General features: G+C 38.8%; 1 protein-coding gene across 3 annotated transcripts; it reads left to right on the top strand.

The window, feature by feature from the left end:
• Positions 1-33,885: 33,885 nt before the first annotated feature.
• Positions 33,886-71,830, top strand: LOC149790799 (uncharacterized). 3 transcript variants are annotated; one of them, XM_089972862.1, is made up of 7 exons: positions 33,886-34,018; positions 39,249-39,940; positions 43,592-45,269; positions 49,835-49,881; positions 54,106-54,172; positions 56,676-57,678; positions 60,210-71,830. In XM_089972862.1, the coding sequence occupies exons 2-7, from the start codon at positions 39,284-39,286 to the stop codon at positions 62,839-62,841; spliced, it is 6,084 nt and encodes a 2,027-aa protein (XP_089828988.1). In that variant the 5' UTR covers positions 33,886-34,018; positions 39,249-39,283; the 3' UTR covers positions 62,842-71,830. The 3 variants fall into 3 exon arrangements, with proteins under 3 accessions (XP_089828988.1, XP_089828986.1, XP_089828987.1); XM_089972860.1 differs by having other exon boundaries at positions 49,832-49,881; XM_089972861.1 differs by having other exon boundaries at positions 33,947-34,007; positions 49,832-49,881.
• The last annotated feature ends 259 nt before the right edge of the window (positions 71,831-72,089 follow it).

Below are 72,089 nucleotides of genomic sequence, written 5' to 3'. Positions count from 1 at the left end.
ACAAGCAAATCACGAATGTTCTCTTATAAAGTATCAATCCAGGGATTACTGAGGTCGTCTCACTAAAGGTAGGTAGTGACAATTTGGAGACCATCGACCATGTTCCAGGTATTCTGAATCTTTCTGTTCCCACTCGTGTATTGACACACCTCACTGAAGCAATTGACTTTATCCCCTTCGCCCAAGTAGAAAAATCCGGCTCTGGCTAATTCTTCGGGGGTAGGTCCTCCCAGATATTTAGATCATATTGCTTGGAACGTTTGAAAACGATTTTCAAAGTCCCAGTGTTCAGGCAAACGCACAGGGAACGAATATTCGTCTTTCATAGGTTCGTTTCGATGAGGGAAGGATGAAATCGAGAGGATTTTTCTCAGTTTTGGATGACATTCCTAGGGCAGTAGACGCATGTTGTCGCGTGAAGGTTAATATTGACAATGAAACCCAGTAAAGAGTCTACGATAACGTGTGACATGGCATTCTCATCCGTCAGGTTTGACACGCACAGCAACACTTTCCATGGTATGTGTAGTGGTTAGTAGTAGTTATAACAAAGTTCCCATGATGTTTTACTGTATCGCTGAGGTCACAGCGTACGGCATCGCTCTCATCGCAAGACACAACATCGCACTCCACTTCAGAATCACCGAACTTGAATGATGTCTGTTTAAAAGGATTCATCTTTTTCGCTTGGTCTTGGTAGTGACAATGAAATATCGATCTTCGCCGTTGTCCCTTTTCACAATAACGACGTGACCGTAAGGTATAGAGACGTGATTAAGAAGCCGCACTCGCTTCTGGTACACCTTTTGATACAGTTTTTCTAAAGGTCGACTGACGATTTGGTGAGTGGGTAAACGTACAATCTTATGCGGTTCGTAGGTGGTCACTCTAAAATTTCCATCCTGTCCAGACTGCAAGGCTTCTTTCAATACCCCAAAAGATCACCACTCGACTGGTGCTATAACTGAGAGTCAATCCTTTCACTTTACACTCCGTGTGCACTTCTGCTTGTTTGTTTCGGTATTCGTAGCCGTAATTTGCAGGACCGCCACTAGCGAAACTTAAAATCTTGTCGTCGGGATGGTCTTTTTTGTCCAGGCTCCTAAACGGTCTCCTTCGATGTGAGGGTGACGTTGACCTGGGCGATCGATGTAGATGCAGCTGTCCGTGTCAAAGTACAGGACGCAATCACCTAACAGTTATAAAGCTTAGTACAATTTGAAGTGAGTATGGGCTGTCACGTAAGCCGCATTGATATTTCCAAATTCGTCAGATTCTACAAAGTCTAGTTCTTCTTCTTAATTTGCTAAGATCAAATCCTAACGAACAACGTCCACGTGTTTCATGTATATGGTTTTTTCGTAAATCATCTTGAATTACCGGGAAGGTTCTGTAAAATACTCCGTCTTAGGTAAACACGGCCGTTGTGCCATTTTGCCCCCCAAGCAATTTAGCATCACTTTGGCAAACGATCGCCTGCCGTCGTTTTTCTCTACGTAGTCTAAAGTGATGCCTTTCTGCTCCCAGTATTTTTCTTTGAATTTCATTTGGTCTTCGGGAGTGTGGCACGAGGAAGGATAGCCGCTAACTTCTTGTTTCAGTTTCAAAAAGGCATCCACGTAGTCTGCGAAAATGCCTTTCTGAGTCTCGTCGCCCTTGTGGTACTGTTATGTCTTGGGAAAGTGGTAAATTTCGTACACTTCTAACGGTTGGTATCCGATGTTAAGAGCTTTGAACAATTCTACGCTGACCCACGTTCTCGTCAAGGCGCGTTCTTCCTGGGTGTGCTGACAAGTTCGGTCTTGATTGCACGTTTCGGTACAAGTACGGCACAAGGGAAACATCAGTTTTCCTTGGCAATGGTGAGATAAAACGTGATGGTACAAGTCGGTGGGAGGCAAGACTTTGCACTTGATTAAACCTTCGTATTGTTGAATGTTGTCCAGATCGAGTTGTTTTGTTAGCAATTGCGGGTGCCCGGCGAAAAAGTGACAATATCTGCACACGTAAGGATACAGCGAACACGATCCAAGTAACTGATTTCTTCTGGTCCACCAGCCTGTAACTTTCCACGATGCGTTTTAACTCGAGATCGGTTTTCAAACGGTGATCTCATTCGCGTTCTCACATTCCCACCACTTGGTATCCTTGCTGTTCTAACTTCAAACGCCGCTGACAAGTGGCCTGGTGCAAGTATTACATAGTCCGCTGTAAAAACTGATTTTAGTGCCGAGTTGAGGGTAACAGAGGGGACATCCGTAAAATTCGTACTCGATCTTGAGGTTTTCTATGTCCCAGCCATCCACAAAATACGTTCCAATGATCTTTTCACCTCCTCCGTTGCCGGCATGATGGATCCATTTGTCGTCCTTGTCGCACAAGTAATTTAGCCAGTGTAGGGATATGACTGAGTACTGACGTTTGTCAAAGTTCGTCCTTTGAGACTGATAATAGCAAGGGTGCTTTCGGGCATGAATCGTTGACGGTACACTAAGGAACACGCTTTGGTAATGGTGCAGACTTCTTTCAAAGGACAATCCCTCCGTGTTCCATGAACAGTTCTCGAAATTTTCCAGAGCAACGCCGTAAAATGTCCACGTTGAAACGGCAATACTTTAACATTTCTTCCTGAAAGTCGAAGGGATCCAAAGCGTGAGACTGGTACCAAGCGCAAACTGCTTCTCGTTGTTCGGTACGCATGTTGTTGGGATCGTAGTCATGAGCCTCGGGCAAATGTGGTAGAACGGCGTGTTGATTGGCTTCGCTATTGAAAAAGTGCGGAAAATAACCTTTGGCCCTTTCTGTCATTCCAAACGTTTTAGGTTGGCCCTTTCTGTCATTCCAAACGTTTTCGGCATCCGACTCAAAGGCATGGCCAAGTAACTCATCGAATATTTAAACTGTACTTGACCCACTTGCATGAAAATGATTTTATCTCCTTTTAAAGTCATTTTTGGACGTTCGGTACTTTGTTCCATATAGTATCTAAGGAGAAATTGCCCATCGTATCCCGAGAAATTGTGAGCCATCAACGTGGCATGGCGACGACAATCTCCGTAACGTTCGATGTCCTCTTGGCTCCATGTCTCGTCGATTGGGTCTAAGATCTATTGAGCGAAATTGGCGAAATCGGTCCCCGAAAGATTTTTTCACGTCTACCAGGAATCTTGCTGCATTGAGGGCAATGACTAAAGATAGGCTCTTGGATGCACTTCTCGCATGCTTGATGAGCCACATAGAAATTAGGAATGTGAATCCCAGTCTCTTGCATGCATTTGAAATCGATAAAGATGAAATTCCCTTTCTTCTAGTCATCTTCCTCCTATTGTTTGGATTGGTATTTCATGTTCCAAGTCCACCATTTGCCGACAAATGTGATATCGTTTCTTTCCGCGACAAACGTGTAACTTGGCACTATTGGTACGTATGCCGTGTCCACAAGAAGGGCATAATCTCAGTAGCTGAGAAGCATAACATGTTGTTGGTAACAGGCAGGGCTGATAAAAGTGCGCTGACAGGTACTACAATGCACTCGTTCTTGTCCATCGTCGAGACAGGACTTAGAGGTCACACATCCCTCACATTTCGATCCACAATGCTTGTGTTCCTCTCAATTGTTATAGCCATGTCATATTTCTCATAGTAATAACCGTATCCCAAGAATACAGTGATACTGGTGATAGCATCGAATATTTCATCGTGACAATAGACGTGACTGTATTTTACGTCTTTGAAATCTTTGCCTCGATACAACAGAAGACCGCGCACTTCTTGAGGGTGTACTTTCAAGGTGTAGCGTGGAGCCAAGACGTCTTTGTAATTTTTGCATTTCAGGATTGCCACAAGGTATCACTTTAGATAGCCCCGCTTCTTGTAACTGGAGTTCTGCTTCTCTTCGTTGTTTGGCTCGGTCCGATCGTTGAATAGTTTTCCAGGCTCTTTTCCATTTTATCGTGTCGTTCTTGACGGCATACGTTCGTCCCACCATGATGGCACGGGCTAAACACTTCTGGTCTTGAGGATTGTTAATTCGGACGAGGCTCTTTTGGTGATGCGAATGTCGTCTACCAATAACACCTTTTTGCGTCCGGTCCCTTGGGGAAGAGACACGTGGGTCATGAACAGTGTCGCTTTTCCATCGGTGATGTGAAACTTATCGTTGGATTATTGCACGTGATGAATCTTGTCCATGACTTTGGAAGGTGTGAATTCTGCTGAGCTGCTAAAATCGATCCAAACGGGGGACTTCATAATATCGTGATGAATGGAAAGTCTCAAGCGATTGTCTTCTTTGGTTTGACATTGTCGTTTCAGTGTAGTTAACAAAGAATCCTATACATCAGCGATGAAACCCTCCTCTTTCTCCATTGGTACATTTGACTTGAAATCTTTAACTTTACCGTGTGCGTGTAAGCCGTGGTTCTAAATTTTCTAGAGGAGCGTTTTTCCGTCTCTCGAATGTGATAGTAGTTTTCAGGGCTTACTAATGGTGGTGAACTTTGGTTGCGTGTAGACTCTATGGGTCTGGATTCTGGCTCACTCATGTCATCTTCAAAGTCACTGGCATGAATTTGAGCCAAGACTTCAGCTACTGTGCGGGGCAATAAATCACGTTTCTGTCTCTTTAATTTCTTCTCCTTTCTCCCTGACATTATGACATCGTTTCATCTTGACTGCAAAAAGTCAAATGACTAAATTTTAAACGCCATGGTTCAATTTATATCCATGTCAAACCAGTTTATATATAAAGGATGTGTGTCTTCCCTTCCAATGTTCGTTTCACTTTCAAACCGAGAAGAACGATGGAAGAGCCCACACAAATTGAACTTCTGATCAGAGCTTTGCAAGGTGTTATAAGAAAATTTTCTTCAGACAAGCCGAAGGACTACTCCCCCTCCTTTCGAGATAAAAGTCAAGATACTTCCTATATCTGTAAGAAGAAAAGACATTGGTTTTCAGAGTGTCCAGACCGTCATAAAAGCAGGACAGGTGCCATAAGAGACAAAAGTCAAGATACCTGTTATCATTGTCAAGAGAAAGGACATTGGTCTTCAGAATGACCCAAGAAACAACAAGAGCAAGAGGAAGAGAGGGGTTCAAAACAGGAAGAAGAGGAGGTAACCTCCCCAAAGAAAGAACCCAGACACGTGCAGAAAGAGAAAAAAGAGAAGAAAAGACGAGGAGAAAGTGAGAACGAAGAGGAGGAAAAACTGTGAAAGTGAAGAAAGTAAAAAAAAAACAGAGAGAGGGAACAAAGACACAGAAGATGTCTATGAAGTTTTTAAAGTGTTGTGTTGTGTTTTGAATTGGATTGTAAAATTTGTACCAAAAGAGACCAGGCAGAAAACGTAAGTGTCGCTTGGTTTTGATGTTTTAGAATAAGGACCTACACTCACGGACTCACTCACACACGTACATCATGGATAAAAAAAGCTTTTTGAGTTTTAATTGATTTTGGCAATTTAAATACTATCTCTTTTCGAGAGAAGTGGGTGGCCCTGAAAAGGACTTTTGGGTATTTGTTTGTTTAAAAAAACAAACTCAGGAACGGGAGGTAATCATCTTTAACTGCCTTTAGCCTTTGTCACTGCCATGGCCGAATTCTGGACTGGCTACTGTCGATGATGATTTGGTAGAAATCATTAGGGTGGTATCGCAGGCGTGTAACATGGATGGGTTGTTTGGCTCGGGAAGGTCTTTTTCTCTTGGGTTGTAATAAAGACGTATGTTACATTTGTTTCGGACTCCTTAACTCTGCTAAAATGTCTAAGAGTACCGTCACTGTTTGACTTTCACTGTCATCCTTCTCTCTTAGACCTTGTTTCTTCTCTGCTGCTTCTTCCTGTCGTTTCCTTAATGCCTCTTCTTCTCGCTATTGCTGTTGAAGTAGAAAAGCTTGTTCTGCTTCCTTCTGCTGCTGTAAAAATGTTTCCATTCTTCTTTCTGTCTCTGTTTAAAATCATCGACGTGTGGTGATGAAGAAGGTGGCGAAGGTAATGGTACCGGAACAAATTCTTGCGAGAAAATCGACTAAATCCTAATTAAAATCGACCTCTTCTGGAAGCAGGCCTGTGTTGACTTTGGTAGCATCTACTATACCATCGCTTCTCGTCTCCACGGCCGGTGCACCCCAATTCATTGTCTTCTTAATTTTTGTCATGTTTGAAAACTGTGTCGCATGGATTGACTGCAAACAGACGTTAGTGCATCTATATAGGGAATGTGACGTCACTGTCCGCTCTCTTCGGATTGGAAGACTGACGCCGTGTTGTGACGGAATTTTGTAACGCGTGTTTGGATTGGTGAATAAACTCTATCCGTTTGAATCCCCACTTCCGTATAAATAACCGCAGTTCACTGCATTTCCTTCACCTGTTTTGGTCACAAATGTGGACAGACGTAGAATCATCTACTCTCGTATCGTCAATGCTGTTCCGTACAGACTTACCCATGTATGTGAAATCATCATGGACAATTATCGGGATCACCTGCACGAGCGTTTGGAAAAGAAGAATTTATGTGGAGAGACAAGGCTGTTTGAAGAGAGTCCTTATCTATGGACCAGCAGTCAGAATAAGTTTGAGGAAGACAAGAAGACCTATGCGTTGCCATCTATGTTAACGGAATGATGTTAACAAAACACCAAAGGCCCTTTTCAAGGCCAATCACATGCCTCGAAAAGATTTGCTTTCTTGCCTAAAATGATTTTTAATTGGTTGTATAGTTGTTTGTGTTTGTATGTTGTCTGTTGTCTGTGTTATCTCTGTCTTTGTCCCTCTATTAATGGTAAGCCCCTTTGTCCTTAAATAACCCCCTATTCCCATGTTCAATTTACCTTGTTGCGAGACAGTCCCATACCGTTGTCACTCTATGGTCCCATCCATGTTAAATTTCCCCATGTCAAATTCCCTTGTCGCCAAACGTTCCTACAACCTTTTTGAATGTGATTTCCACGTCGCTAAAGTATTCCCTATTATTACTGACGTCGCACAAATCGATGATACGGAGATAGTAGGCATGAAGTACACACGGCATGGTACAGGAGACTGATAAAAAGAGAGAAAAAAAAATGGAAACGAAGTTCAAAGACAAGTGGTTGAGAACCTACTTCGGGTAAAGGAAAGAACCAAAATCAGGGATATTACGTGTTTTCTTTCGAGAATATAAGAGGGATAATCCATTTAACTCAGCAAACTGAATTAGGTGTGCAGATACCATATATATATTTGTCGTCGAAGAAGTGATGCAAAGTCATTAAATGCTGTTTTAAATTAGGTATGTATATATGTTTTAATAATGTTGTCACCCCTCTGCTACCATTCGGCATTGCCCCGACCCCAACTCCCACCGTCCCACCGTAGGCAAGTAGGATCTCCTCCACTTTAGAAAAGTTCTGGCAGCGTCACTGCAAAAATCTAAGCACAATTTCTGTTTCCAGACAACCATTGCATGATAGTAGGTCCCAATGGTTGTGACAAGACTAACTTATTTAGAAAAGTGCTACTAATAAAGGACCATCTATGACAAAGTAATTATTCATATGCGTAATCCAAGCCAAGCTAAATACAAAACGCTTAACGACTTTGATGAAGACATGAACAGCTCTTATGGTGCTGACAAAAGCAAGATGGCTATATTTAAAACAGAGGATCCATAGGAAATAACTTAAGTATAGGAGCTTGATGGCAATGGTGATTCCTTCATAGTAGTTGACGATATAAAAATTGATCGTGACAACATTAATAAATTAAGGAATATTGGTCGATGCCATGCATCAAGTGCTGAAATTCGATGTATTTATTACAATCGTGATATGATGTTCCAAACTTTGTCAGACGCAACACATGTTGTTTAGTTTTATTTTTTACCTTTGACAACTGCAGTATAAATTGTGTTGTACTTGCCATAGACCCTGTTAAATTTAAGCAACGTTAACACAAAGTCATAGGCAACATCAAACATAATGGTGTGATGTTGCATCGAGACACTTAATTATTTAATATAATGCTATTGAATTTTCCTCTTGAAATTTATTTTGTGTATTAAATTGAAAATAAATGGAGCCATTCGGCAACACTTCTGCTGTCTACTGCAAAATAATATACATAAAAACGCCTAAAAGATACAGATCGATCTCAGCAACTCACACGTAGAAAATCGTCTGCGAATACATCGCCTGGCCTAGCAGGTCGGGTGGGTTTCTGCTACCGGTTGCTGGTCTGAGTCTTCCCGTGACACCTGTGGTGCCGGTGGGCCTTGGTCCAACCTCACGGACCGATGCTCTGGATCATTCTCTAGTACGATGGGGCAGCGAACTGACCTTTTGGTTGACATCTAAGCGTAACAGAACTGAATGCACGCATGAGAGGGAGTACAAAAATGACTTGTGGATTCATTTAAAGTACTTGCATGTTGCCTAGATCCGCTATTTGGAAGTTTACGCTTTCAAAACCTCGGCTAATATGGGGATCGATAATAGATCGTGGGCAGTCCGTGTGTATAGTTCATGGGGTAGAACAATCTCTTTCCTGGCCCAACCGGGTCATTTGTGTAGTATAGCATACCAGTTGGCGTCAGAGTCAGAACTCAACGATTCAGAAGTTGACTCGGAAGGTGTAGATTTTGGTACACCCGGTTTCTTCTAAACCGGTGTCATTGGGGCTGGATCACAAGGAACATAGTCAAAAGGCAAACGCATATTACGATGCAATGTGTGTACAGATTTCGAACTCACGACCGTTCTTACCTGTACACAGGCATATCTAAATTAGGCATTAAAATAACCTGATACACTTTCTTGATTCACTTGTCGGATAACTTTTGTTTCCCTTCGAGTCCAACATTGCGCACTAGGACTCGGTCCCCTACTTCAAGTTTGGACTCTTGGACCTTCTTATCGTACTGGGCCTTGTTCTTAGAATGAATATTGCTCGACTCCCTCTCCGCTGCTGTGTACACAAATCGGAAGTGGTCTTTCAGTTTTTCAACGTATGTTTGAGGCTTTACACGACAAACAAGCATCTGGGTCACATTGGAGTAGTGATCTGAAACTTGAGTTTGCAACAATGATCTCTAGTTTAAATACAGAGTCAGGAGAAACAACTGTTGCCACACAAACGCCAATCATAACTCTTCTAGCCACGGCAATCCTTTAGAACCATTAGAAATGTATTCCTCTTTGGCGTCGAGTGCATCCGCGTGAAGAAGAACCATTGAACTAAGAATAAACAATTTTATTTAACACTACCAAGTGAGCATTTTATAGATGTATTTCCCAATAACAAATTAAGTTGAATCACGGCCAGTTTATCACAGTCTTCCATACATTTGAATCACGCAACTGGTTGGACGGGGGCTTTGAGAAAAACAATTTATCGCACTCAATTCTGGAATATCATAAATACTCAACAGAGTCAATAACACTTGAACAAAATTGAGCCTGCCTTTTAAGAAGAACGAATCAGCGAATATTCCTCAACGGAATATAATGACTTGAGAATTACTGAAGGTTTTTATTCTAGTGTTTGACATCTGGTCGAAATGAGTCCAGCCCTATTCAATGAGCAGTTTGGCAAAGCAAAAGAAAAGACTCATCCAAGTGTGCTGATTGTCTACGATGCGCGTTTTCATCGTCACGTATTGTGCTCTTTATTTCTGACAGTGGAACAATATGTTGATTCAGACAGTAAAATAACTCTTTTATCGCCTAGACACCAATATTCCTATCGGTAGGATTGAATTTTTGTCCACGTCATCTCAAATGCAAGGTAATAGCCATCTAAAGCCTTTAAAATCTCAAAGATACGAGGAGGAAAAAATATAAAGAACGATAGAAGATTTAGAATGTTTTAAACAGAAACGGGAGAAGAAAAAGAAGTGATGCATTGAGATTCATTCCGATATTCCACGACATAACTCGATGTGTTTGTCATGCTTCCAACGATCGTGACAATGCATGAATCCAATTGTGCAGAATTTCATCCCGTGTCACCTTTGACAACCTCAGCTCCTACTGGGTTTGAAGTCAAGTGACAAGCCGAATATTAGATCGATCTGAATTACAGATACTTCCACCTAAAAATCAAATTCATCAGAATTTACTGCATCAATTCAGTAGTCGATTTCCGAGTTGTTAACGAGTTCATCGAATTGAATTTGTAATTGAACAACATACATGCCAGCAATAGTACAGACACACTCTTACGGAACATATTTCTAGAATCTTCTGTTGTACGGAAAGGAAGTAGAAAACACACACATCGATGTATCAGTGGTGTAGAAGCGTGATACCTTGGGTGTTTCAGCGACACAGATTTGACAGAGGCTGACAATCCAAACAACGTAGAATATAAATGTTGTTGTTGAATGGTGTAGGTGTAATTCTGAAAATCAATTGAAGTGATGCCGCGTTCCATTTAATGTCTGCTGTTAACGAGTATAAAATTAACATCGAAAAAAAGCCAGACACCACGTACAGCGTATGGAAGGCTTACGTACGCTGTTTATCTCTTACCATACCTTTAACCAAGTATACTCTAATTCTAGTAGAAGTAAAATCCATCACCATTGCTTCTGGACTGCGATCCAAGATCGAAGGCCATGTATTACAGGGTCAACTGGCTAAACATGTGTTAAGTGGCATCGTCAGCAATTTCGCCCTTCAACGGAACTTTTGATCAAAATCCCATCAATTCCAATACTTCAACGTGTCCATGATATGAGTAACTCGAGATGGCCAACAATGTGTACCAGACCGTTGAACCTGACAAAATAACTCGAGATTTGAATCAGGTTGAAGCCACAAGAGAAGTTGGAACCATGAGTACCTATGACATTTCGATGGATATTGTTTGTAGGGATTTGATTTCACTCAAGACCAAAGCATATCAAATAACGCAGACACCGTATGAAATTTCAGTTTACACTTGCCCTCGTGATCACAGTTAATTTGATCATATATGCAGAATTTGATAACATTCATAAAACCAACGGTTAGAGAGAAGTGATCGTACACCATTAAAGAAACTCAACATAAGACGGAACATGAATCTATTGACATGGACGAGGATAACGTTTTCCATCCAGAACAGAAAGTATAGCAGTCTCAGACTCTGATTTCAAGAAGAGAAGAAGAAGAGACGGACACAATCATGATGTCACGATTGTCTAGAACAAGAACTCATCAGAGAACATTGTTATTGTTGTCAATTCGATCATACCAGTCAAGTGCAAAAAGACCCATGCTTAATGAGTCAAGAAACAAAGTTGGAAGAGAAACACAATGGACAGAGTATAAGGACGTGGGTAATCATTCCCTGCATCCGTTGGAGACGAAGCTGATTGGTACTGCGATGTCCCGTTCGTCAAGTTACTTGACAAATCTTTATAAAGAAAAAGTCAAATGTGAAATAATTGCTTATCATTATATATCAAGATGAATACCTGGAAACCCCATTACCTTTCAATCAACAGACCGTGTGTGTGTGTGTGTGTGTGTGTGTGCATATATGACAGCCATCGCATAGGAACTCATCTGTTTATTTCACAAACGTTAAGAGTGTGGGATATTTTAATTTTATTTGATAACCTCCTCTCGAAAAGGATATCACAGACTTGATGAGAAGAAATTTTCAGACTTGTAACTACGTTCATGTTTAATTTGTTTATTTGTCATTTTTATATGGAGAGGGAGCGATTGACCCTAATCCTCGATTTTCACTTGTCTATTTGTTGATGATGATAAATGGTGCTAGTTACTTTGTGGCATTAAAAAATTTGTTGACTTGCTCTTTTGCTTCGCTTTGTCGATCTTTTAATTTGTCTCATGTCTGCGTCTCAGCTTTCCGGAGGGGTGGGTGGGTTCCTTCACGTTTGCACTTAAAAAATATTAAGCGGTTCTTTTACAAGTATTGCAGAAGATAATTGAGTGAGCCAATAGGTAAATTAAGTCTGATGAAGAGAGTGGAGCACCAGCTGGGTAGGGTGTAAAAAGGAAAGGAATAATGAATCATCTTCCCTAACAACCGTCACCCGAAAAGGAGATGATTGTCTTTAAAAAGAATAAGCAGGTGATAAGAGAAGTGATGACGGAAGAAACAGCTGCAATAAAAAGAGGTGGAGGAGAATGGAGAAATGGAACAAAGGGGATGGAGCAGCAGCACCTCAACAAAATTATGATAGACGTAAGAAAGAACGTTAAGAAGAATGTCTCTAATGCTGGAGTTGGAGCTGCAGAAATAGTAACAGTATGTGAAGGCAGTACAGCCCCTGGTCCCGCAAACACAAGAGTTAGAGACGAAAGTAGAGGCTTTCACTTATAGACTCTCCTTTTCCGTTGGTAGATGGAGTAACTATGACCAGATGTGTCCGTGTTGCACACTTGAGTCGGAGTGATTTGCACTTCTCACGGATATTGATATTAGCAAGAGAGCAAACCAAAGGCCCTTATCAGTTCTCAGAAAAACAGAAATTCCGCCCTATTGTTGTCCAAACTCTGTTTTTATTTGTACATATCTTTGACTTTCACATCTAAACCTTGAACATACATTTATGTTTATGTGTATGTGTGAGCACTCGTGTTTCTTCTGTGTTTGATATTTATGTTTGTGTTTATAGTGTACATTCCTATTTTATTTATTTGTTTGTGTACATGTGTAAGCATCCCTACTATTGAAGTTGGTTAGAATGTGCCGGTATTAGTCAGCAGGCGAATGAGTGATAGTAGTGAATGGGGCCACTTTAGCGACAATGGGAATTAGCATTAAAAACACGCCTGGCCACTTTGGCGACAATGGGAAATTTAACATTACGAAAACCCCTGGGTCACTCTAGGAACAATGGGAAATTAACATGGGGAATAGAGTTTGGGCCTGTTGAGCGACAATGGGAAATTAACATGGGGGGAATAGATTGTGGGCCTGTTGAGCGACAAGGGAAATTTAACATGGGAGAAAAAAAAAGCAATTCTAGGGACAAGGGGAATTTAACATGGGAATAGAGTTTGGGCCTGTCTAGGGACTAGGGGAAATGGAACAGGGTCGGGACCCTATTTTAATAGGGTCCCGACCTGATGGGTCTCTATTTTATTTTTTTTATTTTTTTTTTAAAATAAAAAAAATAAAATAATGGGGTAGGCAATTGAAAGTCGATCTCTTTTCGAGAAATGTGGGTGGCCCTGAAAAGGGCCTTTGGTTTTCTTCTTCTTCTAACTCCTTAACTTCTTTATCCATCCCCTTATCTTTGCCAAAATTCCCTTCTTCTTTCTCTTTTCATTTTCCGGTATCCAGTCCGGGTGACCCATGGCTCGGAACTTGTTTTGGATTTTCATCCAATTGTTGTTAAGCCGCTCAAACTCTTCCTTTTTCTTTTTGTTTTCATTTTCTTTTCTTTCTACAGTCCAAATGTCTTTTATTATCTTGACTTGTTCTCTCATCACATTCCTCATCATCTCCTCTGCTTTCATCATTTGGTTTAAACCCCATTTCACATAGGACCACTCAGTCCACTCCAAAATATCTGTTAAAAAAACACCTCACTTCAATAGCATAATCAAGGGCCTCTTTCAGTTTACCTACCGTCACATAGTCAAGTTGTATGAAGCCTCTTAACTTTTTAACATCTTCTCTTCAGTCATGTCCCCAATCAGATCCCTGGCAAGTTTTAGACTCGTCACTTGACTTTTGACAAAGTCCTTAGCAACTTCATGCATCCACTCCTTCTCTAGCCTTTCCACCACATAGGCTGCATCTGTCATCCAGTACCAACTATCCTTTAGCTCATTAAATAGTTCAATACTCATTTTCTTGGGTTCTTCCGTAGAATGGTGCGAACGACGAACCTTGTGGGTTCTTATAGTTAAAGTACGGACGTGAAGGAAAACATCCCCCCAAAGACACAAAAATTTATATTACCTAGATCATTACTTAAAACGCGCGGACGTGAAGGAAAACATCCCCTACTTTTCTCATTTCATATGATCTAATATCCACATACGTGAAGCAGCAATAAACAAACCCCAAATCTACTATCCACACACGCAAAGCATTAAAATGAAACCCTAATCTACTATCCACACAAACCAACTTTAGTTCTTACATAACCCAATAATCTACTATCCACACAAACGTACGTGAGCGCTTACAAACGCACACACACACACACACACACACACACACACACACACACACACACACACCCCCGCAATTTTGAAAAAAGAGTCAATGTTTATATTCACACTACTCTACATACACACACATTGGCAAATCGATTACTACTTCTTTTCTAAAGGTTTGGGTAGCTCTGAAAAGGGCTGTTTGTTTTTGAACTCCAGTGACACCTGGTTAATGATGGCACCTTCCAGGCATGGCACCACACACATCTTCTTCCCCAGTCTCTTTTCACTCTTTTTTGGGGGAGAGTAGAGGCGGGATAAGTGGCTTCAGAACCCCAATCTTCTGTCTCTGGGATTCTGAAATTTCCTCTCTCCTTTTCTTCCTCTTCTTTGTTTCTTCTCTCCTCCTCTTCTTTGTTTCTTCTCTCCTCCTCTCCTTTGTTTCTTCTCTCCTCCTCTTTCATCCTTCCCTCTTCTACGATGGCCTCTGCAGCCAGCTCATTCACTATACGCCTGGCATATTCCAGGTGTACATGAAGTTCAAGCAGTTTAGCTAGTCTGGTGTTCATTCTGGTGGTGTTGATCAATCAACAAAGGTAGCTAGACTGCCGAACGATTTTTAATTTATACTGAAAGCGCGGACGTGATGGAAAACATCCCCCAAAACAAAATTGATCTTACCTAGATCATAACCAAACAAACGCGCGGACCTAAAAAAAAACATTCACTCACTTTTTATACTACCCATCACTATTCTAAAACATTTTATTAAACAAAAAATATACTATCCACATACGCAAAGCAATCCAATGAAACCCCAAATCTACTCTCCCCACACGTCAAACAGCAAAAAAAAAAAAAAAACATCATCATAATCTACTATCCACACAAACGTACGTGAGCACTTACAAACACACAATCATATACACAAACACATCCACTCACTCTATAAAAAAAGAATCAGTGTTTATATTCACACTACTCTACCTGCACACATTGGCAAATGGATTACTATTTCTTTTCTAGAGTATGGGGTAGCCCTGAAAAGGGCTGTTCTTTTTGTTTGCTATGGCAATCTTTTAGTTTCTAAGAAAGCGATGTCCTCTGACGATAGACTTTCTGACGATAGGTCTGCTTCTTCGGAAAGAGAGTAAGAACTCTTTGGTGCCGATACGACAATCGACAAAGCCTCTGTCAGGTTCAGGTTGCTGCTGCTGCTGTTGAACTGTTGCTGCTCTCTCTGCTGTTTCTGAAGTCTGTACTTCTCTGTCCATTCTTCTTTCTCCCTGTTCACTTCTTCTCTGAAGAGCTCTTCTATCAGGTCTTCAGTGACTTTTAGCATTCTCACATTCTCTATCTCTTCTGGCTTCGGTATCAGACTGTGTCTGACCCTGTGCAAATTCACGTAGGCTTCGTTTAGCTTAGCTAGTTTGGAGTACATCTTCGTAGGAGGATGAGTCGACAATGGATGGTTAGACTGGAGGCTACCCAGGTTTAAAGTCAAAGCGCGGACGTGAAGGAAAACATCCCTTCACGGTTTTCGAGCCGGAACGTTCAATGAGTGCCATGAGAGGGATAGTAAGAAGTCAAAGAGTATGAATCAAGATTTCTATAGTCAAACAAACCACAAAGGCATTTTTTTCAAAATACAACATTTTTTATTCAAAATCACTTAACACTAACAAACAGCTCTAACATATTTTAACAATAATCCAACAATATAACATGAAACATTTTGTTTCAAACGACAAACATTTTTTTCCAACTAACACATTATTTTGGACAAGGCTGACAACGTTGTGAATGAAATTGTGATTTCCACTGTTGGAAGTCATTAGGCCATTGATGGACACTACGTTTCCTAGCTTGAGACAGAAGATAAGCATAATGGTCACAAAACCACTGATCTACTTTCACATCGTTTCTAGAAGAAGAACGAGGATCAAAATGAGTCACTAAATGTTCTAAGGAATAGCCCAGACTGCGATGATGCAGAAAATACACACAGTACTGTCCACACACCAAGGAATCTGTGCCTTGTAATTTCACATTATTGAATCGGGTGGTCTGAGCATTTCTTCTCATAAAGTCAATGATATCGTCTTCCAAAGGAGGCAATCCATACGAATCAAAATATTCCACACATCCTTCTTGAGGAAAGTAGACGGCTACCCAGTGGGTTCCTGGGAGATGACTGTCGTCCGTGTTCATGACATAAGCTAGATGGTCTTGAGGTTTGCGATGAGGGAGTTCATCTTTAGCACATATGATAGGATTCCAAGAAGCCGTGTACGAACTGTGGTTCAAAAGGTAATAAAGATCCCAGGTATCCATGTTTTGTGTGGGTTTTTTTCTTCTTCTTCACAGGTAATAATAAGTCATCAATTCGATCCTGACTTTTTGCTTGAAAATGTCTGACAAATAACCGTTTCTTCGCTTCGTCTCCCCACTCTGATTCAGGAGAGCTTCGATGCGATGGATCTCTTGAGTGGTTAATGGTGGACAAGAATGTTCATGCAAGTCTTTATACCACTGATGCAACACGACTTCGTCCGAGATGAGACTCCAAGCTTCGTCCAGATACTCGTTCAATTTATTTCTTCTTGACTCAGCATTACGCATTTATCGTGTTGAATTTGACTGGGATGATCGTTTTGACATCCATAGCAATCTTTCTTGATCAATTCCGTCATTTTTTCGACCAATTGTCTGGCAAAACAGGAGACTAAATGGGCTTCTTGTTCTGGCCATCTTGACTTCATCATGATAACTTCTTCGTCTTTGTCTTGAGATTCTTCTTCCCCGGTCTTCTCACATTCCATCTTCAAAGTTTCTGCACTAGGTAAAGAGGGATAACAGTCTTCCATGGCTTCTAATAGTCTAGAATGACTTCTCTCAAACTGTTGATTTCTATGGTATTGTCAAATTCTGCATACAGGAGGACGTTCACTGTGTGATCTGGAGGTGGATTTGCAAACTGAAGTTCCACACGAATCTGACCCGATTTTATAGGGTGGAAATGTCCCTCGTCGCTGCCTTGGTCTGGAGTGAAATCAAAACCCCACAAAGCGTAGCCTCCTGCATAATCGTCGTACGAAATACCGTGACTGGTGTTGGTTCCTAATTGTCCGGTGGCTTCGTACAGGGACAAGTAAGTTCTCAAATAATTCTTCGCGACACCAAAGTTGGGCTCAAAGGGTCGGGTACACAAGGTCTTGCCGTCGCGACTGACTTCGATCTTGGACACATTGTAATGTTGAAACTCAAAAGGAGTTTGATCGTGGGTTCCGTTGAAGGCTGAATTCCTGACGATACCAACAATCAAACGTTTGGGTAACTGTCCTTGGAACAGATGATCTTCGATCATAGATCGCTGTCCAGCGGGAATGGTGAAGGTTTTCACTTCCACACGTCGTATCGGATACTTGGCGGTCGTTCTGCTCAACGTCTCACTGACCTCGTTTCCCACTTTAGGTAACACTTTCACACGACGCACGTAAAGTCGGGCTTCTTGAATGATAGTTTTGTATTCATTGGCATGGGCCATCAAATGGAAAGCGGCACTGCTACGATTCAGTCTCAGACGGATATCCACCCCGTTCAGCAAATACTTTTCTTGTAAGCACATGTCCAAATGCAAACGATCCATCAGATCTAAACTTCGCCCTTGCAGAATTTTCTTACGACGGTCGTTAGACCCCACATTGTGAGGATTTTCATCTTCTGTTAGGACTGTGTCGTTAAACGTGCCTACACCTGCCGTGTCAGGTTTCCATACCACGCAAGCATCCAGATGAGTATTCTTGGCTTCTTTTCCGTACGTCAAGAGATTTTCCAGGTAGGCACGATATGGGTAAGTATCCATGCTGCTGCTGACCAGTTTGTTATTCAAGTACAAAACCACTTCGCTGAATAAGGAATGCATGAAATTGTTGACAGGAGCTACTCTAGCATCGCCTCCTGGATTGGTGTTGTCCGTTTTGATCACTTTGACTTTCAAGTACAGGTAACTGCTATTCAGATCGATGTAATCTTCGGGCTGTCCATTGATTTCAAACTCGATGGGAGCGGAATCCGTCAAAGAGGAGACGGGATGAAATTCCACCCTCTGGGATTCTTGCATGGTCATCATGGTGGGGGGGGGGGCATGGCAAACAGATCCAGTTCCGACTTGGAACAAGCGCAAGACTCTCGGTGCATCTTTTTTTTCTCTTTCTTAATAATCGAAAACGTCTAAGTCTCGAACGGTTCTTCTTTTCTTTGCCTTTCTAGCTTTAGACGTGTGAAGTCTGGTGAAAGGGTGTTTTCTTCGTCGTCTCTTTCTGCCTTGTCCTTGCTGAATGCTTGACTCGGTAGCGTGCAGGGCATTTATAGGTGTGTCTCGTCGGCCCAAAAGGTCTTTGCCCGTTTGTAGCAAGACATTTTTGCCTGCCCTCATGAAGGCTTCTTTAGGATTTTGTTTGTCGATGATGACATTTTGGAGAAATTCTTTGCCTTGTGTCAGTGCCGCATCTTTCAAGGCGTGCAATCCGCGTGTCACCATCGGTTTCAACACCGGGGCCACCGAACGAAAGGCCGATTTTAACATATCTCCTAAACCGTGTCCTCGCTGTCGAGCAACCCCTCGGTACACTGGATACATGACTTACGAATCGTGAGAGAATCGTTTTCGAAAATGGAGTTTCAGCGTGACTTTTCCTCTGGTGAATGAAATATTTTGTCCCAGATCTCCTTTTATAGCAATGTTGACCGTGTCCAAATACGACTTGCTGACAGGCAAATAGTGAGGATGTACAAATTCGCGGTGAACGTGGTAAGTGTTTCCACCTTCCTCGTCAGTGACCGTGGCAGAATCCACTTTGAAAGGAATGACACGCAGTAACGGCACAGAGGTGTGTCCCACCACGTTATACTCCACCACATCGGAGTACACAAACATCAAATTCAGTCCTTGGTTCAGTTCTACCGGGGTACGAAATAACTTGATAAAAAACTCGTTGTCGTAAATGATTGCTAATTTGTTTTTCTTGAGAATGGCCTTACTCATGTCCATGTCTCCGCCCAACATGTCAAAAAATTCAGGACAAAATAAAATGGACACGATTTTACCCCCGTCAAATTTCATCAAGAAGCGACGAGCTGCTTTGTGGTATTCCATGGTGACACTTTTTTTGACACTTTCCAAAGCTTTCAGACACACGACATTAAACCTGGAGGTTATGGTGCTCACCAAATGTTGACCACTAAAATAATAGCCTGGGGGAACGAACAAGTGATAGGTGGTGTACTTTTGATTTTTTGTGCCAGGAGTTTTCTTGTCATATTTGCCATAGGTATCCAAGTACTGTTGCAATTGTTCGTCATGAACTTCCACATCAAAAAAATTTTGATTGGGAAGGACATTGAGGACTTGAGTCGGGTGAATGATTTCTACTAAAGCCACTTCCCAATGGGCTTCGTGGTCTAATGTGATGGTCTGAGGTAATTTGGCCGTGTAACAGCACAACGTGTTCTTGGGAAACACCTCCATGGAACTGTCACTGGGTAAGGTTAAGTAAAATTGGTTTTGGTGACTTATAATTCCAGAGTTCTGTGGCTGTCCGAGGGGTTACTCGACGTCAGAGGAGTGTCTCCGCCCAAAATAGGGTTCTTGTTGTTGTTATTGGAGTGGTGACTGACACTGGCACTGGACACAAGGTTCCCGTGGTTCCCGTTGGAAGAGAATTTCAGGGAGGGATTGGGAAGATAACCGATGCAGCTGCTCAATAAAATGGTCCACAATTGTTTGTCTCCTTGTTGCAAACTTAAATTGGCAATGGCTGCCCCGACAGCACAATACACCACGAAGATTTGGCAGAAAAAGACGATTTGTGTTTTAGGCACACGTTCTCCGCACCACACCCAAATCTTGCAGAGAAGAACTCGGTGAAGGAGTGGTAGCAGTAGTAGCTGCGTCTGTGTGAAAGGGCATGATGGTCACTTCTTTTTATAGTCGATGACTTGCGAAGCGTCGATCCAAGAATCAAAACTGGGTGGATATCCTTTCCAACGTACTTTGACTTCTTTGACACGTCGTTTGCCCACTTTACGGGTTCTGCGTTCGAGAATGCTTTCGATGTCGTACACGTCGTCTTCTTTTTTGGTGACACGTTGTAACTCGGGCAAATAGAACGTTCCTTTGAGCACTTCTCCGTTCATGTCTTCCAATTTATAGACGGCAGGATGACGGCCATGCACTCGTCCAGTGACACGAAACAATTCGTTGGTCCAGTTAGGTAAGTAGCCTTTGTCGAAAGTGCGTTTGGTTTTGCCAATGCGCACCCAATCTCCTACGGCCAACATTCCACTTTTCTTGGGGACAGCCCTCGTCGGGGACGTACCAAACAGGCGCTCAAACACCAGCACTTCCTTCTCGGGAGTCACTTCTTGCGGGGCACGTCCGATGCTTCGATGGTAAGATTGGTTGTACGCTTGCACCAGGTGCAGTAAGATGTCGATGTACTTCAGAGTGTGGTGATGCGTAAAATATTTCCACATGCGTTCTTTCAAAGTGCGTTGAAAACGTTCCACGATGCTGGCTTTGGTTTCGGGATTCTCGGTGGTAAAAAAATGAATGTCACGTTTCTTTAATTCTTTTTGGAAAGCTTGGTTCAGAAATTCGGTGCCTTGTCCGTTTGCCATCGAAGAGGGTGACGACCGCTTTGTTTCAACACTCGTTGCAGGGCTCGCACTAACTAGCTGATCGATTTGGAAGTCAAAGGTACGACCCAGGCAAATTTGGAAAAGACGTCGATGACACAAAACAAATATTTGTAGCCACGATTGTAGCTGGCCAAATGAGAGACATCGGCTAAATCGGCTTGCCATTGATGATCGATGCCTTCCACTCGGGTGCGACTTCTGGCAAACTTGCGTCGAATGGGTTTGTGTAAAGTGTAGGTAGCTTGTTCTTGTAACCATCGTTGCACTTGAGGTAAACGGAGACTTTTCAGTCGCGTTTTGGCAGCACGATACAGTTTTTGAACTCCTGCGTAACCTGCAGGATGGGACGGATCGTAGTAAATGCTGGCTAAGTCTTTTTCCATTTGTTGGTTTGTGTGTTAATAAGGCACCCACTCTTGGAGGATGCTACTCTTTTTCTCTTGGGGTACTTTCTTGGATTGCAATGCTTTACGTGTGCGATCGGCAATAGGTGTCGCTGAGGAGGATGTCGGAACAGGGGATATCGGTTCTTGTTTCGCTTCTGTCTTCACTTTCTTTTTCTCTTGTGATGAAGAAGGGGTGGTCATCATCTTTTTAATCCATCCAATTCTGGAGTTAGGTGGTGTTGTTAACTTGCGTACTTTTTCGGGTGGAGTTTGAAACCTTTCTTCTTCTTCTTCTTCTTTTTCTGTCTTGGTCACTGGTAGTGGTGGTACTGGTGATGGTGCTGGACTTTTCATCAAGGTCTTAAAATCTTTCAGAGTGGGTAGAGCTGTTTCGTCTGAGGCTTTCTGGTGAAAGAGTTGCAGTCGTTGCAAGAGTTGACCGTACTTTTGCGATTTTTCTGTTTCGGACAAATCTTGGCGATCCATCAAGAACTGCAATTCGTGTTGTAACTGGGACATCTCGCTCAAATGGGGATTGGGAGGTAAATGCGTGGTGCGTTGTTCTTGCCAACGACGGTATTCCATCCATCGTTTGTAAGGCACTAAAGCTAGTTTTCGTCCTTCCATGGGGTTGTCAAGGGTCGATTCTGAGATCTTGGGACTTCAGAGGGCCTTTTTTATCTTGCTCCCACCAGTCCTCCCAACATGGTTCCCAAGACTCCTTTCAGCAATGGGCCTAACAAGAGGGATAAAACGCCTCCACGTTGGACCAACATCTTCTTCTTTTGACGAATGGGAATTTTCTTTTGAACCATTTGGAGAAGAACATGACGATGTTTACCTAAGCATTGTTTCTGATGTTTGGACAAAGGGATCGTACCTTTCAAGACGTTCAAACAACATTCGCACACGGTATCGATGACCTCTTTGGAAGTTGATTGAATGAGTTTTTTTCGTAGGGGTGGAGAAGCTTTGGACAGGACAGATAACATGTCCCCATGTTTGACTAAACGTGGAGGCAGTCTTTTCCTTTTCTTTCCTTGGGGTTGTTTAGAAGAGGGATATTTTCTGGAGGGTGACATCTTCAGGAGCACCAAAAACACTGACACCCCTACTTGGTCACAGACCTTTTTTATACTGGAACGCGTGGCCACTGATTGTCTTTACGTCGTATCAACTTCAGGACAGGCATGACACGTCGTGCAGGGGTACGCAACGGACTAAATCGAGCCAGTTCTTGCTTGGACAAATCCAGTAAACTTTGTAACATGCCCGATCTTTCTTGGACTTTGATTTTGGGAGAAGGTACTTTGTGAGCAGCAGCCACTGCCACTAAATTGGAGGGTCCTGCCACTGGGGAAGTTCTTCTTGGGGTCATCAACGGAGAAGTTCTTGGTGTGATCAACGTCTCCAAGTACTCTTCAGTTCTTGGTGTCACCAACGGAGAAGTGGATGAACTTGAGGCTGCCGGAGACGCAGTCACCGCCGTGGCAGGTCGTGGTTTGCTAGTGTAAGGTTGCGTCCTGGCCAAAGTGCCTCTCTTTTCTTCTGTGGACTTTTCCTTTTCTGGGGGCTTTTTCTCTGTTTCTTTTTCTGGGGGCTTCTTTTCTTTTTCCGGCGTGGTGTCTGGTAAGAGGAGGGTCCAGCCACTGGAGAAGTTCTTGGAGACACTGGTCTCCTTGGGGACCTGGTCTTTTTCTTCTTCTTGGAGCATCGTTTGACTTTTTTCTTGGGGAGAACTTTGGGGGCATTAGGATCCCATCTTAAGAGAGAGCGAATGATGACCCCTCCTAGAGTACCGCTCCCTCCAGGTTTCAAAATGATTTGTTTTTTGGTTTGATTGTCGATGCGGGGATCGGCCAGTTGGGTCAAAGCGACTTTGTTTCGATCAAAAAAGCGTTTGGTTTGATGAGGAATCTGAATGATCCCTTGTAGTAATTGACGTGCCGTCACCGTGAACCATCGTAAGACTTCTTTGAGACTAGCTTCTAAGACACGAGCTCGTGTTTGTGGATTTTTTTCTCGACTGATGCCATGCAAGGCACGAATCAATTTGACGGGACGATGCGACTGAAGGGACGTCATGTTGACACTGTGTGTGAGACAGACGAAAAGGGTCTGAGGTTTTTATAGATTTTTTTATGGGGAATAAAGTTAAGTCGAGGACGGAGACGTGTACAGGACAGGCCCTCCGTCTTGGCACCAGTGGTGAAACAAGTGGGTACGAAATCGGAAATCATCGGGGATCGCAGGTTTCAAATCGACAAGTAAATAGGCGTGTGGAGTTTGACTGGCATCGTCGTACGAATGAGTCAGCCAAGGCGATCATAACTGTTTGGCTAAGACTTGCACTTGCGATTTATCTCGAGGGCTTTTAAACAAGACCACGTAATGTGCATTGAGACTGATGGTGCGATGGGCTTTACTTTGTTGAAACAAATTTTGAGTGATGAAAACGACACTGGCATTACGATGATGCCCTTTGCGCGTGAACCACAGTTTAATTTCTTCTTCGTCTTCTCCTAACATGTCGTCAAAAATGACCAAATGGGTTTGACGGGAGTCAAAGACGATGCTGTCGTCTTCTTTAGGAATGCCTTCCACAAACATGATGGAATCGCCTTGACTTTCTCGCAAGAGGCTGTACGCCGATTGCCACTCTTTGTAACACCACACGATGCGTTGAGGTGGACGATCGGTCAAATGATGTTTATGTTCGATCAAGCGTTTGACGAATTCGGTTTTGCCTGAACCGCTAGGTCCAGCAATGAGCATGTTAAAGGGATGGCGAAGATACAAAGCCTCCCAACTGGCACGATCTAAGTGTTCGTCGATGACTTTGACAGTGGAGGAAGAGGGAGCAGAGACAGCAGAGGCAGCCATAGTGTGAGGAATGCCACTTGTGACACGAAAACAAACAAGACGAGAGTTTATATACTTTTTTTCAGGACACGTTTATTGAATGTTTTAAACATGAATACGAAAGACAAAAATACATAAAAGCCAAAGGCTTAAGTACAACGATAAAAGGCACATGATAACCATCAACGTGGAATAAAAACAAGTGTCTGTACAACATGTTTTGGGTAATGTTCTGACCAGTTCTATAGGGGGTAAGGTCACACAAGTGTCCTCCCGAAAGGGTCTTTCAGGGATGTCCACGACAGTCCTGTCCTGGGTGACTGGTTCTTCTGGTACTGTCACTAACACAGGTTGAAAAGTCGCATGGCTCACAATCACATTCCACTTCAGAAGCCCCATACTTGAATTGTGCCTTTCTAAACTTGTTTTGTGTTTCTCTGAAAGTATTCATCTTGTTCACTTGGTCTTGTTAGTCACAATGAACTATCGATCTTGCCTAGGGTTCCTTTTTATATGCAGACCAATACCGGCGTGTCCATACGGCAAGGTGAAATGATTGGGAAGTCGCACTCGCTTCTGGTACACGATTTGATAGACTTTTTTTAAAGGTCGACTGACGATGTGGTGAGTGGGTAAACGTACAATCTTGTTGGGTTGATAGGTGGTCACTTTAAAGTGTTCATCCTCTCCAGATTCCAAGGCTTCTTTCAATACCCAAAGTTGACCACACGACTGGTACGATAATTCAGAGTCAATCCTTTCACTTTACACTTCGTGTGCACTTCTCCTTGTGGGTCCTGGTATTCGTAGCCGTAATTTCTGGGACCACCACTGACGAAACTTAGAATCTTGTCGTCGGGATGCTCGTCTGTCCAGGCTCCTAAACGGTCTCCTTCGATGTTAGGGTGCTGTTGACTCGGGTGATGGATGTAAATGCAACTGTCCGTGTCAAAGTACAGGACGCGTTCCCCTAACAGTTCTAAAGCTTCGTACAATTTTAAGCGAGCATGAGCTGTCAAGTAAGCCGCAATGATGACATTTCCAAAAGGGTCGTCTTGTACAAAATCCAGATCTTCTTCGTAATTGACTAAGATCAAATCTTCGCGACCGATGTCTACGTGTTTCATGAATTTGGTTTTGTCGTGAATCATCTGAAAGTAGCGGGAAGGTTCTGTCAAATACTCCGTCTTGGGTAAACACGGACGTTGTGCCATTTTACCTCACAAGCAATTTAACATCACTTTGGCAAACGATCGCCTGCCTTCGTTTTTCTCGATGTGGTCTAAAGTAATGCCTTCTTGTGCCCAGTATTTCTCTTTGAATGTCTTTTGGTCTTCGGGAGTGTGACACCAGGAAGGATAGCCACTGGCTTCTTGTTTCAGTTTCAAAAAGGCATCCACGTAGTCGGCGAAAATGCCTTTCTTTGTGGGGTCACCCTTGTGGTATTGTTGTGTCTTGGGAAAGTGACAAATTTAGTACACTTCTAACAGTTGATATCCCATGTCCAGAGCTTTGAATAATTCTATGCTGACCCAGGTTCCCATCAAAGCCCGTTCTTCCTGGGTGTGCTGACAAGACTGATCTTGGTTGCACGTTTCGGCACAAGTACGGCACAAAGGAAACATCAGTTTGCCTTGGCAATGGTGAGGTAAGACGGGATGGTACAAGTCCTTGGGAGGCAAAACTTTGCACTTGATCAAACCTTCGTATTGGCGAATGTTTTTCAGGTCGATGTGTTCCGTGAACAATTGTGGCTGCCCTGCAGGAAAGCGACAATATTTGCATACGTAGGGATACAGCGAACACACGTCCAAGTATATGATTTCTTCTCCTTTCTCTTCGTCGGCTTGGTACAGCAAACAGGTGGCATTGGTCCTTCCTCCGTACAAACTATCACTTGGGTTCAGGGGGTCCATCAGCTTGTAACTTTCCACGAGGCGTTTAAATTCGGGATCGGTTTTCAAACGGTGATCGTATTCGTGTTCCCACATTTCCACCACTTGGTATCCTTCCTGTTCTAACTTTAGGCGTCGCTGACAAGTAGCCTGGTACAAGTCTTCCATGGTCAGGGTAGCAGACGGGACATCCGTGAAATAAGCAACCGTTAAACTCGTACACGATCTTGGGGTTTTCTAAGTCCCAGCCATCGACCTAATGCGTTCCGATGGTCTTTTCGCCCCCTCCGTTGCTGGCATGCTGAATCCATTTGTCTTCCTTGTCGCACAAGTAATGTAACCAGCGTAGGGCTTTGACCGAGTATTGACGTTTGACATAGTTGGTCGTTTGAAGACTGATGACAGCCACAGTGTTTTCAGGCATGAATCGTTGGCGGTACACTAAAGAACACGCTTTGGCAATGGTGCAAGCGTCTTTCAAAGGATCGACCCCTCCGTGTTCCATGAACAGTTCTCGAAATTTTCCACAGCAAGGTCCTAAAATGTCCACGTCGGAACGACAATACTTTAACATTTCTTCCTGAAAGTCGAAAGGCTCCGTGGCGTGAGCCTGGTACCAAGCGTAGAAAGCTTCTCGTTGTTCGGTACGTATATTGTCAGGGTCGTAATAGTGATCCTCAGGTAAATGGGGTAGAACGGCGTATTGATTGGCTTCCGTATTGAAAAAGTGTGGAAAGTACCCTTTAGCCATTTCTGTCATTCCAAATGTTTTAGGCATTCGGCTCAAAGTCATGGCCAAGTAACTCATCGAATCTTTAAACTGTACTTGTCCCACTTGCATGAAAATGATTTTGGCTCCGTTGAAAGTGACTTTAGGACGCTCGGTGCCTTGTTCCGTATAGTATCTCAAAAGAAACTGTCCATCGTATCCGGAGAAATTGTGAGCCATCACCGTGGCATTACGATGACAATCTCCGTAACGTTCGATGTCCTCTTGGCTCCACGTCTTGTCGATGGGGTCTAAGACCCATTGGGCACAATCGGCTAGCGTGTTCGGTCCCCGAAAGACTTTTTCACGTCCTCCAGGAATCTTGCTGCAGTGAGGGCAATGACTGAAGATAGGTTCTTGAATGCACTTCTCGCACGCTCGATGAGCCACGCAGAAATTAGGAATGTGAATGCCAGTCTCTTGCATGCATTCGAAATCGAAAAAGATGAAATTGCCTTTCTTCTTGTGACCATCCTCTTTCTCTGGTTGGGGTTGGTATTTTTGCACGTAGCATTGGTGTTCCAAGTCCACGATGTGGTGACAAATGTGACATTTTTTCTTTCCTCGACATACGTGTGTCTTGGCACTGTTGGTACGTATGCCTTGTCCACACGTAGGGCACAATCTCAGGAGTTGACAAGCACATTTCTGCTGTGAACCTTGCGTCTTGAGATGTTGTTGGTAACAGGCAGGGCTGACAAACGTGCGCAGACAAGCTGGACAATGCACTCGTCCTTCGTTCAGACAGGGTGGAGAGGCCAAACATCCTGAGCATTTCGATCCGCAATGCTTGTGTTGCTCTCGATTGTTATATCCATAGTCACATTTCTCACAGTAATATCTGTATCCCAGGAATCCGGTGATACTGGTAATGGTATCAAAATGGTCATCGTGATAATAGACATGAATGTATTTTCCATCCTTAAAGTCTTTGCCTCGAAACAACAGAGGCCCACTCATTTCTTGAGGGTGCACTTTCACGGTGTGGCGTGGAGCTAGGACATCTTGCAATGTTTGCATTTCAGGAATGCCACAGGGTGTGTCTTTGGACAGGCCGGCTTGTTGCAACAGGAGTTCTGCTTCACTTCGTTGTTTGGCTCGGTCGGATCGTTGAATAGTTTTCCAGGCTCTTTTCTATTCTACCGTGTCATTCTTGTTAGCATAGGTTCGTCCCAACACGATAGCCCTGGCTAAACACATCTGGTCTTGAGGGTTGTGAATTCGGACGAGACTCTTTTTGGTGCTGCGAAGGTCGTTCACCAATAAGACTTTTTTGCGGCCAGTCCCTTGAGGAGGAGAGACGTGGGTCATGTCCAGTGTGGCTTTTCCATCGGTGATGTCAAACTGGTCATTGGATTGTTGTACGTGTTGAATCTTGTCCATGACTTTGGAAGCAATCAATTCTGCAGGGCTGCTAAACTCGATCCAAACAGGGGATTTCAAACCGTCGTGTTGTATGGAAAGTCTCAAGCGATCGTCTTCTTTGGGTTGACATTGTCGCTTAAGTGTGGTGAGCAAAGAATCCCACACCCCGGTGATGAACCCTTCTGCTTTCTCTAACGGTACTTCAGCCTTGAAATCTTTAAATTTCACCGTGTATTTGTAAGCCGTGGTTCTAAATTTTCTAGAGGAGCGCTTTTCCGTCTCTCGAATGGAATAGTACTTTTCAGGGTTGACTGAGGGTGGTGAACTTTGTTTAGAGGGTTCGGATTCTGGTTCACTTATATCCTCTTCAAAATCACTGGCATGAATTTGTGCCAAGACTTCAGCCCTGGTACGAGGCAATAGATCACGTTTCTGCCTCTTACTTTCTTCATCTTTCTTCTCAAATGAATTGGATCGTTTCATCTTGAGAGCAAAACGTCAAATGACTCAAGTTTAAACAGCATGGACTAATTTATAGTCATGGCAGACCAGCGTATATTAAAGGGTGTGTGTCTTGTCCTTTCACTATTCATTTCACTCTCAAACCGAGCACAACGATGGAAGAGACTAGCCAAATCGAACGTTTCATCAGAGCTTTGCGAGGGGTCATTAGAAAATTTTCTTCAGACCAGCCTTCGGACTACTCTCCTTCTTTTCGAGATAAAAGGGAAGATACTTGCTATGTCTGTCAGAAGAAAGGGCATTGGTCTTCAGAGTGTCCAGACCGTCAAAAAAGAAAAACAGGGGTTAAAAGAGACAAAAGTCAAGATACCTGTTATTATTGTCAAGAAAAGGGACATTGGTCTCCAGATTGCCCCCCCCCCCCCCAAAAAAAACAAGAGGAGTCAGAAGAAGAGAGGGATTCTTCAGAGGAAGAAGAGGAGGAAGATACCAGACAGGTGAAGAAAAAGAAACAGGAGAAGAAAAGAAGAAGGGAAGAAAGTGAGGAGGAAGAGGAGGAAAAGGCTGTGACAGTGAAGAAATTTAAAAAACAGAGAGACTAAACAGTGAGACAGAAGAAGTGAATGTACTTTTTAAAGTGCTCTGATGTGAATTGTGAATTGGATTGTAACTATTGATAAAATAATAAATTAGGTATAAAAAAGGTAAGTGTCTTTGAGTTTTGATTTTAAATAAGAAGCTACACTGACGCACTCATATACACGTACTATAGGAGTAAAATGGGGGGGGGGGTTGTTTTTTTTAAGTTATTGGCAATTGAAAGTCTATCTCTTTTCGAGAGAAGTGGGTGGCCCTGAAAAGGGCCTTTGGTTTTTGGTGTAGGGGTGAGTTTGAGCAATCAACTTTAACTGCCTTAAGCCTTTGCCACGGCCGAGGCCTACTTCTGATGATGATGATTGGGTTGAAATCACTAAGGGTGGTACGATAGGCTTAGTCACAGGGTTGGCGTGTTTAGCTCGGGAAGGTCGTATTCTCTTCGGTCGTGATAAAGAAGTCTGATACATTTGTTTCAGACTTCTTAACTCCGCTAAAATGTCTAACAGTACCGTGACCGTTTGATTTTCACCCTCTTGTTTCTTTGCTGCTGCTTGTTGTTGTTGTTGTTGTTTTTTTCTTACCTCTTCTTGCTGTTGTTGCTGTAAAAGAAAAGCTTGTTCCGCTTCCTTTTGTCGTTGTATAAATTTCTCCAATTCTTCTTTCTGTCTCTGTCTAAAATTCTCCACGTGTGGTAATGAAGATAACGAAGGTTCCGGAACAAATTCTTGCGAGGTAAGAAAATCCACAAAATCCCAATGTACCTCCTCTGAAAGTAAGTCCGGGTTCCCTTGTGTAGTCTCCACTGCTGGTGCACCCCAATGGATCGTTTTCTGAGTTTCCGTCATGTTGAATCACTGTCTCGCATCGATTGACTGCACACAGGCGGTAGCGAATCTATATAGACCACGTGACGTGACAGACTGTTCTCTTCGGATTGGATGCGAGCTGACTGAATTTTGTAACGCGTGTTTGGATTGGTCAATGAACTCAATCCGTTTCAATCCTTCCTCTACCTATTAATAAGCGCAGTTCACTGCATTGATTTACCTGTTCTCGTCGCCTCAGCATGTTGGCTGACGTTGAATCTTCCACCCTTGTGTCAACAATGATGTTCAGGACGGACATACCGATGTATGTCCGATCCGAATGGACAGTTGTCCATAGGACCGCCAGCAACCTATGGATACCTAGGATTTACGTGGAGAGGCAAGGATGCCTCAAAAGAGTCCTGATTTACGGTCCTACAGTGAGACGAAGCCTAAGGACAAGAAGAAGTCACAGATGCCCTTCATATTAAGGGCATATATAAACCCAAAGGCCCTTTTCAGGCCCACCCACATTTCTCGAAAAGAGATCGACTTTCAATTGCCTACCCCATTTTTTTTTTTTTATTTTTTGAAAAAAAAACAAAAAAAATAGAGACCCATCATGTCGGGACCGTATTAAAATAGGGTCCCGACCCTGTTCCATATCCCCTAGTCCCTAGACAGGCCCAAACTCTATTCCCATGTTAAATTCCCCTTGTCCCTAGAATTGCTTTTTTTTCTCCCATGTTAAATTTCTCTTGTCGCTCAACAGGCCCACAATCTATTCCCCCCATGTTAATTTCCCATTGTCGCTCAACAGGCCCAAACTCTATTCCCCATGTTAATTTCCCATTGTCCCTAGAGTGACCCAGGGGTTTTCGTAATGTTAAATTTCCCATTGTCGCCAAAGTGGCCCAGGGGTGTTTTTAATGCTAATTCCCATTGTCGCTAAAGTGGCCCCATTCACTACTAGTGATGGTCTGTCAAACGGCATATTGACTATGCTAGGGGAAGTTTAATAATAATAATAATAAGAAGAAGAAGAAGAATGACGACTTTGTCTAGCGCCTAATCTTTAGAAGCTCTAAGCGCTTTACAATATTAGACAACACCTATAAGATAATAAAACATATAAAGATATGATTACAAAAACAAACACCATCAAATTAGAAAATATAAAATAAATTTTAAAAAAAACATGCTGAAAATATTTAAGGCAGGAATCATTATTAGGTCTTTTAAGTTGGTTCTTGCAGTCGAAATAAGTGCGTTTTGAGAGCACTCTTGAATGGGATCACTGTGTCTTTGTGTCTAAGTTCAGTGGGCAATTCATTCCACGTTGCTGGGTCCTGGTATGCAAAATAACGCTGTCCATATGACTTTGTTTTCATAGTGGGAATAATGAGTATACGATTGTCGGAAGAGGAGCGTAAGTATCTTGCTGGTGTGTACACATGGGTGAGGTCGGATAGGTATGTTGGACTAGAGTCCGACAGTGAAACGTAGCACAGAGAACCAACTTTGTGTTTGATTCTGGATCGAATGGATATCCAGTGTAAGGTACACAACAGCGGTGAGGTGTGCTCTGATCGTGGTACTCTAAGTATGATCCGAACAGCTGTGTTTTGAACTTTTTGAAGTTTCTGGAGCAGATGTTGAGATGAACCAGACATAATTGAGTTACAATAGTCCAGTCTTGAAAGTGCTAATGAACACACAAGTGTTTTAGTGGCATTGACTGAAAGATATTTGCGAATTGAGCTCAAGATATGCAGCCTTGCATATGTTCATGACATGTTGGTGCAATGTGAGAGTACTGTCCAGAGTAACGCCTAGGTTTCGTACTGATTGTGTGAATTTAATGTTGGTGTTGCTGATATTTATTGTTAGAGGTAAAGGATGTGAATGAGAAAGTCTTTGTGTTGCGATCAGAATGGCCTCAGTTTTATCATCATTCATCTGCTTCTTGTTACATGTCATCCATGATTTCACATCAGAAATGCACCTCTCTACACCTTGGATGGTAGCATCAACTTCAGTTGGGTGGCTAGATTTGTATATTTGCGTGTCATCAGCGTACAATTGGTGATGATCTATGACACTTGAGAGCGAGTGAGTTTATAGAATTAAGAGAACAGGTCCAAGAACAGACCCCTGTGGAACACCACAACATAGATCAACTGGGCTGGAGTGTATTCCATTTGTAGATACAATTTGTTGTTGTTGTTCTAGGGTTTAACGACATTTTTCAGCACACGATAGGCTATACATGGCGGCCAGTATTAATGGTGGAGGAAGAACCCGGGAAAACCGCGGAAAGAACCACCGACCCTCGAGAAGCTGCTGACAAGCTTTCTCACATACCCACATTGGCCGAATCTTAGACTCGAACCTACGCAGACAGAGGTGATATGGCAATGATCCGTAACGGAGAGCGCTTTAGACCACTCGGCCACTCGGGGCCCCGATACAATTTGTCTCATGTTGACCAAGTAGGACTTGAACCACAGTAAGGCTGTATCATGAATGTCAAATACATGCTGGAGACGGTGAAGTAATATATCATGGTCTATTGTGTCAATCTTTCCGCTATCCAACGCAGAGAGAATATCATTAACTACTTTTAGAAGAGTAGTTTCAGTACTGTGGCAAGGGCGATATGCAGATTATACATTGCTAAAAAGACTGTTTGAATTCAGATGAGGTACAAACTGGGATAGAACAACCTTTTCTAAGATTTTTTATATGAATGGGAGATTAGAAACTGGGCGGTAGTTCTTTAAATCCTTATGGTCTCGTGTTGGTTCTTCAGCAGAGGCTTTGCAATGGCAGTTTTGAAAAATTATGGGAATTTCCCTGATGAGAGAGAGGTATTAATAACATCAGTTAGTGAAGGCAATACTGGATCTAAGCACTCAAGCAGCAGTGATGTTGGAATTGGATCAAGTTCACATGACTTTGGTGCACTCTTCATCAGGATTGTACGTACGGAATCCATAAAGAGAGGTTAAAATGCTGCTAATGGTTAACGCTCAAATTCTGTATCCCAACTGTATGGTGACGACGGGTCAATTGAAATTGACGTGTCAAGCTTATCTCTAATGGTTTAAACATTGTAATTCCCCCTTGTCCGTCGTTATTTCCCCTAAAATGAATGAAAAAGGTGAGCTCCTCATGTTCATCCAGTTAACATTTTCAGCATTGTCCGTATAACGACCCATTTCAAGATGGCGACCGTAATGTTCATTTCCATTATCCGTATAAAGACCATCTGCCCGTATTGTAGTCCACATTGCTACTACTACTACTAATAGAAACAACATCAGCATCAGCAATAATTGTTATAACAACAACAACAATAATAATAATAATAATAATAATAATCAGTGCATTTATTTGGCTGTAGTGATGAAGAGGATCAGAAAGTTAAGGAAGATAATACTAACGTGAAGAAAAAAAAGGTGAAAGAAATAGTCTTGTATTCATTTTATTTTCCATCTATTTATTACTCGTTTCCCAGTTTTAACTTTTGTTCACACTGCTGTCATTGCCGTACCGGTTGTTCGAGTTACAGTCCTGATCTTTTGAGATGTACGTTCTATGTATTCTGACTTCTATTCTAATAGTTATATTAGGTGTGTCTAATAGTGTGCGTTCAGGTTCGTCTTGGTATAAAAAAAAACAAAGACAAAAAAAAAATGACTACATACAAGATTCTATACGGTAGATCTTTAAAAAAAAAAGGAGTGCAGTAGTTATTCGGCCTTTCTCGCCGTTTATCGTAAGCTTTCACTGCTGATAAGCGTAATAATTTTTCCACTCGGTTTGTGTTTTGGATGCTAATGACCAATATAACGGCATATAATTATTTTAAAATGTTAGAACTTTTTAAATATACTATTGCTGGATGGATAGTGAATAAAGTAAGATCGAAATTGATGTGGGAATGAGGGAAAATAATCCGTTTAACGTAATGACGTCATTAGCCAGCCATGGACAGTTAGCTCGAGGTTCTGTTGGTTGGGTGACGAAAAGGAAAGCCACATCAACGATGTTAGTTCTACGTGCGTACACTATGACCAATGTAACCATGATTAACAACCACTGATGTATCAAACTATGTCAATCTTAATTGCGATTTGTCTTAAAATATTGAGAAAACAAAAGGTTTATTTACTAGCAGTGATCGCGAGGTCAAATAATATTAGCAACGAACTCCGAAGCTGACGCCAGTAAAAGCGCCAATGTGCTTATTTCTGAAGTCTATATCGTTTTGGTTCTTGATGGAAATAGTTTAATCATACTTTGTTATATTGCTTTTGTTCGTTTTCTATGCTAAAATATATTGTCACAATTGTTGCATTATAAAATCCACATGTAACAACAATTGTGGGGAAATCCAAATCCCCTACGCAAGCCTAATTACACGGTCTACAAGTGATTTCCCTTTGAGTAATGTCAGCTGATTTTGGGGTAAAATTGTTTTATACCCAGTGGTTTGTTCATTCATAGTTTTCATACAAATTGTGCAACAGAATTGCAATAATATATTGGATATCAATTTACAGTAGATGTAACATTTTACATAACTAAATACATATTATGTATAGATATAACTCAAAATTCTTGTACTCCAAGTGACCTATGACCTTTGGAGCTCTTCAGTGTGTAAAAAGCAACATTTGCATGTTCTTTCAGTCCATCAGTGCGAGTCACCTAAACCCCTAATCTCAAACAACATACAGTATTTAGTTATAAATTTTGTATTAAACTTTGATTTGTTAGTATATTATCAGGACTGCTCTTAAATCCTCAGCATACACATTCACATACATACACATTCACATACATACATACACATGCACATATACATAAATACAACTTGATGGTTCAGTCATGTTGCATTTTTGTGCTCCCACAAAAGAAACAAAAACTATAAATGGCCCATAAAACAGAATGACTGCACTGAGTGGTGTCAAAAGAGCAGTTTTGCATGTTTCCTAGATCCCACAAGTTCTAGGTTGTGAATGTAAATTTTGTTTGATGTGTATTTGGCAGATAAGCATTCCATTAACACAGATTGATGGGTTTAGCACTAGACTTAGTGACACAATACGAAGAGAATACTTTTTGTATTACTTGCAAAGAAATATATTTTTAAGGAGGTCATACACCAACTTGTGGACTGGCACTTTTGTATTTTCTTTGCTATATAGGTTAATCAGAGATCAAAATGTTCTACCGCTTCCTGCTCTATAAATAAGAAGGGAACCTCCTCAAACACAAAGAACATGTTCTTCCCACAGTTTTCCTGTATTATTCCTCTACCGAAATGCATTGCCTACTATATCTGCTGAACAAAATTTCATTAAACCCCACAAAACCAAAACCTTACAAAAGGCATAAAATGTCAATACAGCAACATAGACATTGAATACAATGAACAATAAGAACAAGAGAGAATTTGTGTCTTGATGAGTATTGTATCAGCACTCATAAATCAAAATATGTAGTATCACCAGCAAACTGTACAATATACACTGTGTTACATATATTTGATTTAATTTATATTTGATTTAGTTAATGTTTGATTTGATTTCATTGTTTGTGGGTTTTGGAATCTTTTTATTTTCTTTACATGTCAATGTAATGTAATTTTGTTCACTAGGAATTTGATATTTTCCAGAAAATTCAGTTTGACCCAAATCTTTTCATAAATACCCAATAATAGAAACACTGTTCATATTTTTTACTTAGTTACTGGCCTTGATTGAGGTTCAGGTAAACAGCTTTTATTTTCGGAGTAAAATGATTGGTTCTTATCAAGGACATACAGGAGCTACGATTTTTATAGGTAAACATGTGATTATCTATTTTGCAATTAGGCATTTCCAAAATTGAAAAATACTTAGTATTAATAGTGATGTTTAGAGAAGGATCTCAGAGTTTTAAACACTTGATGCGAAGTTGTTTTCTTCAGTTGTGACTAGTTTTTAGTCTTTTAGTTTTATTTTAATTTTTCGGATTCTAAAAGGTTAATTCATTTCTCTGGAAATATTTTGTGCGCATACAAATTTCTTAAATAAAGACATTTCTTAAAAATTTTATTTGGATTTCCAAAACCAGAGGATTATTTATTGTGTTTCTACAATGAACTGTTGACAGCATTGAACAGGATACAGCATACTTCATTGCCTTCCATCTTGGATTCTTCATCGGGACTCGAAACTTGAATTCATTAGAACATTTCATTATTAGGACTTCTAAAAGTTTATTCTTGGATTATTTTTGGATTTGATTCTGGAAACTGTAAGGTTTTTTTTCTTCATTTTTTAACAGTATTTTTCCAGGGAAATAAATTTTTACGTTTTTCAAAGCTTGTTGTTTTCACTCTTTCTTGTGTTACTGTTTATTTGAGCCTAAACATGTAACATGAGAACTGTCCTATATATCACATCATGATGAATCAACCAATTTTTAACAAACCAAAAATTGTCACCTCTCCAAAATAGATACCTCCCTAAGCCAGCAGTTTGACAAAGATGAGTTGACATTCCACCAAACTTTGTGAGTACCCAATCTGATCAAAATCAGATTGCCACAGTTATGCATGGAGATTTGATGGACATTAGTACTAAGTCATGTTCTGTTGACCTAGTGGTTCATTGATGAACGTTTGGGTTCTGGATAGGATTTTGAAATTGTAGTAAGGGCTCCTTCCTTGGAAAAAAATTGAAATCTCAGCGCTAACACCAGGAGACCCAATAATGATACTTTTGTTTGCATACATTAACTCAGAAAATGTGTTGTGTCACCAATATATGTTTTTAGATTTCTAATGCTAAATCATTATGAAGTATTTACTTTTATAATAAATGAATACAAAATTAAGGCAGTTGATAACCATGATTATTTATTGCTTGATGTAACAACTTGAACAATTCAGATGAAAGATAACATTTTCTTGATTATTAATTTATGAAATTAGGTTAATTCCATTTTAAATAAAACAGATTCAAGACACTGGATAAAGAAAGAAATGACCATATTCTGTTCGCCTTTTTTGATTTCATCTTAAGAAAAACAGCATACTACATTTACCTTTTTCTTAAATTTCTCGAATGCAGGTTTTGGACAAGAAATTTTAAGTTCTGTCCTGAGTTTCCTTGGGTTGCCATTGCTTTTTTCCTTCCATGGATGTAACACCATGTGCATAAAGCTGATAATCCTTAGGTTTTCTTAGTTTTAGGTCCATGGAAATGTCCTGTTCCATGATGCCCTTTGCAAAATTGGATAAGAGTTTTGGGGTTAAGTGAAAAATTGATGAAGATTGTAACAAGACTCAGAAGAGTGCTAAAGTTGCTAGAACTGATACTTCTCATGGAACAGTAGCCAGATGTAAGAAAGTGTGGAGCCTATCTTAGTAAATGAAATAAGACCTTTCCTTGGGCCCCGAGTGGCTGAGTGGTTTTAAGCGATCTCCATTACGAATCACCGCCATCTCACCTCTGTCTGCTTAGGTTTGAGTCTCCGATTCAGCCAATGTGGATATGTGAGAAAGCTTGCCAGTAGCTTCTCATGGGTCAGTGGTTCTTTCTGGGATTTCCCTGGGTTCTTCCTCCACCAATAATACTGGCTGCCATGTATAGCCTATTGTGTGCTGAAAAATGGCCATAAACCCTACAACAACAACAACAAAGACCTTTCCTTGGCCTGACATAATTCATTCTCACTCTTATGGATAAACGAGAGTTATATGTCAGTGGTGTGAAGAATTTAGAAAATTAAACTGAATAGCAACCACTGGTTCTTTTCATCTGGAAATTTAACCACTTCAGGTATACCCCATATGCCTCTGGGAGAGAATAGCAACTTTTGCTGGTAGGACTCCTATTTTTCCCAAATCCTATTGAGACCTCTGTATATATTGCTTACCTCTTTATAATCTAGCTTATAAATGAGGATGCCCTATATTGATGAAATGTTCGATGAATAATGATGAAAAGTTAAAACAGAGTACAAATAGGGCATTTAATGAATCACATTCAAAATTTGTTCTCATTAGCTATGAACTAAAGTTCATATGTTTTAAGTATTAAAAAAGAAATGTCAAACATTGTAATGATATTCCTGTCCATATCAGTGTCTTAAGAGGGGTGGCAGTATAGTATGGGACTCTACAAACATAGATAAAGACAATTCAGCAGCAAATGATAACCGTAGAACTGTAACACTAGAAAGGTACATCAGAAACGATTCTCATACATGTCACTAAAGCTTTCCTTTGTACAAACTTAGATAAACAATAACACTAGGCTATGGACTAAGAGTTGGGTTGGGATGTGTGTGTTTCAAGGGTGTGGGTGGGACTGTTTCCCCACCCCCATCTTACTCATGAGGGGTTACCTTTTGCAATATATATGGAATCTTTCTAGAGACAGGTCTTATAAGACGAGACGAATGATGCTTGATATGGTATCTTTCTAGAGGCATGTCTTATAAGAGGAGGGAGACGAATGATGCTGGATATGGTATTTTTCTAGAGGTATGTCTTATAAGAGGAGGGAGACAAATGATGCTGGCTATGGTATCTTTCTAGAGGCATGTCTTATAAGAGGAGGGAGACGAATGATGCTGGATATGGTATCTTTCTAGAGGCATGTCTTATAAGAGGAGGGAGACAAATGATGCTTGATATGGTATCTTTCTAGAGGCATGTCTTATAAGAGGAGACCAATGATGCTGGATATGGCATCTTTCTAGAGGCATGTCTTATAAGAGGAGACCAATGATGCTGGATATGGCATCTTTCTAGAGGCATGTCTTATAAGAGGAGACCAATGATGCTGGATATGGTATCTTTCTAGAGGCATGTCTTATAAGAGGAGACCAATGATGCTGGATATGGCATCTTTCTAGAGACAGGTCATATAAAAGGGCTAGTTTCAGTTCAATTCTTTGTCAGCAATGGACATTATTTTGCATTTCGTACAAAAACAACAGAATAAAAGCAAATTAAGTTTGTCACCCACCCAACAAATTTTAAGTGCTTTTTCCTGTTGACATGTACAGTATTCTAAAACATCTATGGACATTGTTGCATTTTCTTATCATCGAATAGAGGAATAATTTTGTATACAGATCTGGGCTTAGTGTAATGTTAAACATGCAACAAGAATTATAAAAAAAAAAGCATAGGTATTTGCTGTGGCATTTTGCATCAGATCTATTAGCATTGCTAAACAGTAAAACACACATACGCTATTCAGTATAATTTCTCTTTTTTAATTCCAGGTTCTAGCATTGCCAGTGACAGGACATGAGAAGCAATGGATAACCCAGAAAAGCCCAATGAGGTCACTGTGTCTGGTTTTCAGAATGGAGCAGATAAAGGGGCTTCATTTTTCCCTGATTTCATTAAAGTTAGCGTTCCTATTAAGGCTGTGCAAGACATGCTCAGCCTTTTCGGTCAAGTCCAAGATGAAAAGGAAAAGACCAAAATCAAAGTCCCAAAGACAGAAGAGAAAGACAAGGGAAAGAAAGGGGACATATTGGTGGCCAATTTTGATGTTGTCACATTTACAAAGGCAACCAAGAATAAAAAGGGCCACAATTCTGAAGTTGTTGATTCAAAAGCAGCAACTTCATCATTGAGGATAATTTGTAACTCGGATAGTCTCACCATCTCTGTGGGAGGAATTGTGCCTCAACCAGATGAAGAGCAAGATAGGACAAAGCTGGGCTATGATTGTTGTGTAAATTATAGAGCTAATGTCAGAAATGCGAAGTCTTTTTATACCTTGAAGTTGCCAGCAGGACAGCTGGAGGAGGATGTTGACAGTCAAGAAGGGAAGAGTGTTAAAAAGGGAGATAACTCCAGTAAATCTTTGAAGAGGGATATAATAAGGGACCACTCGTATGTTGAGATGTATAGTGATGAGAATAAAGGGGATCCATCCATCAACATCATTCATACCAGATCAAAGGTAATGATCCTCAAGAAGAAACTACACCTCTGTGTGTGTGTGTGTGTGTGTGTGTGTGTGTGTGTGTGTGTGTGTGTGTGTGTGTGTGATGCAAGTATGTTTTTATATGCTGACACACAACTGCAATATTATACAGGTAATTAGACACCCAGGACAGAAACTTTGAAACATGGTTGAAGGAATTATATTGATGTCACAGATGTTGCAGAAATTGTATACTGTGGTTTGAGCTAGATAATTGTAGTGGGGAGTTTGAAACAAAACATAAAAACAGAGATCTGAAAAAGCTGCCATTAATATGTCATTGTAGATTTTCAGTCAAACCAACCCATTTTTACTTTGCAGAGTTCATGTGAGGTCAGGTTTTTACTGCTCAGTAATTAGATTTTATTTCTATCATATGAGTAAACATTGTTATTTATTCTTTAATGGGTGGTATGAATTTTGATAAAGAGCAAATACAGGTGATGGTGATGTATTCTGTACATGGTGCTTCCCAGTTTATATACTGATTTAAATTTGACTAGTGATAGAAATACAATTATATTAAAAAACAATAACACTAGTATTTGAATCTTATTACACAGTACAATAGTTGATAGTCTTTTTTGCAAATTAAATACAGTCAAGCATCAGAAAATTGCTTGGCCTTTAAAAGTAATGTAATAATAGCTCTCTTTCATACCTTCCTTTCTATCTACCTACCTGCCTATGTGCTTATAGTGATATAAAGCATTTGCCTTCACCAATAACTGCCATCTCACCTCTCTGTGTGGGTTAGAGTCTCTAGCTTATCCAATTTGGGTATATGAGAAAGCTTACCAGCAGCTTTGCATGGGTTAGTGCTTCTGATGGGGGTTTTCCTGGATTGTTCCTCCACCAGTTATACTGGCTGTCATGTATAGCCTAACATGCCCTGAAAAATGGTGTTAATCACCAAATAACTATATATGTATGTACATATCTACATTCATCCATCCACTGTACATCAGTCCATCCATTCAAGTAATAGTCTTCAGTTCAAATTATTGCGGTTTTTTCTTCATTTAAATTACAGTCCACATGGATTAATAGTTACTTATCCAACAATAAAATTTAAATTGCCTGTGTTAGCTGGGCTAGGGAGTTCTTACCCAACAATAAAATTTAGTTGCCTGTGCTAGATGTCCTGGGGAGTTCTTATCCAACAATAAAATTTAGTTGCCTGTGCTAGATGGACTGGGGAGTTCTTATCCAACAATAAAATATAGTAGCCTGTGCTAGATGTCCTGAGGAGTTCTTATCCAACAATAAAATTTAGTTGCCTGTGCTAGATGGACTGGGGAGTTCTTATCCAACAATAAAATTTAGTTGCCTGTGCTAGATGGCCTGGGGAGTTCTTATCACCAGCTGCATATATACATAAGTACATGCATCAAATTTTATTTGTTCTTATATTTAAGGTAGGATCACATTCTTTGTTTTCTTAATAGATGAAGATCTGTATTTTATCAATGGCAGTTAAAGTTGTTCCTTTCGATATATACATATATATATATATATATATATATATATATATATATATACCATAATCATTGCTAAAGGAAACCACTTGTATTATCAACTTGACCCAGATGCAACTTGTCGCTGCTGAGTAAAATTGAATACTTACTCATCCCAGGGTCAAGTTGATGCTGATTTACACATTGAGAAGAAATCTCAGCACTTTCTCCAATTAAAAAGCATACAAAGTTCAAACTTGCATAATATCAAGTGTATGTCTGTTATATCTTATTTTGCTTCATGCCATCAGTGTTGAACACGTAGCAGAGGAATTTGTTTTTTTTTTACACAGGTACTCAGGGCTGAGCAAATTTTTTTTTAACCACAAGTCCAGGACAAGTGGTTTCAGAAAAATCACTAGTCCCACCTTTCTCTTCATTAGTCCCACCTTTCTCTTCACTAGTCCCACCTTACTCTTCACTAGTCCCACCTTACCTTTCACTGGTCCCAAAATGGTAATCACTTGCCAAGATTTGATGAGACGTATGTACTTAATCCATAGAAAGAAAAAAAAATATACAACATAATTATTTCTTAAAAGAATTTATTTTTCAAAAACATTGGTTGTTATACATTTGGCTTCTTTAGGTTCATGTATATATGTTTTAGCTGATGGATTTGAAAATAGGTCCATGTATATGTCTGCCACCTACACCAATAATAAGCCAGCAGTTGATAGCTGTTTCTGGTTTAAAGTCCTCAAGCTCTGGTCCATTTACAGAAATATTCATTAGCATTTGTAAACTCATTTGGTTTAAGGAATTCCTTAAAGAAGTCTTGATTAAGTTCATTGAACTGAATCCTTGTTCACACTCAGAAATATCTACCGCACAGTCAGTATCCGACTTACGTTTTATCCCTCCATTTTCAAACAAATTTACCTTCGCCGAATTGCCGTTATTACCTTCCTTGCGAAAATAATTTAGCAAACTCATTTTATCCACAGATTAACTATCAGCTTGCTTGACAACTACTTCTAAAGTGATCATAACATCAATTTTCTCTTTTAAATACGAACTGAAACAGCTCATTAATTAGCGTAATTGTTTCACTTCAAACACAATATTGCACGTGGAAGTTAATCATCTGTATAATCAATTATAAATTAAAGAATCGTTACTGTCATTTAATCAGTTCATAAAGGAAACCAACACTGATGTCGGTAAAGTACCTTACATTAATTTAATTCCATTGACTCGCTGGATTAAAATCATAGTAAGCCGCTCGTTATAATCTAGATTGAGTAAACTCATTGCAACAAAACCACTTACAACACTGCTAATTGATCATACTGGCTTTCTTTTGTTTGACGTGTTTTGATCTGCCGATAATTTGGTCGCTTAGCCCAATATGCAGACAAGCGGTAACAGGATGTAAATGTATACACGAAGAGGGATAGAATCAAGTATTCAGTATGCCCAGAGGGCATGATTGGCCAAATAAAGGCAGATATAGTCATTCAAGCACCAAAAAAAAGGGCTAGCCCGACTTTTTTAAAAAGCACTTGTCTCCGACTAGCGACTTGGAAAATTTTACTTGTCTGACTTCAAAAATGACTAGTCCGGGTCGTCGGGCTATGGGATTTGTTCAGCCCTGGTACTTGAATCTTGATTATTAAGTGGGTCAGAATCAGGAAAATGTTGTTTGAATTGGTGAGCATAAAAATTTCATCTAACAATTTTGACATCTTCCTCTTCACGGGTCTAACAAATAAAGATTTGTTCCTGCCCATGTTGAAGGACAATTTGTCCACATTAGACAAACACCTGTAGTATTGAGATGTGAACGCCATTTAGAAGTTTAAAGCATGATGTGAAAATGCAATTTCTCAAGTGACAGACATTGTTTCTTATATATATATATATATATATGTATGTATGTATATGTATGTATATATATATATATATATATTTATTTATTTATCTAATGTACCATGTATTCTTAGGGTTTTAAACCCCCGTTTTACTCAGACATAATTGTCAGCATTTGACCCATTTTTGTATGAAGCTTGCATCCTGTACCAGTGACGTTTTGGTAAGATTGTAAATAGTATAGTGGAAAAGTAAAATGTGAGTAAAATGATGACAGTGATGTAAACTTGATTTCCAGATACCATCACCTGAAACAGAGAAGAGTAATCCAGATGAAAGTTCTAAGACCAGAATACAGACTAGAAGTAAGTCAAAAGATAACACCCCAGTTAAACAGAAAACCATATTAAAATCAGTTGAAAGAAAAACAAGTACACCAAAGAGTGACAAAACTGGGGAGGAAAAGTCTCTGAAGAAATCTAAGGTTCAGGGGCATGCAGAAAAAAAGATGGGAAAAGAAAAGGTGAAAAAACGTTTCAGAAGCAAATCACTGGGTCATATCAGAAGTTCCGCAAATAAAAACATAGATGAACAGAAAGGAGAGGACTCGGCAAATGATAGTCAAGAAAAGGTACGATTTATCTCTGCACTTCAGATGAAGAAAAAAGACAGGTCTCCGAATTCTGAAAATAGTAATTCTGATGTTGATGGTAATGAAGGTAATATTGCCGATGAAAGTGATGAGGATTATGTGCCTGAAAGTGATGAAGATGATGAAACTGGTGATGAAGATTCAAAGAAAAAGAGGACAACTAGTGTGCATCAGAAAACAAAAGTTACTACACCTGAAAAGAAGTACCCTGGGTCAATTATAAGGTCAAACCTGGTCAGTATTCTACCACCATCTATCGCCCAAAAGAAGATCACGGTTTCAGTCGGCAGTAGAAAGAATGACCAGAAGTCTGAGAAAAAAAATAGTTCTGGTCCCAATCCAGCAAAGAGTACAATGTCAAAAGAGGGGAAAGATTCTTCTGCACAGCAACAAACTATCAGTGTAAAATCTTCAAAATCGACTCAAGATCCTAAGACACCAGTTTCTTTGTCATTAAAAGAGGAAGGAAAAGTCAAAATGGAAGGTGTCCTTAATATTAATAACCTTGGTCCCTTGCAGAGCATCATCCAAAAGGAACTTCTGAATAATTTGAAAATCCAAGGCATCACCCATATGATGCTAGCCAAAAGTACCAATGGCTCTTCTATCTTAATCCCACTGCAGACTTCGCCAACTCCAACTAAAGGAGCCAGCCCAACAAGTTCAGTAGATTCAAGTGGGAAACAAGTGAGGGTCATCTTAGTAAAGCAAGGAACACAGAAATCTACGGATTTAGGCAAGAAAACTATGGTTGGAAAGGAAAAAGAATCCATTCAATCAGCAAAAACTCTTTCAAGTCAGGGTTCAGAAACGATAAGAAATAAAGATCCTGAAGGAGGCAAACCAGAAGGAACAAATGGGGAAGTGACAGAAATGGATTCAGCACCTAAACTTGATGGAGTGAACAAAGAGGATGAAAAGTCAAATGAGAAAGGAAATGATAACGATGAGTTAGAGCAGATGGAACTAGGTGAAGAAGAGGACAGTAAAAAGGGATCTGACAGTAAAGCTGATGTTGAGAAGAATGGACAGAATTCGGAAAAGGATGACAAAGGAGATAAAGATGGTAAAAAGAAGACTAGTCTGGTTACAGGAGGACTGCCACTGGTTACTTGTGAAGGAATTATTCCAATTACGTCACTTTTGTCTGGTAAAGTGGTATCGAGCACACTGTTGACTGAATTTCAGAAGAATGGTGTCACACACATGATGCTAGCTAGAAATGCAGAGAACACACCACTCTTAGTTCCCCTGCAGAACAACAGCCGAGGACAACCGATCTTTCCCACAGGTGCTGTTGCAGCCATTGTAAGGAATCAGTCTGGTAAGCAGTTTGCAAAATGTCTTTAACAGTGCATGAAGATTGAGGTAGTGGCTAAAGATTAAAGTCATTTGCAAATTATTATGCTGGTGTCAGACAAACACATTTCTGACAGCCTATAAATGATTGGCAATGCCAGTTTCTAAAAGGACGCACTGACTTCAGTTTGGGGAAGGGGTATGTGTTGAATGATTAAATTGGGAATAAAGCTACATTTTTTAATTTTCATATTATTATAGTCAGTTTCCTTGTGTCTCTTTAAAATCTGGAATGAGAATGAAATGTGTATTTCATACGTGGGGCACAATATTCCGTTGCATTTTGAATATTCCGTTGCATTTTGAAGCGGACTAGCTACTGAATGCCATGTGAATTAATTTCCATTTTCTGTGCCAGTATTGTGATTGCATTATTCATTGATTGTTGAAGCGATTTGCAGTCAGGTATAGATTGCGTTTTAATTTCCATTTTCAATTCATAGAGGCCTGGTTAGGGCAGTTGTAATGTACATGCTTCACACTAAACTGGTACCAAGTTTGACCTCTGATTTCAGCATGTGCTTGACATTGAAAGTCTGGCAGGGTTTCCTTTAATATCTACTTTTCTTCATCTCAAAGACTGCTTCGAGGTACATACAGACATTTGATCTGTTGAGACAGAACTTTATATTTAATTGCACCATATAGCCAGTGTTGTGCTGATGTGTCATTAAACTCCTGCACCCACTTGACCTGTAGAGGTTATATTGGATATGTTGGTAACACTCTTTTTGAGCTCAAAATTATTGCCAATCCACGCAAATGTCCAGTCACTAAATTTGCCAGCTGATCACTAAAACCATAGCCCTCGCAAAACTGTCAGATCAATCCAAGTTTTTGCTTGTTACTCTCATGGATTTGCAGGTGGTCTTGTGTTGGATGTGTTCTAATAAAAGATGGGACTTTTTTCCTATTCATGGTTAACAGACCTGTTTGTTGTGTATATTGGTTAACACATTAACCCCTGGAGCTTTTTGCCAATTTTGCCTTAAAATCGAGTAGGAAAAACATTTTGAAAGCTATTTCTGAATAGACTTGAAAACACCAAATCCCCGATCATCTTTCAATAACATACTGCCTAGTTGTGTTAGAAACATCATTTTTTGTTGGCTATTTGACTTGCACATGAGCAGAAGGGTAAAAGTTGGATTTTCTTTTATATTTTATTTTTTTTATTTTTTATTTTTTATCTATTTTTTTTGCTAAACGGAGTCATTATTTTTGTATGGAGACCACTCTTTATTCCAAATGCCCATCTTATCCTACTTTTTGCAAAGGCTCATCTGTCTGTTTGCAGTTCATACCGCTTTGCCTTAGATCTGAGACCAAAAAGTCTAAAATCCGGACACAAAATGGGATTCCGACCACGGGCAAATTTTGCGTTTAAAAAAGTCGGGTGCAAAAAGTGGGGTTTTTCTATCTGTATTTTGTAGTGCAACTACATATTCCGGATTATTTGGTATCATTGTAGAACTACATCTGTCTACCTTTCTATAATACCACCCACTTTAGTGTATCATGCATGACCATGACGCTACAGAGCTGGGCAGTAGGCTACTACCTCCTGCCCCATAATGTTGTTGCTAGGGGTTAATGTGTTAACAAGAATTAAATTATTTTTTTTACAATTCGTCTGGGAATTGCTAAATTTGTAATTTATGTGCAGTGTCGATGCACAAGTGATTAAATACGCAAGGAATATTCAGATTTTGTGACGTCATCAAAATAGACTTTTTAACACATTAACCCCAGGAGCTTTTTGCCATTTTGACTGAAAATCGAGTAGGAAACACATTTTGAAAGCTATTTCTGAATAGACTCTAAAACACCAAATCCCCGGTCATCTTTCAATAACATACTGCCTAGTTGTGTTAGAAACATCATTTTTCGTTGGCTATTTGACTCGCGCATGAGCAGAAGGGTAAAAGTTGGACTTCTTTTCTTTTTTTTGTCTTTTTTTTTTTTTTTTTTTGCTAAACGGAGCCATTATTTTTGTATGGAGACCACTCTTTATTCCAAATGCCCATCTTATCCTACTTTTTGCAAAGGCTCATCTGTCTGTTTGCAGTTCATACTGGTTTGCCTTAGATCTGAGACCAAAAAGTCTAAAATCCAGACACAAAATGGGATTCTGACCACGGCCAAATTTTGCATTAAAAAAAGTCGGGTCCAAAAAATGGGATTTTTCTATCTGTATTTTGTAGTGTTTTTAGATGGAGAGGTTTTTGTAATGTAATCACTCACTATAATACAGCTTCATTACAAGTCCATTGACAGGATTGCAGATTTATGGTTTATTTATTTGTATACGTACTTGTAGTAATTTTAGGCAAGTAAATAGTATCTGATTTGCTGTTTTTTCCGTATTTGCGCAAATATGTGTCAAGTCAGAAAACAGCTTAGACCTTAAAGCGCATCTCGCGAATCCCACAACATAGCATTGTCCCATATGTTTCTGACCTACATAATTTGCATTTTAAAGTTAAATCTTTAATAAAATAATACCTAGGTTTTGGTTTCAATAACAGAAGTCACCATTTCACATATTACTTAATTGGCTGACACTAGCTAGTGAGTTGTGTTTGAAGGCTGCATTGGGTGAGCTCATTGTGCTAATTTGTATAGGTAGGATCAGGAAATAGAACAACCCATTATAGGTAAATCAAAGAGATGGTAGATGTGTGTATAGTAACAAAAGTTATTAAGTATTATTGCGTTGAATGAGAATATTTAAGCCATATGTATTATACTTTTGACAAGTTTGTGTACGGTGGCAATGTTTCCATGAAGTCAGATTTTACTTCATATATAGAATGCAAAGCATGATCATTTCAGTTTTCAGAATAGTGTTCAAGTGTAATTCATTTTTGAAGCCAATTTTGGGAAGGAATTAACTGACAGCATAGCTCAACAAAAATAAATTTCAAAACTTTTGGTTGATGGAGTTTTACTTTGTGGAGCGTGCCATGTTAGTGATGAACACCAATAACATTTTCATTACCTTCAGACCCCTTTGAACCCTATTGAATTTATATTAAAATTATAGCCATTGCAATTTTGCATAATAATATTCATTAAAAAAAAGGAGATTTTGGACATGTGGAAATTGTATTCCGGGCTTGTGGAATTTCATTCAGGGTGTTTAAGTTTATTTAAGTCACCAGCCTAGGGACTGTCTAAAAAAAAATCTTTGAGGACTGAATAAATTGTGGATTTAAATGCAGAAATGAGTGAAAATTTGATTATTTGTTGTCATAATGTACAGAATCAATAACATTAGACAAATTTTACACATTAGCCCCTGGTGATGAGTTTAAGTGGCAGGAGGTAGTAGCCTACTGCCGAGCTCTGTAGCGTCAAGGTCATGTATGATACACTAAAGTGGGTGGTATTATAGAAAAGTAGACAGATGTAGCTCTACAATGATACCAAATAATCTGGAATTTCTGGTTGCACTACAAAATACAGAGGGAAAAAACCTAATTTTTTGGACCCGATTTTGTTCTACCCAAAATTCGCCCATGGTCGGAATCTGATTTTGTGTCCAGATTTTAGACTTTTTGGTCTCAGATTTAAGGCAGACCAGTATGAACTGCAAACAGACAGATGAACCTTTGCAAAAAATAGGATAAGATGGGTGTTTGGAATAAAGAGTGGTCTCGATATGAAAATAATGGGTCCGTTTAGCAAAAAATAAATTAAAAAATTAAAAAATCCAAACCCTTCTGCTCATGGCCAAGCCAAAACATGGCTTCATGTATACCAAACTTCTCTAACACAACCAGTAATTGTCTGTCAAAATTTTACATTGTAATATAATCCATGGTAAAACTGATTTTAAGGAACTTTCTTTTCTAATTTTTGCAACAGGGGAAACAGAGATGACAATTCAAAACAAGGAAATAAGCATATCTTACTTTTAGAACTAAGGACAACTTGCTCAGAGTTATCGGATATGAAATTAGCCTATTTAATCGGAGGGGTAATCCAGAGTATGCAGCACTTAATTTTCGCATGTGCCCTGGCCGTCAATCTAAAACTTGAAGAAAATGGACAAGACTGTAACCCAGACTACCATGTATCCTGCAAAGAAAGTTCTTCCAATATATCATATTGGTCGGATCATCTGTGTCCTCAGGTCACATTTCTGTTTTGACAAATAGAATTTATTTTGGGGGGATTGGATACATGTAGATCAAATTTATCTTTAAATGGTCTGTAATTGGTTCATAATGCTAATTGTGTCAGTTGAAAACAATCCTGCAGTTAAAGATTTGATTGAATTCTCCTTGGCATACACTATACATGGGTTGCTCTCATATGTTGTACCCCGTTTTTTGTTTTTTTTTATCCCAGTGCACATTCAGCCAAGGGTGCATGGTGAATAATGGATGTGCACTAAAATCTTGAAGGCTGGTAAACAAGTGCTCCTGAACAATAACCCCTGAAGAACTTTGAACCCTGCAGCATTCTTTTGATAAATTGACATTTTTTTTTTTATTAATGTCAGTTCTGTTTACTTTTTAGCAGCCCAACAAACAGGATCATCGTCGACATCAGCCAAGTCAAAAACATTGGTAAGTTATACAGAGAATGACTTTTGGTCAGATTTTCTCAAGTCTTTTATTTTAGCAGGTAGTTTGTCGTCCAGCAGTATCACAGTGATGATGGCAGCTAAAATGTTAAATTGTGTTGGCTGATTTTTCACAAGATATTGGAAGAAAGTTAACAACTGCTGTTTAAAGGTGGGGAAAAAAATCAAAAGAATGTGATGAATTTTTTTAATTAAAAAAGCCTGATCTTTGACTTTTGTAGAGTTTATGAAAATAGCCAGTCCTGGAGAACAAAATGCTCATGGCGTGAGATTGAGTTAAAGATTGTTGTTGGAGTTCATAATTGCTGACCACATGAATGGATTTGAGAGTGCCTGTGTATGTGTGGGAATAAATTAAATTGCCATTTGTCATACAGCAATATTATATACTTGCTTTAACTTGGTTCAACTGCATAGACCCAAATCGGCCATGGCATAATGTGCTGCCAGATGAGGATCCATGCAGTTTGTTGGGTTTTATCAGTAGACAGCATAGACTTTCATATGCTGGTGCATTATGTTATTTGCAGATGGACATGTATAATAAGAGAGTATATACTGTATCTATCAGTTTATACAACAATCAAGATTAAGATAGCCTAATAGTCTATGCTGGATGAAAATTAATCATTGCTGTGTAAAAACATTAAATATGGTCTGTAAGCTATACAACGAAGTGTGCTGTAGCTGAGTTTCCCTGTGTGCCTGTGTCTGTATGTGTGTGTGTGTGTGTGTGTTCACTGCATCCCATTACTTAAAAATGGGTTCTAAAATAGATATGATAGAGTTTCATTTTAACTTGTTTGAAGACAGTACATGCATCAGTACACATTTGGAAGCAATATAGTATGAAATAGTCCCATTAGGAAGCAATATAGTATGAAACAGTCATATTAGGAAGTAATATAGTATGAAACAGTCACATTAGGAAGCAATATAGTATGAAACAGTCACAGTAGGAAGCAATATACTATGAAACGTCACAGTAGGATGCAATATAGTATGAAACAGTCACATTAGGAAGCAATATAGTATGAAACAGTCACAGTAGGAAGCAATATAGTATGAAACAGTCACAGTAGGAAGCAGTATACTATGAAACGTCACAGTAGGAAGCAATATAATATGAAACAGTCACATTAGGAAGCAATATAGTATGAAACAGTCTCAGTAGGAAGCAGTATAGTATGAAACAGTCACATTAGGAAGCAATATAGTATGAAACAGTCACATTAGGAAGCAGTATAGTATGAAACAGTCACATTAGGAAGTAATGTAGTATGAAACAGTCACATTCGGAAGCAATATAGTATGAAACAGTCACATTAGGAAGCAGTATAGTATGTAACAGTCACATTAGGAAGCAATATAGTATGAAACAGTCACATTAGGAAGTAATGTAGTATGAAACAGTCACACTAGAAAGCAGTATAGTATGAAACAGTCACACTAGGAAGCAGTATAGTATGAAACAGTCACATTCGGAAGCAATATAGTATGAAACAGTCACATTAGGAAGTAATGTAGTATGAAACAGTCACATTCGGAAGCAATATAGTATGAAACAGTCACATTAGGAAGTAATGTATGAAACAGTCACACTAGGAAGCAGTATAGTATGAAACAGTCACACTAGGAAGCAGTATAGTATGAAACAGTCACACTAGGAAGCAGTATAGTATGAAACAGTCACATTCGGAAGCAATATAGTATGAAACAGTCACATTAGGAAGTAATGTAGTATGAAACAGTCACATTCGGAAGCAATATAGTATGAAACAGTCACACTAGGAAGCAGTATAGTATGAAACAGTCACATTAGGGAGTAATATAGTATGAAACAGTCACATTAGGAAGCAGTATAGTATGAAACAGTCACACTAGGAAGCAGTATAGTATGAAACAGTCACATTAGGAAGCAATATAGTATGAAACAGTCACATTAGGAAGTAATGTAGTATGAAACAGTCACACTAGGAAGCAGTATAGTATGAAACAGTCACACTAGGAAGCAATATAGTATGAAACAGTCACATTCGGAAGCAATATAGTATGAAACAGTCACATTAGGAAGTAATGTAGTATGAAACAGTCACATTCGGAAGCAATATAGTATGAAACAGTCACATTAGGAAGTAATGTAGTATGAAACAGTCACACTAGGAAGCAGTATAGTATGAAACAGTCACACTAGGAAGCAGTATAGTATGAAACAGTCACATTTGGAAGCAATATAGTATGAAACAGTCACATTAGGAAGTAATGTAGTATGAAACAGTCACATTCGGAAGCAATATAGTATGAAGCAGTCACACTAGGAAGCAGTATAGTATGAAACAGTCACATTAGGAAGCAGTATAGTATGAAACAGTCACATTAGGAAGTAATGTAGTATGAAACAGTCACATTCGGAAGCAATATAGTATGTAACAGTCACATTAGGAAGCAATATAGTATGAAACAGTCACAGTAGGAAGCAATATAGTATGTAACAGTCACATTAGGAAGCAATATAGTATGAAACAGTCACAGTAGGAAGCAATATAGTATGAAACGGTCACATTCGGAAGCAATATAGTATGTAACAGTCACATTAGGAAGCAATATAGTATGAAACAGTCACAGTAGGAAGCAATATAGTATGAAACGTCACAGTAGGAAGCAATATAGTATGAAACAGTCACAGTAGGAAGCAATATAGTATGTAACAGTCACATTAGGAAGCAATATAGTATGAAACAGTCACAGTAGGAAGCAATATAGTATGTAACAGTCACATTAGGAAGCAATATAGTATGAAACAGTCACAGTAGGAAGCAATATAGTATGAAACAGTCAGCTTAAAATGTTATCACATGAAGACTGTGATGACATAGCAATGCATCACAGTGATGACACTGCACCAGCATCTTTTTAGACATTTACCTCACTTGTAATAACGATGATAATCACTTTTTACCTTGACAAATAGATGAAAATAAAACCACTTTGTAAATTCGGTGACACGGTAAATGGTGTCACTTTTTGAAACTTTGTTTAAATGCTTATATACTATTTCATTGAGTTTGGTTGCTATGATATAATCAGACTTGCAGGCTGTTGAAATGTAACTTGAAATAGCCTGTTTCAGAGCATTTTGTGTTGTAGTTTATTTTGTATAATACAATTATTATAACCTTGTTTTATGGACAGTAGGCATTATAGCTACCATGATGTAGTTACAATAAAAACCATCAGCTTCCAAATGACGTTCTACTATAAAATCTTTGTTATAATTTCGAAAAAATAAATTTGAAGGAAAAAGTATTCTGTTTTTGTTCCTATACAAATCTTGGAAATTTGTGAGTGAATATGGTACATGTACATTAATGCATGTATTGAGTCATTTGTACATATGGATGTTGTACATCAATGCATGTATTGAGTCATTTGTACATATGGATGTTGTACATTAATGCACATATTGAGTCATTTGTACATATGGATGTTGTACATTAATGCATGTATTGAGTCATTTGTACATATGGATGTTGTACATTAATGCATGTATTGAGTCATTTGTACATATGGATGTTGTACATCAGTGCATGTATTGAGTCATTTGTACACATGGATTTTGTACATTAATGCATGTATTGAGTCATTTGTACACATGGATGTTGTACATTAATGCATGTATTGAGTCATTTGTACATATGGATGTTGTACATTAAGTCATGTATTGAGTCATTTGTACATATGGATGTTGTACATTAAGTCATGTATTGAGTCATTTGTACATATGGATGTTGTACATTAAGTCATGTTTTGAGTCATTTGTACATATGGATGTTGTACATTAATGCACGTATTGAGTCATTTGTACATATGGATGTTGTACATTAAGTCATGTATTGAGTCATTTGTACATATGGATGTTGTACATGAAGTCATGTATTTAGTCATTTGTACATATGAGTGTTGTACATCAATGCATGTATTGAGTCATTTGTATATATGGATGTTGTACATTTAAGTCATCCTACAGTGGTTTCAGTTCTATAATAATTTTGGGCTATACATTGTCAGTCTGGAAATTCATTGTTACGCAGTGCCACTACCATAAGACAAAAGGTGTATTTTGAACATGTCATTACCAGTGAAATCTTCAATGTGTAAAGGTTCATTCAAAATCGGTACACACAATCTGATTTTATCTCTCTTTCAGATTCTTCAGACCTCTACCAAGGATGGGGAGACACACAAATCAGATGGCAAAATAATGGTCAACATAGGTAATACAAATTGGCCATTTAGTTTGAATGGTAAACATAGGTAATACAAATTGGCCATTTAGTTTGAATGGTAAACATAGGTAATACAAATTGGCCATTTAGTTTGAATGGTAAACATAGGTAATACAAATTGGCCATATAGTTTGAATGGTAAACATAGGTAATACAAATTGGCCATTTAGTTTGAATGGTAAACATAGGTAATACAAATTGGCCATTTAGTTTGAATGGTAAACATAGGTAATACAAATTGGCCATATAGTTTGAATTCATTGAGGGATAATTTCTAAATGTTTATTTAAATTATTAGAACAGAATGTGAACAGATATTTTCTTGCTTTCTATCTCCTTTGTACTTTGTTGAATTGAGAGCATATGTAGTTCTGCAATTGTCTACTTATCATATACTTACAGTCAGTGGCACTTGACAGACTTCATGGAGTCTGTCATTTACTTCCAGTCAGTGGCACTTGATGGACTTCATGGAATCTGTGATATACTTCCAGTCAGTGGCACTACACAGACTTCATGGAGTCTGTCAAACACTTCCAGTCAGTGGCACTTGATGGACTTCATGGAGTCTGTCATATATTTCCAGTCAGTGGCACTTGACGGACTTCATGGAGTCTGTCATACACTTCCAGTCAATGGCACTTGACAGACTTCATGGAGTCTGTCATACACTTCCAGTCAATGGCACTTGACAGACTTCATGGAGTCTGTCATACACTTCCAGTCAATGGCACTTAACAGACTTCATGGAGTCTGTCATATATTTCCAGTCAGTGGCATTTGAAGTACTTCATGGAGTCCATCATATATTTCCAGTCAGTGACATTTAAAGGACTTAATGGCATCAGATTGAATTTAATTTGGGACCCATGTATTTGGTGGACCAAACTTTTAATAACGTTTTCCAGCTTTACAATAGCAGTTATTAATATTTTGTTACACCTTACTCTAAACTGGTCAATCTTACAGAGAGAAAAAATCAGCTGCCTTACTGAGATGGACTCATCAGGGTTGGCAGGTCTGCTTATTCCTCTCAACACATTGCTAGTTATGGCTTATTCCTCTCAACACATTGCTTGTTATGGCTTATTCCTCTCAACACATTGCTAGTTATGGCTTATTCCTCTCAACACATTGCTTGTTATGGCTTATTCCTCTCAACACCTTGCTTATTTTTGCTTATTCCTCTCAACACATTGCTAGTTATGGCTTATTTCTCTTAACACATTGCTTGTCATGGCTTATGTATCTATTTTTACACCCATATGTGCTAAATAACCCATATTAGATGTAAATGTTCCAACAGCATATTTAGGCTTGTGATCAGATGTAGATCACACACAACAGCACCAATAATTTGTCACACACAACAGCACCAATAATTAGTCACATACAACATCACCAATAATTAGTCACACACAACAGCACCAATAATTAGTCACACACAACAGCACCAATAATTAGTCACACACAACAGCACCAATGATTAGTAGTCACACACAACACCAGAAGGAGTGTTTGCTCATTTCTTTGATAGCTTCAGGCTTTGTTTTGACAGGAACTGCAGATTAAACTAGCCTTTAAGCCCCCTTGCTTGTCTGTTAAGCTGCCCCAATAATCCAACACTATGTTTCCGTAATTTGTTAAGTGGGAGAGCTGCAGCTTATAATGTTAAGTTGCATGTTTTAACAAAGTAGACAGAATTTTACTGTATGTATATACCATTACACCACCTGAATCATCAAAGAGGTAAGTCGATTCTGGTGCTGTGTTGTTGCTGCAAATCACTGATCAGTGTCAGCCTTTGATGTTAAGAAAGGTAACTTTTAAGACTTAGAACACATTTTGCAGTTTAGAATTACAGGAACACCAACAGTCTCATTTTTTTGGTGTATGAGCTTAGTTCATTAGTAAAAACCAGCATATAATGGTGTTACATATTCTCTGATTCATTAGATCCACAAAATCTTTGACCCTGTTTTACCTTCACTCGTGCACATTGATATTTGTTTTGTTATACAACCGGAGTAACTTAACTGGATCAAAAAGATGTCACTGTGACCTAATAATAATGCTTATTTAAACCTCTTTTGCCTTCTCTTTATCTTTAACCCTATTAATCCTGTCAAGACCAATCTGAATCGCACTTAGCATTAAGAGTTTAGTGTCAGGACTGGTTGACCTAGTGTCAAGATAATGTGTCTGGGTGGGATATCATGCTACATGTCTGCGGCATAATACCCCAGTGCTAGACATCACTATAAACTGCCACACAGCAAACAGCATAGCGATTTGACTGAAAAATTGTTAAAGCTACATTAAAAAATCCAAATCACAAATACACACACCAATCTGATCGGCTTGGCATATTTCCTTTGGACTATTCTGTAATGTCAGAGTATCAAAATCCACTGTTGGCAAGGGAATCTGTCTTTACAAGTATACTTTTGGTTTCAATTGCATTTTGTATAATTTTACCTTTCTTTTGCAGAACAAATTTCTATGCCCCTTTCTGTCAAGACTTCCAAGTCTGTTCCAAATGTGAAGATCCAATCCTCGGTCACCTTTCCACCTAAACAAATTCTACCTGGTCCGGGCCCAGATACGACAACAATAATTGTGGATACAAGTGGCACAGAGATTAAAAGGACCACACATGATTTTCACGAGAGAATTCAGCAGCAGATCAAGGAGGACGAAGAGGAGGCACAAGGAAAGAAGCCTCCTAAACTTACAGCGTTAGGTGGACAGATGGAATCCTATTCTACCAGGAGAAAAACATCGGGGAAACGGTTTCCTTTTCAACATAATTGCCGTTTCTGCCATTCACAGTTCCGAGTCTTGATTGATTTGATAGCTCACCTCGAGGAGCGACATTGGGACAGACCAGATCTGCAAGAAGAGTTGGAAGCAGTACGTCTGGAAAGTCAAAAAATGAAGTGCGACATCTGTGGCCGAGTTTTGTCAAACAGCAAGATGCTACAAATGCATAAGAAATCAAATCATGAGACTGAAAGAAAAATGGAGCTTTGCCACTTGTGTCCATCTTCATTTAATCGAAGACACGAGTTGCGGAACCATATTAGAGTGGTCCATGAGAAGATCAAGACTCTTGAATGCTCGCTTTGTAAAACCAAATTTGCAACAAAAGCAAAGATGTTAACTCACGAGCAAAATGTTCACAGAGTTGGTCGAGTGGATCTTAACAAATGTGAAAACTGCAGCAAGGTTTTCCCATCCCGTGATCATTTGAGTCAGCACCTGCAGAAAGAACATGGCATCATACGTAGTCTCAAATCAAGTCAATGGCATTGGCACGGACAGCAGAAGTATAATTGCTTAAATTGTGGAAAGGAGTTTGAGCATGAAATGGTTTTCCAAGCACACCGAAAGAGATGCCAAGTTGTCCACATGTGCGCATACTGTGGTATTGCCATTAGAAAGATTAGCTCCATTGTTGACCATGTTACCAGGATTCATTATGAGGAGAAGAAGTAAGTATAGTTTTCCACAAACTTTGTTAGGATATTGTGATGCCCTCCGGCCATCTACCATATAGACTCACTTAAATGTTGGATCCAATATTATGCCACTTCTCGTCAACAGACCTGGATCTATGCAGTTAGGAGTAATCAGTAGAACAACAGCATAGACCTTTATGTGATTGCATATTATACTGTGGCAGATCAGGGTCTGTGGTGGCGCTCTACTGTTTATTATTTTGCATAAGGTTAGATTTTCAAAGAGTGATTCCCAGGATTTTCTACAATGGTTAACCTGGCTATTTAGGTTTAAAGACGTTTTTAGTCCATTTATTTTATAATATCTGCCCATCTTTACATCCATTCATCTTTTGACCCAAAATCCTCAGTTGCTGGATAGAAATTCATCAGACTGTACGTCGTTTGTTAATGTGAAAAAGATCTGCGAGGAAGTTGTAAATTGAGGGGGGTCCCTTAGGATCCTTTGAATCAAAAGTGAGATGCATAAAAATTGCATTGTCATTGCCTTTTTAAATAGTTTCTGACCACATATTTAACATGCAAACATAGCATGAGGATTATGTAATAGTTCAACAGTCTGGGTAAAGATCAGGGTCATGGGGTGCATACATGTAATAGTACAACAGTCTGGGTAAAGATCAGGGTCATGGGGTGCATACATGTAATAGTACAACATTCTGGGTAAAGATCAGGGTCATGGGGTGCATGCATGTAATAGTACAACAGTCTGGGTAAAGATCAGGGTCAGGGGGTGCATGCATATAATAGTACAACAGTCTAGGTAAAGATCAGGGTCATGGGGTGCATGCATATAATAGTACAACAGTCTGGGTAAAGATCAGGGTCATGGGGTGCATGCATATAATAGTACAACAGTCTGGGTAAAGATCAGGGTCATGGGGTGCATGCATATAATAGTATAACAGTCTGGGTAAAGATCAGGGTCAGGGGGTGCATACATGTAATAGTACAACAGGTTGGTTATGACTCTTGGGTATAGATAAGGGTCATGGGGTGGATACATGTAATCAAAAGTGCTGGTATTTACCATTATGAGCCATATAAAGGATTCTTGTTGCATCTTGCTGGATCAATTTGATTGAAACTATTTTTTTCTTCAAATATTTCAATTAAGCACATGGCCCAACAAATTTCAGAAAGAGATCAAATCACTAGGGTATCCAGGATGATAACTTGGAAGTACTGCTGACAATAATCAGCATAGAGAACTAACTGTTAGATTTTTCTCTTGTGAAGAGTTATTATTGCTGGTAATCTTTGAAAACTTAGGCCACTTTGGTTCAGATACTTTAATGTTTCAAGTTCTCTGAGGTAAAAGACAAGAATACATTACATGTGTGGTGAGAAAGTCCTTCAAGTGATTTGTGGTATGGGTGAGGTTGATTTCTTTTTTCTTTCAATATCATTCTCTTTGTAGTGTTAATTTTCCAGGATTGAGTGACTCGTGCATTTCTGCAACTTGTTGCTGTAACAACATGCATGTATGGCAGAAGAATTAAACAGAAGTAGCCATGTTCCTGTCCATGTTAATTTTATCAGCACAAATCCCTAAAGATGAAGGAACAAGTGCTGAGATCCATGAAAAATGAAAGTAATACTGTAGCAGATTGCACATATGCACTGTAATGTTTGCCCAGTATGGTTCTATAGTTGTATTCACAGAACGATTGGTTTAAAAATACAGTTGTAAAATGTTTTGAAATCCCAGAATTTGTTGGGTTAAACTTGAAAATTGGAAAATTGTATTAAAAATTGGTATATCCTTGAAAAGTCCTCAAATTTTTTGGAATAAATTTGACAAAATTTTGAATAAAAAAAGTTGGTATTATCCTTAACAAGTCCATGAATTTGATAAAAACACTTTGAATTTTGGCAGAAACTCCTTAAATGTATCAGAAAAATACAAAATGTTCAAACTAAGTGAAGTATTGGTTGTTAATTTGTCATTTGCATATTTAAATAAATTAACAAATATAAAAATGAGATAAAATTTGGTAGATCAGATGACACGAGACAGGTGAAAATGGCACCTCTTTATGGTGCAAATGGGTGGTTAAATTAGAAGCAATTAATCTTGGAATGAACAGCTATCTTTGCAGTTCAAAACGGGAGTTTCCATGACCTGTTTCCGTAAGAAAATTGCCCCTGAAAACTCTCTGGAAGCTCTTGAAAACTCGTTTCCACTTGATATCATAAAAGCTGCTTGAGGAACATGGTACATTTTTCTTCTTGGTTTGATGGCATTTAATATCTCAAAGTCAAGGTTTTATCTCCATGGTTTACATAATTGATCAGTTTGTTACCTCATTTTCTGTACTTACTATTCCTCTAATGCTCTTTTAAGGGAGATTATTGTCTTTCAGTCTGCCCAGCAACTTTAAATCTTTCTATTAAAGGTTATAGATTTCATAATTTTGATCTTTTATGGCTGCATTATCATATGCAAGGCAGAAACATGGCACAAACATTTGCTGAATTTGCTTGTTTATGTTTATTTGCAGACTTTTTTGCACTGTCTGTGAACCTGAGAGAAAGTTTGACAGCAAGAAGACAAAGCTCTGTCATGATATTTTGTACCACAATGCATCATTCACTCAAGAGGATCTTTTGCGAGACGATGAATTTGGTTGCAGACACTGCCCTCAGCACTTTGAGACACGTATGAAGCTTTTCTGTCACGTAAGAGATGACCATCAAAAAGACTGTTGTTTCCAGTGTGCTGAATGTAAGGTTGCATTCTTTTTTGAGAAGGGGTTAGATAATCACATGAGATGCATCGAACATGAGAAGCCACGTGATGAAATATTTAAGATCTTGGACAAACCTCCAGAGTCGAAAACATATGGTCGTCTAAATGTTGATGGCTCGGAGAGTATGCCTGATGGTTCAAAATCTAAGAAAGGAGATGATGACAAAAATCAAGATGAAACCTCAGAATGTGAGGGAGGAAATGAAATTATGAAAGAAAATGTCAACGAGATCCTGAAAGAAAATGATGAAGCAATGTGTTCAGAAGTTACAGAGAAGACAACAGCAGAAGTCCATAGGAGTGATCCATCAACTGAGCAAAGTGCTACTGAAAATGAAAATCAGGCAAACAGATCAACCGAGCAAAGTCTCATTGAAAATGATAACCAGACAAATGAGAATCAACCTGATCAGTCAGTCCCAGACACAAGTCAGTCTGTGGAGTCGGCTCAGAAATCAGCAGCTGGTGAAAACAGTGCCAAGGGGCAGTTGGGAAAGAGAAAACCCAAGGACAAGTTGGGAAAGAAAAAAGATAGACTGTCAATAAATGTAAGTTTCACTTCACCTGATGAGCAAGGAAACCTGTTGGTCAGCTATTTCTGTGCATTCTGTGGCGAATGCTTTGATGAGGAGAATAATTTTACAAAACATGTACGCAAGCACTTAAATTTTGAACCATTCAAATGTCCTGACTGTGAGGAAGAATTTGATCGAAAGGCAGAATTCAGTTTTCATTTCTCGAAGGAACATCCAGAGAAGAGCTTTCCAGAAGAGGTGTCCACAAAGGAAGATCTGCACTGTATTTTCTGTGAGAAAGATCTTTCAATGAAAAACATGATGATACACCTGTTAGCCGATCATAGTGACCAGTTTACCTATGTGTGTGAAAATGTGTGCAAGCGCCGTTTTCAAACCCTTGAGGCACGAGAGAATCATACAGAGAAATGCATCGAACTTGATGAAAGAGGTCTAGAGCAGGTATCCAGCAGCATAAGAGCAAAACGGAAACGAAAGGCAAAAGTGCTTTCCAAACTTGAGGATGAGTTATTTTATGAGGCACCAGAGGTTGACACAATTGGAGATTTTGGATCTGGGAAGAAAGTCCAGGTTGGATACAGGTCTCACAATGCAGCTAAAGTTGTGACCAAAAACTTGTATGTTTGTGGTGGGAAAATGTATCAGCTTGTCGAAGTGGAAGGGAAGAGATTACTTATGGAAATTTCGGAGACTGATATTAGGAAAACCTCGTCAGGTCCTGATGTGCAAGTATCCAAGGAAAAGAAAGTACAGACCAAAGATGCTTCGGGACAGACTGAAAAAGAGCAAGTGAAGAAATCAACCAAGGGAAAGACTGTAGTTTTCTGTGGGTTTTGTAAGCAGTACATTGAACATAAGGCAGTTCTGCAACATGGCTGCCTAAAGCATTTGAAGAAAGAAACATTGATAAAGTCTCTTTCTGACATTGGTTTAACTGAGGCTGATTTGGAATTAGGACAAGAAGAAATTATGGAGAGAATGGCAGCTACAAGAGATGCTTCAACAAGTATGGAACATGTAGAGAATCAACCAAGTGTTACAAAGTCCGTAGATAATGACAGTAGTATCCACAAGAAGTCAGATTTAGATTCAGAAGGATCAGTGGATTTGGCCTCCATCACACACATGTCACCACAAAGCAAAATCACAGAGAAAACAAAAAAATTAGTGACGGTTGACATTTCAGAAAACATGGTTCCCAAGAAACCATCAGAAGAAGTTCCAATGAATGTCAAACCAAAAGAAATATCCCAGAGATCATCCATTCAGCCTGCACACATACCAAGCCCTGCTCCTGGGACATCAGTGTCTGCTAATGCTGTTTCCCCAAATGTTAGTTCCAGAGTGGAAATATCAGCCACTCCACATCAGAATCCGAGAGTGGTGGTTCTAAAAACGCCATCAAGTTCTATGCAATCTTTCTTTGGAACAAGCCTAATCAATGCTGAACTGCATACTGCTGCAGGGAAGAAAACTCCAGTTAAGTTGTTCCGAGTAGCACAGTCGCCTAAAATGACTTCTACCCCAATACAGCAGTTGAAAGTTCAAAGTGGAGTTAGTAGCCTTGTGCATGGGGGATATGTTTCGTCAACAGGAACTGCTATCCATTATACAACTGTTGCACCACCAATGGGAAGTTTTATTCAGGATTCATCTCAGGTTGAATCAAAGGAAATGAAAATTGCAGAGATTTTCAGTGAGGAATTACAGTCCGAGGGGCAACATGGAGAAACATTGGCAGCTGAAAGTGGTGTGCAGGATATGGAAATTGAAGAAGTTCAGTATGCCTCAAATATTCTGTCTGTAGCCCTTGGAGAGGCACAAGCAGTTGGACAGGAATTTATGTAAAAACAGAAGTGAGGAAAACATTTAACTAAACTTTTAAAATTTTTATTCCAGCTGGATAGGGTATTGGAATGATTGAGAAAGATGACATAGTTTTGCATTGAATATTGGTACACAGCTGCAGTGCAAAAATTTGTTTTATGTGGGATATTGGTTACACAACAATTATGGACTCTTACACAGATTTGCAATCCATCTTACCAAAATGACAGTTTTTGCTATGATTCATTACAAGAAAACTGCTTCCCTATAAAATATTTATTTCCCAGTTACTTCTGCCAACTTTGAGAAGTAGAGAAAAGAGCTTGTTTAACCAGTTGAAACCAATATTACTTTGTTTTTGTGTGTTGTCTTAGCTTAGCACATGTAATGTTATATGGTTGATACTAAAAGGAGTTTATAAAATGAATTCCAGAAGTAAATTGTTGGTTTCATTATCCTGCATGCTGCTACTTGAATTTTGTAGCTGAGAAATCGGGGGATTTTTGTCTGACCTTGAAAGTGTAAAATAGTTTAGGTCACTTCATTTTTTTAGGTCTAATTGCAGGAGATAACAGGTGGAACATTAGTGTCTTGATTTGCTGATGTATTGCATGATGACAGACATGGGTCTTTCTTCTTGGCAGTCAGTGCCTGTTATACTCCTCTACAGTGTAAATAGAATATGTCGATTTGGTTTTATCATTTTCTGCCAATTAACAACAAAAAAATCATGCTACAGTCTGTCAGGGATCAACAAATAGACTAACATCTATAGCTGTAATTTCTGCCTAGCTTACTTTCCAAATGCCCTCCACATGGCAGAACATATTGTGTTTTGTTTTAACCACAATAACTTCAGTACACAACAATCTACAGTTACCAAACATTGTAAATGGCTTGTGCTTGGGATGAGGAAGAATTTTATTGATTTGCAGGTCAGAAAGTCAAAGTAACTATTGCTGAAAGAAGGAAAAGGGATTATGCACAATAACATTAGTTCTCTGTCACATACCTTGACCAAACTTTGTCGACTGTTTGGTTTATTTGGTAATAAAGGAGCCTATCAATTTGGGGGTTAAAAGGTCCAAAATCAAGGTCAATGAAAAAAAATGGTTTCTGCACAAAATTTCATTTCAGAACTATGTGCCTCTACCAAAGCTTGTCGACATGTTTTACTTGCTGGATAAAAAAAGAAACCTATTCGTTGGTGTCAGAAGGGTCAAGGTCAATGGTCATGTTTTACTTGCTGGATAAAAAAAGAAACCTATTCGTTTGGTGTCAGAAGGGTCAAGGTTAATGGTCATGTTTTACTTGCTGGATAAAAAAAGAAACCTATTCGTTTGGTGTCAGAAGGGTCAAGGTCAATGGTCATGTTTTACTTGCTGGATAAAAAAAGAAACCTATTCATTTGGTGTCAGAAGGGTCAAGGTCAATGGTCATGGTCATTTTGACTGAAAGAGGAAAGATTGTTTCAATCTGCATTAGAATGTTAGTTCTAAACCATATGACTTGACCAAAGATTGTGGAGGGCTTAAACTTGTGGTTTGAAATAGGCCTATTGAATTGGGGATCACAAGGTCAAAGGTAAAAGAATCTGCAATTTAACTTTAGTTCATGAACTCTACTGAATGTTATGAATGACTAATAGACATCAGATAATAAAAAAATCTTTAGATTATAGGGTCTAATGGTCAGAGGTTATAGTCATGGCAAGTCTAATATATTTGTTTCTGCACAGTAAATTTTGTTCCAGGCCATATACCATGACCAAAATTCCAGGTCATTGAGACCCATTTGTCAGTCATCTCCACCAGAGTCCGCTGTGCCCTACTAGTGCATGCATTGTTACAAGACACATTTTTGGTTACATAATATTGTGTAACAGTTTTATAAAGGGTGTGATAGGGTTATTGCTTATTATCATTTATCATTGCAGAGATATGGAACTTGTAAAAAAAAAAAAAGATATACCGGAATGAAGTAATAAAGTAGTAGATTTTTTAACCTTGTATCTTAACTTATTATCATTTTGCTTGATTATCCATATTGCTTTTTAGATAGTAGTATCGTATTATTGTCCTCTAAGGGGACTGTTTTCTTTTAGTGATTTCTAGTGGGGTATTATACTCCACTAGACAATACTATAACTCCACTGGACAACATTATACTCCACTAGACAGCACTATACTCCACCAAAGAACGCTGTAGGAAAACAGTTACCAATGGAGAAGGAAATAATACTTTTAATACATCGCATGTCAGTGTGACATCATCTTAGTCATGTGACATTAGTGTCTGTTGGAATAGGTATAATTCGCTTAGTAAAGTTTAGTATGCCATAGTCATGGGGAAATGCTCAGTACTTTACAAAATATATGCCTGTATGTAATCTGCCAATCAGAACACAAAAATTTATCATGTGATATACTACACTGACATTGCACGCAACTGCTGTAAATAACAATATTGGACAAGTTTTTGATTTCTCTACCATGAAAGCATTACCCATGTCTGTACATAATGTCCATCCTGAATTTAAGGCACTGTTGTGGTACATCACTGTTCCAGGAACACATTTGTAGTTACAAAGGAAAATGCCACAATTTTATAAATGGGTATAATAATTATTATTACATGTATTGATTTTATCAATTTGAAAAATATGTTACTTGTGTATTATTTGTAGCTGCATGAATTAATTATGCAGTGATAGATTTTACTTTACCAAATTTTCCGTGCATATCATTTTGCGTTTAAATCACTGTAGCTTTCTGTGTTGTACTAATTATATTATAACCTTCCTCTGAAGGAATTATTCACCTGTAGGATGTCTGGTCAAATATAATATCCATACCAGAGTCAAAGGCAACATACCTCACCACACAACACTAAACAAAAACAGTTCCTAAGGAGATCAGGGTGATAATAGATTTAGTGTATTGCATGTCTTGTGACATCTAACATCAGCATGTTGGCAGTAGTTTGTAGGAATAGGAATAATTGCAGATGCAAATGGATCCCTGTAGGCAGCAAATGGAAATTAAAGAATTTATTATGCATGCAGCTGCTGTAAAAAAAAAAACATAGGGGAGCGGACTTTTGGGGCAAATTATACAGAAGGCACCATATTAACGAAAATATTTCTCATGGTAAACAATATAATTTGGGATCATATACTGACTTCATTATTTTAGTCTCTTGGTCATATTTTTGGGTAACATCATCATTTGCACTAAATTCTATAATAAAAAGATATCAGATAAGAAATTGCTGCATGTAATCAGCTCTGTGAAAGTTGTATTATAATTCTAAAGACAGGAAAATGCTTGTAAAATGTTTTTTCTTCTCTAAGTTCAAGACAGTATTCTTAAGAGTTATAATCCTTCAAGACAGATATTACCAGTTGGGGTATAGTAGACTAAAGGGTAAGTTTCATTATTTTACCATGTTTTATGTAATTTCATCACATTGTTTTACATTATGTTTGTTAAAACAACAAATTCTGTTCAGTTCTTAAATTGTCTATCTACTATCTGTCCTTGTCTTCAAATTCTTTTGACATCTTGTAAATTTTGCTGTTCTGTAACTAAAGTTTACATTCATGGATATATGTTATGTTCTATTGAAGATTTTCCATTTTTGACAAGGATAGATTTAACAGTGTTTTCCTTAACAGGCAACAAAACTGATGGCCCACTTCATTCTTTAATATTTTAATGCAGTAGAACCTGTCTTGAAAGACCACCCCTTCTGTCCAGAAATTATTGTTACACATGACACGTCAAAAAACTTGTTAGTAAATCTGTTCATGGAGAACATGGTTATAAGACAGGTGGTCCTTCGTAGTAGTGTTTTATGAAGACAAGTTTTACACCAACATTTGGAATTTTTTTGCTCTCATTTACTTGCTGGGAGGCAATATGTGGCATAAATGCATGCTTTTGTTATTATTTAATATCTAGTTGAAATTTCTGTTTACTCGAATTAACACACCGGTGATACTTTCAGAGTACCAGAATGTAAGATTTTGAAAAAATGTTCAGTGAGATTTGAGGACATTCACTGCAATTTTATTTTGTATTTTTTTTTTAAAATAACATTTTGAAGTAATTAATGTGCCATTATTAGAGACACAAATTATCATTTGGTCCGACTTTGGAAATGTGTAATGAGCTACAGCTAATTTGGAATATTAATACAGTCATGACGTGGTCATGGTATATTTGATGAATAGGTTGACTCGAACATGGAATTTAATATATGTAATCTGTAATTAATTTATAATCTATATTTTATGTAAGTAATCTGCAATTTATTTTCCAATCTGTAATTAATTAATGTCATTTGTAATCTGTAATTACTTAAATATGTTTGCACAACATGGTTGGAGGAAGTGTATCAATGTGCCTGTATCATATTGGATTTTATTCACCATTGATATGTTGTTATATTGATTTTTGTCCAAATTCATCAACTCTAAATGTCTGTGTCATGTGTCTATTGATTTGGAAATATGTAATTCAGTTGCACAGAACAAAGAAATTTTCCATGTAAAGATATAGGATGGGCTGTCATGCACTAATACAGGCAAATTAATCCATGGTACAGGCCAGATAGTGATTTTTAGATGTACGATGTAAATGTAACCAGATAATACCAGGTTGCAAGCCAAATGCAGCCTGTGGGTTGTTGGTTTCACATGCCTGCATTCATACATATTATTAATATGGAGTGATATAAATAATGATGCTTGTAAGAGTGACCTTTCAACTTATCAACTTCAAAATAACCAGTGTGTATTTTTAGGTTTAAATCAAAATAGAGTTCATAATGTGAGTAATTTCATGAAATTACCTACCAAAGATCTTATTGTTGCAAAAATAGCATATTGTACTGAACAGTTCACTTAAGAAGTTATTTCTCAGTTGATCTTGAAAGTATCTTTCTTGCAAGATGCTTGTTCATTTTACACCAGCTGATTAAAAGGATGCCCCTCTCCCCTCCCAGAAAGGGATTAAGTGAAGCCAGTGTACTGTGTTGGCACCTTCATTTTTTGAAATTTTAAACTGCATCTGGAAATGTTCATTTTTTTATATTTTTTATCTAAGAATAGCAATCATTCATATTTTTCTGGTATTAGCATTCACTGAATCCCTTTATCAACATGATTTCATGCAGTATTTATGCCCTGGTATGTTGTTATATTTGTCCTTCCAGGCTGCACCAAAACAAAAAGATAGCATTAAACATTGTGTTTATTGACTGCAAGCATGCAGTACTGTTAGGTTCCTCACTGGATACATTTTTGAAGTTGCTCTCTTGTCCCAATTCATTGTATTTATTCCGAACAATAGAAATAGCAGGAGGTCCTTACCACTGTCGACTTGTTCACATTTGAAACTAAAGGGAACTCTCAGTGTCATCAGACTGCTCACTGTCCATAGTCTATTTCAGTAAAAAATGTAATGTCTAGTTTTAAAATTTCTCAAATAAAATGAGCTAATAAAAAGGAGAAACTATTTTAGGAGTTGAAACTGTAAAATGTGTGGAATTAATGAGATTATTAATGACAGTGAACTACATCACGTCTGTTGCTTGAAAACATAGACTTACAAACATGGTGACCATATTACTCAAGAAATTCCCATTTGATTCAGAATGCCAACAAGTTGACAGTGTTTGGAACCCCATGGCAACAACCGCGTTTGAAATTATAAATTGATGAAAGAAAAGACTACATTTTGTAAATTTTTTGATATCCTTGATGCCATAGGTTTGTTAAATCATTGGTGGGGTTCAAACAAACGGGGAGATTATGTCAGTACTAATACCAGACAAAATGTCTAAAATATGTCAGAACAAATACAATTACACATGCACATAATTGTTTTCTTCAAAAGAAATACCTCTATATTGTAGTAGATTTTCTTGATCAGGTTCATGCAGATTTGATGGAAACCTTAAATGTACACATGTAAACGCTCAAACTCAACAATTGTTTTCTCCCACATTTTTATAGAAAATGGGGATTGTTAAATTGGGCCTTTCATTCCCAGTCTTCCCATCCATCCCATTTCTGTTTCTGCAATTTAACTCTTTAAATTTGTTGACATTTCAGCCAAATTCAGTATGCAGCTTCATGTTAAAGAGAGCTTTACTTTAATCGTGAACATTCTACATCATTGTTTAGTCAAGTTAAAGCCCTTGATTACGAGACCTAACCACTTTTGTTTCCGCACAGAATCCTTGGTAGGTATTATTGGACTTAAACCAAATTTCATATTTAGCTTGATATTGAAAATATCTGAACTTAATTCAGTTTTCAGCATTCTGTGTAATAATTTAGCTGCGTTATCTCCCCTGATGTCAGACCTAACATGCATTGATTTTTTGCAAAGCACCTCATGTATTTATTACAATTCAGCAAAATTTGGTAAGCAGTTTATGTTAATTATAGACCTTGTATGACCTTGCATGTCAATATTTTGTGTATATACAGTCTAATTTTCAGACAACACCCATTGCTGTTACTACATAGTAACACTGATAATTTATTTGCATTCCAACCAAATTTGATATTTAATAGTAATATAACATGCCAGAATTTGATAGTCTAAATGCTCTGATGTCATTTAATGGCATTACAGCCCTAGATTACCAAACCCACCCACCCATTTCTGTCCAATAACGCCCATAACTATGATTGAATTTCATCTTAATTTTACATGCAGCTTGATATTAACGAGGCTTCAGGTTTTAGGTGTATGTCAGTGTTCTGAATCCATATTTAGTGGAGTTAGATTGTCAGACCATCCCTTTTTATTTCCATACAGTTTGGTTATTTATGACTGGATTTCACCCAAATTATTATATATTTCCCCCCAAGTACCTTCTTTAATATTATAGTTAAGAATTTGTGTATATACAGCTTGGTACTAATATAACCTCTGCAGATTTTATTATCAGCTGTCTGCATCATTTACTGCAGTAATGGCCACCGAGTGTTGGACTCATTTATCTCTGTTTTGGCACAGTAACCTAAGGGCTGTTCCAGTAAAACATACCTAGGACTCAGGCAAGGCACTTTTGATGTGGCGTCCTCGCACATAGATACAATTTAGAATTTTCTTACCATTTTAATATGAACTCTATGAAATTAATGCATCTGGCGTAGATTTAAAAAAACCTGTCTTCCCAAAGCACTATGTATGTTTAAATGGAACATCCCAAAACTATTTACAGTAGGGAAATCTTTATTTTTATCTTGTTTTATAAAATACCATAACATGTATATTATATCACTACCCATACCCAGCCCATTCCTGTGTTAGAGTATGCTCCCCTACTTCAGATGAACAGTGGGAACATCAATTCTTGGAATTTGTTCACTTTCTTGTATTACTAACCCATGAATTTAAGTTCCCACAGCATGATCTTTGTTTTTAATGCATTTTTCACACATCCAAGAAAATTGGTCTCGAAGGGAGAGAAATAGTTTCACAGCAGCACATTTTTATATATGAAATATTAATCTTTGCATTGTCTGTCTGTGGCACACTGCAACATTTGAGAAGTACAGTCATTTATAGAAGAATATTATGCAAATTTAGGGAAAGTATTTGATGGAGAGATAGATTGATAGATAGTATATTTTAAGTTGTTCAATGAATGATAACTAAGAACTGCATGATAATGTAATTTTTCCATGCAGTTGTTTCTCATATTAAATCTGTCACATGATAGGGCTTAAGATATGGTTGAATAAACATGTGCAATTTTATATGTCTTGGATGAAATCATGGTTTCAACATCCAAATGGTTTGATGAAAAACATCCCTATACTTTTGTATTATGATAATGAATGAACTTATAGAAATTAAAATTAATCAGCCATAACAATATCTATTGTGTATGTTTATATATATATATATATATATATATATATATATATATATATATATATATATATATATATATATATATATATATATATATATATATACATATATATATACATACAAACACTCACACATCAGATTAAAAGAAATGTTATCATTGAACACTAGGGATTAACAATTTATATTGATTTTGGGATAATTTGAGTACAAGTCCTTCTTATGAAGCCTAAGCTGTGTGATTTGTATCTTGAGTTTTAATTGAATCAGATACGCCATGGTAGTCTTGTTCAACCAACTCTTGTACGTGGTTCTGTTAGATCTCCACCATACATGGGTTTGGTGAGAAAGAAAAAAAACAAGTCTGTCTCGTAATGCCGGAATAAGGCCAGTCCAAAAATTGGAGAAGCAATGAGATGAGATGTCATTTTTTATTATGATGATAAGATGATGTCACACACCACTTAACGTTGTCATATTCATTGGCTGATTCAGACACACCACCATCCTTTTATGTCTGCCATATTATTTTGGTATGAATGAGTGCAGAAAATGTTTATAGAAAAATTATGAAATAGAAATGTCTTTGTAGTATCACTTATTAAAAGTTTTACTGAAGCACCTTGGATTGTTATGGGTATAATTCCATTTTTCAGCACACATTAGGCTATACATGGCAGCCGATATAAATGGTGGAGTAATAACCACAGGAAGCTACTGTCATGCTTTCTCGCATACCTACATTGGCCAGTTCCATGTTTTGAACAGACACATATAGAGGAGAGATGACAGTGGTAAGTCAAGGCAAGCACTTTAGACCATTCTGCCACCCAGGACCGCCTTCCCCTTTCTATTGGTAACACAAATCAATGTAACATTGTACTAGACCCTTGTACAGCAAAACCATGTGAGAGTTGGGTTGAAAAAGACCAGCAACAAGGGAAAATTTCTTATAGTTTTAACAAGTTTTTTATTTCATAATTTCTGAACATATTTTATTATACTGCAATAATACAAGTTCTAGCAACTTGGCCTTTAGTATTCCCAGCATTACAGTGGCAGACTTCATTGTACAGTATGTTTTTATGATACAGATTAAAACAAGAACCAAATAAGTCTTGTATGTTATTTTTTGTCTGAGAGAAGAAATTATTCACAATGGATAACAAGATTAATCATGAGCTTCTTTGGTTTTCAGCATGGTTGATTCCCAAAAAATGAAATTCTAATCTTTGATACTTTAATCTGAAAAAATTATTGTTAGATTAATGTATAACAAAACCACATCATAATTCAGATTTCATTTGTGTGTGTGTGATTTGGACTTCTAACATAGCTTTAACAATTTTTCAGTCATTCCTACAATGTCTGCAG

Source organism: Sinohyriopsis cumingii, chromosome 10 (assembly GCF_028554795.1).
Source record: "Sinohyriopsis cumingii isolate HCF-2022 chromosome 10, ASM2855479v2, whole genome shotgun sequence".
Lineage (NCBI taxonomy): Eukaryota > Metazoa > Mollusca > Bivalvia > Unionida > Unionidae > Sinohyriopsis > Sinohyriopsis cumingii.
The sequence above is the reverse complement of the archived record's forward strand: the minus strand, read 5'-3'. Positions and strand labels throughout refer to the sequence as shown.

Excerpts from the sequence above, each read along its gene's own strand:
- LOC149790799 (XM_089972860.1), top strand. The coding sequence starts at position 39,284 with ATGGATAACCCAGAAAAGCCCAATGAGGTCACTGTGTCTGGTTTTCAG. Across the intron at positions 39,941-43,591 it reads TCATTCATACCAGATCAAAG|ATACCATCACCTGAAACAGA; the intron begins GTAATGATCCTC and ends CTTGATTTCCAG. Across the intron at positions 57,679-60,209 it reads ATTCATTATGAGGAGAAGAA|ACTTTTTTGCACTGTCTGTG; the intron begins GTAAGTATAGTT and ends GTTTATTTGCAG.